This window comes from Ambystoma mexicanum, chromosome 6p (assembly GCF_040938575.1).
Source record: "Ambystoma mexicanum isolate Mex_15411 chromosome 6p, UKY_AmexF1_1, whole genome shotgun sequence".
NCBI classification, from domain to species: domain Eukaryota; kingdom Metazoa; phylum Chordata; class Amphibia; order Caudata; family Ambystomatidae; genus Ambystoma; species Ambystoma mexicanum.
This window is the reverse complement of record NC_090935.1, coordinates 116,028,158-116,100,246: the sequence shown is the minus strand read 5'-3', so window position 1 is coordinate 116,100,246 and position 72,089 is coordinate 116,028,158.

Sequence of the window (72,089 nt, the reverse complement as noted above, 5' to 3'; positions counted from 1 at the left end):
TCTCCTGGCAGGGAACACAAATACATTAGCAACATACCGAGCACACTGGGAGGCTAAAGGGGTAGCACAAATTGGATACCTGAGAAGGGAGGGAAGGTGGGCAGACTTCCACGAAATGGTAGATGAATACGAAATACATATGGGTCAATTCATCCTATATACCGGCATGCTGAGAAACATCACGGGAAGATGGCCAGATTGGGAAGACCAGGACGAGGAAACAGCATTAGATGCATGGTATGACATTGCAGAGCGAACGCACACAACCTCCAGGTTGTACGAACAGCTACTGAAGGCCAAGGACCCACAGGAGCAACACACGAGGCAGCGTTGGGAGGAGGAGTTGGGGAGGCCCCTCGGCGATCAAGAATGGACTAGGGCCTTACGATACCCAAAAAAGGTATCCAGAAATGCAAGATTTAGGCAGGCGCAGCTATACGTAACGCATAGAGCGTATCTCACACCCAAGAAGATGAATAAAGTCCATAAAGGAGCACAGAGCAGGTGCCCCCGCTGCTCGTCGGAAAGAAGCGGACATGGTTCACATGTTCTGGTCCTGCCCAGTGATACAGGAGTTCTGGGACGGGATCAGACTCAAGATAGCGGGAAGTGGACTTCAAATCCAGGCGGAACATCCCGAAAAGCACGTACTGGGCCTCTTCTCGAGAGGGGGCAAGCATGATTCGCATCTGGCAAAGATGAAAGATTTGATAAGTATACTGGCCAAGAGACGGATAGCAATGACATGGAAGTCAAAGGAGGGCCCGCGTGTGGAGGCATGGTGGTCAGACCTTCAGAAGTGGGCGCAGGCAGAGACAGTGGTGTGGACAATAGCAGTGACAAGAGGGGAAGGTGAAACTGCGCACAAGTTGTCTGCATGGAACACACTAATACAGGACCTCTTTGGCCACCCGGAGGAAGGAAACTCTGAAGATCCCTCGGAAATAGAGGGTCCGTAGGTGAAATAGTAAGGCCAGCACAAAGCCCAAGAATAGAACATTGTGCGTACCAGACCTGGTGCTCGACTCCACGGGAGGTCCAGACCGAGCTGATAAGGTCTCTGGGGAAACTATGAAACCACAATGGAAAGACAAGATCCGTACTAAGTGCCAATAAGCCATCTATGTCAATGTTGTTTGTATGTTATGTGTTTGTTGTTGTTTAAAAAAAAAACAATAAAGAAGTTTTTTTTTAACGTATATAAACACGTTTTAATTCAGTTACGGCAGTGCATTATAAACAATGAATTAAACTGGGCAATACATTTAGAATGCCTTGATAATGCCTACACAAAAGCCACATCTATTGGTAAATTCAGATTTCAATGATCCTATTGGCCCTGAACATTGCCCTAGGAATTATCATGTGTAGGAGAACGTGATTTGTTTTTATGTGTTAGTCTGTAATTTGCTGTGTTGTGCAGTTTTTGCAAATTGCATTGTATGTAGTTTTAATGAGCCATTAGCACCGTAGGGTGCACTCACACTGTAATATGAATCTTCTGTTATAACATAGAATGCAGAGGTAAAATGCAAGTTGTGTTGTGTTTTTATTTTTGTAAAGTAGCATGTAGTGATTTGCATGAATTCTTGGCTCTGGACATTATCCTACCTGCCCCAACACAGGAATGCAGGTGGGGTAATTAGGCATGTGTCCAACATGGACCCAGTAAGACCCAAAAGGGCTCACCAGGGCGTTGGGTGAGGACCCATATGGTCACCACCTGAGCGAGCTACCCACAGAGGGTGGAGTAGACTGCTCAGTCACTCCCCTAGTACTTGACTGCACAGGGGCGCAACAAAACCTACATTTCAGGGGGGGATAACTGGTGATGGGAGGGGCCACTTCAGAAACTGGGTGGGAAACCTTGGAGGCTCCCCCCCTCTCTGTTCTACTCCCAAGTCTGATGTGGGGAGCAACTATCAAATAGTACACTTTAAAGCGCAATATGCAGGGAGGATATGGAAGTCTTTATTGAATGTAGAAGCTTTATCATTTTACGGCATTGCTCAAGTACATTTTTCTGCACAAACACATTAAAACTTTAATGCTGCCAGTTTCGGGAAAGGCTTTCCTCATCTCTCTGCCTAACAAAATAAAAGTGTTCACATCCAGGGGTGCAACTAGACAAAAATGTCAGCAGGGGCTAACCCTTCAAATGTTTGGATAGACACTAACTGCAGAGATTGTTGGGGAGGAGCTCACCTGTGTAGCTTCTTTACGCATTCTAATGAGACTATTCTGGTGACGCTTCAATGTTACAAGCAGTTAACCCTCTCCTTTAAGTCTGAAAACACCCACTTAAAGACTGCTGTGAGAATGAGCTTTTCTCCTGTGTCCCCTGAAGGGACGCCCCTAAATGCTCACACTAGAGAGAATACAACCCACTAAGAAAGGCCCAAGTCGATCTTGTAAGGATAACAAGTTTTAATCTCACACGCAGATGAGTGAAACAGCAAAGAACTATGCTGATAAGGATGTTCTGCCGAAAAGTAGTACAATGTCGTATATGACGCAATACATACAGTAAAAACCTGTGCGGCTGATTGTTGTGCGCCTATACATGATCCGCCTGCTCCATAATAGATGGCAGGTCATTGGTTCCAGCCCAGTCTGTCTGTCTTCCATCACATGGGTGCAGCAGAGATCATCTTCTTCTCAACGAATAAGGTCAAAGGACAAATTAACTACACTCTTAACACAATGCTACGTTATCACTACACTTTGCGCCTGGCAGGCCTCAAGATGGGTACAAAGCAGGTTCTGGGGCACTCTAACCTTCACACACACACACATTTCACTCACTCCCTTCCGTACCAACCGGCTACAAGGTCTCCACCTTCGTTTTGAACTATAAAGAATCCCTCCGAATACCTTGCAATAGAAATCACATGATAGTCGCTCAACCATGTGCCCTTTCCCTACTCTTTGAACATTTCATTACTTGTTACTTTGGGGTTGGTGGTCAAAGGGCACCTGGTGCCATGTAATGCAGGGGTCTTAAGGTTTAGTCAGTTATATGGGCTATTAATCGTGCTCGCCTGGGGATTGGCTGGGGCATGCTTTGGCCATTCTGTGATAACATGTACACCAGGCTCCAGTCTTTGATCACCACCTTGTACGGCACATTCCTCTTGAGTAAAAAACATATCTTTGCAACACTGTTAGAAGAATGAATAGGCATTGTGACGTTTGGGGATGTGGCCTGTCCTACATGGGACCTTAGGCATGGCTGGAGATTACCACCGTCTTGCAATTTGGGCCTAGTGCATGCAATGCCACATTGGCCAGGGGAGCTTTACCTTCTACATATGATTACTAATATCTACGCAAAATAGCAATGTTGCTCGCGCACTGCGCTATGCTATGTGGGTTGATTATATTTGAATATATTGAAGTGGTGTCCTTTGTACTGGGAGGTGGTCCTTTCACAGTCCCTCCACCCACCCCCCCTGGGCCACTACAGTGCTTCGAATGCATTTCACCTCACTTTAAACGCTCAGGGGGGTGGGACCGGGATGCCCCCTTCCCAACACCCCCTACCCTTCCAAGCCCTGCCCTGGCATGCAAGTGCTAACCTCACATCACGATTCCAATTGCCTAATAATGTATGTATATGAATGCAGCTGCTAACAATGAAATGCTTTATGTTAGTAATTGCAGGGCCTTTGTGGACAGTGACGCCCAGGTGCGTTTAGTGTCTGTGTCCTGTTAAGCCATGACTCTGTAGGTCAGCCGGATCGAGTCAACATAGCCCAGAATTCAAAAGGGAGCAGGGTCTAGAGAGCCCAATCTGCTAAGTGGTGTTGCACCACTGCCACAGCTTAGGAAATGGGTAAAACATGTATTTAGTTTAGGTTCCAATGCAATGCCAACAAGGTCTTGCTATTTCAGTTAAAATGCCTTAGATGGCCCACAAATCATAGAGCCAAGATAGAGATGGGTAAAGAGATTGGAAAATGGAGCCTAGAAGGCTTGGGCAGAGAATACTTGTGAGTTTGACCATTTTTCCAGCCTGGATTCAGTGCTCATAGGGGAAGCATAGCAAGCACAAACCCCCCCAGACCACTCCACACCTCGCCCCCCAACCCACCATAACCACGCGCTCCATCCACAAGAACTTCTTTAGGTCAGTGTTCACACATGGGACGAGCGCTTACTTCCTCGAGCCGTTCGGAACGTAACAATAGACGTACTCCTTTTAACAAGATACGTCATTGCGGCCAGAGATTACTTTGTGTTAGAATGTTACACTTCCATAATGAATTTTTTTGTGTGCAAACTAAACAAAGCGCCTTGAAGACCTCCATATTTAAACTGTGTTGCACCTGCTGGGCGTCCTTTGTGCTGGGTGAGTGGGGTTCACTCAAAAGATCAGAGAGCAGCAGCACTGCTGGGGGGTGCATGTCTCTGTGCACCACCCATCCAGGAGCAGACATTTACTTCTATTTTTCTGGTTATTGTTCAGACTGTGTCTTCTAGGAATTAGTTGAAAGGCCCCAATTAAAAGTCACGCGCAGGCAGCATATGAAAAGGAACAGCAGCTTCCTCTGTATGAAGAGCGGCTAATTGATGTTGATTGACAGCTGTTGTTCGCCATGTTCTGTGACAAATTAGAGGCATTTTTCAGGAAATGGAAAAGCGGTAACGGCTTTGTGTTTCTGCTGCGACACAATAGAGTTGCACAAAAAGCGCCGGTTTCCACACAGCGCTCCTCCGTCACGAGACAGTAATTGTAGTTCAGCCGGCAGCACAATGCGGACATTCTAAACTGAAACGAAGACTCCCACATCGTACCCTGCAGTGCCGCTGGAGTTCATATAACCACTGAGCACGCTGTTATGTTATTGTGACTGGTACCACATACCACTGCCATTTTTCATGGTCTCCAGGCACTCAGGCGGATCTGAAAAGGAAGGGGTTTGGGGTGGTTAGTTAGTAGTGTTGAGAGGGACAAGCACAAGAGAGCTTGGATGTGCTGTTAATAGTTCAGTTTGGAAAAATAGTCACTGTGTGCTGGTATGGTTTTAGTTGATTGTCATTCATTTTGTGATGTTTCGTGTGTGTGGTTGTATGCAGGTGTTTCATGTGTGTGTTGGGTGTTGTAGAGAGTTGGTAGAGTCGCCTGCAGTTTGGGTGTTTTGTGTTGAAGGTCTGGGTTGGGTGATGGGTATGCATTGTGTTAGAGAGCTAGTAGCAGGGCACACCAGATGTTGTCGGCGCTGTTATTGTGCTGGTTTAACCCTTCTTCTTATTTTTATTTCTTTTTTGTTTAGCGTCAGATATTTCTTTGGGTGGTCCAGTTTCGTGGTGTTTTCTTCTGTTGCAGGGGTGGGGTTTCTCTCTCTGGCAATTTCTTCCGCCTGGGGCATTAAAGAGCCATGTTTTTTAATAGTTTCCTGAATTGTAGGTGATCTTCTGCTGTTCATATGTCCTTTGGGAGGGAGTTTCATGGTTTTACCGCTATGCAGGAGAATTCTGCACCCCGACTGTTTGTTTTGTGTATTGCTTTGGTTGGAGGCGTATGTCGTTGCTGGATCTTAGTTTTCAAGTTGGTTTGTAGATGGTGATTTTTTTCCTGTATGAATTCCGCTCCTTGGCCATGGATCGCTCTGTGTGTTATGCAGAGAGTTTTGAAGAAGATTTGTTTTTTGACTGGTAGCCAATGCAGAGATCGCAGTGCTGGGGTGATGTGCTCTCTCCTAATGAGTCTAAGGAGTTGTCTTGCTGCTGAATTCTGTATTCGTTGTAGCTTCCTCATGAAGTATTCTGGCATTCTGAGGTAGATGCTGTTAGCGTAGTCTATTCTTGATATGATGAGTGTTCTGCGTGTGAAGGAGAGGTAACAAAGTATTTTCTTGATCATGTGCAGGTGGAAGAAGCGTTTGTTAACTACTGCCTTGACCTGTGGCTCTAGTGTTACTTCCAAGGTTTTTGATCACTGTGGATGGTTCTGGTGGGTTTCCTACCTCAATGAGAATGTGATTGTTGTTCAACAGGTCACTGGGTGCGATCATGATTTCTGTTTTGTCCGGGTTAGAGTTTAAGGCTGGTGGTGCTCATCTGCTGGTTTAGTTCAGTGAAGCAGTCAATGAGTATTGTGTTTCGTTCTTTGCTGGCGTTGAATTTATAGATGTTTGAGTGTCATCTACGTAGTTATAGTAGGTGAGGCCATGTTTTTTTATAAGGTTGATCATGGAGGTCATGTAGATGTTGAAGAGTAGCAGGGATAGAGATAAGCCCTGTGGGCCCGTGCATGCTGTTTTCCGAGGTGTTGACTAGAATGGCACTATTCCGCTTGTTTCTGTTCTTTCTGTCAATAAGGATTTTAGACAGAGTAGAGCTGTGTTGACAATCTCAATACCTTCTAGTCTTTTGACAAGTGTATTGTGCTTGACTGTGTTGAAGGCTGCTGAGATAACGAGTAGTATTAGTGCTGAGTTGCTGTCTGCATTGGTATTTAGATGGTCCCATATAGATAGTAGTGAACTTTCCGTTCCACTCATGGATCTGAGGCTTACTTGTGCCTGATATAACAGCCAGTTTCATTTGCTCATAGACATAGCTTTCTAGTAGTTTCGCCAAGTAGGGGTTTGGTGCGTTGTTGCAAGTAGATGCGCTTCTTATTTTGTTTATGATGTTGAACATTTGTTTCTGGGTGTTATCTGTTCTTAGTAGTATGCCTTTTTTGCTTTGAGTGTTTTGGATTTGTATAAACTAATCTGTCGCTGGTATGTGTTTTTTTTGTGTTGGTCATAGTTTTTCCTCCATTCTTTTTATAGTTTCCTGTTGATTTTTTCCAGTACTTTCAGATGTTGTGTTAACCACCTTACCATTGTTTATTTGAGAGGGTGAAAGGAATTTCTGGTGCGATTTTCTGGTGCAATGTCATCTATGATTTTGGATTGTGTCTGTTCTTTCACCTATGCCGGCAAAGTCTAGGATGACAATTGCCAGTTCTGCAACTTCCAGTCTCGTGTTTAGGTCCACACTGTTAATGGCTCTCCAGTTTCTTTTCGGAATTGGAGGGGTTTTGGGAGGTTTTTGGGAGGTTGTCAGGTATCCTTGTTTGCAGTCGGATTAAAAATGGTATAGTGAGTTGGTTGCTCCAGAGGATTTGAATCAGAGGTGCAGTTGTGACCAGGTATTTGTTGCAGAAGATTGCATCTAGTGTGTGGCCTGCCATGTGTCCTGTCCTTTCACCAAATTCTGTAGATGTATCATCGCTAGTTGATTAGTTAGTGTTTTGGGTGAGTTGATGTTCTCTTGTTAAAACTAGATGTTGAAGTCTCCAAGTATGATCTGGTGGTCATGTTTAATGGCCATGTTGATGATGGCATCCATCAAGGTGTCAACAAAGGATGAGTCATAGGTTGGTGACCTGTAGATAAGTAGAACTGTTCGGTTGATTTGGGGGTCTAAAGTTAGGTGTAGGATGAGGGGTTCGCAGTTTGGGATGTTTAACAGTGGTGCTGTTTTTATTTATAGATGTCCTTGTATGTGACCGCGAGTCCTACTCCTCTTTCGCCGTCTCTGTTGGCTTGCTTGAGTTTGAAGTTGTTGGGTAGGCAGTCGTACACTGTTACCTTGTAGTTTTGAGTTAGCAATGTTTCTGTGAGGAATAGCATGTCTATCCCTCCATCGCATAGCAGATCATATATTTCAGCTGTTTTCTTGGATATTGATCCAGCGTTGACTAGGCTGCAGTGTATATTTCTGTTTCTTATGGTCTGTTTGTTCTTCGGCAGTATAATTTGATGGTTTTTCCACCAGATTTCTTTTTTCGGGTTTGTTGGTGCTGTTTCTTCGTGCAGTAGTTCAACCCATTTTCTTATGGATTGGTATTTTCTTCGTGGTCGTCTTCCTGCTGACGCAGATGGTGCATTTTGTCATGCCAATTAACTGTGATGAATGGCGTGTTGGTGTTGTTTCCTTCTGGTTTGATTCTGCGTGTTTCCCTTCTTTCCCCTAGGTTTCCAGTTATCCTGCTAATGTGCCTGAGGGCAGATGGTTGTTTTGATTGGGTGGTAGGTTGACTGGTAGGGTATTAGGTAGTGGGATTTAGGTTTTGTTCTGGCAAGTGGACCTGTTTCCATTGAGTGTGTGCGTGTGTTATCATTTGGTATTCCCGGTTGTGGAGTACAGAGCCTTTCTACTTAGTTCATTCCATTTTGGTTGTTGCTTGTGCATCAGTCTTTCCTGATACAGGGCACTTTGTGATGGGGTCTATTCTGAGGGTGGCACCACCCCAGGGGTTGGGCTTTTCCCAGTGTTCTAGAAGCTGTGGGTTGGCCCTGGCTGACAATGACTAACCCTGGCAGTAAGGGGCGGGGGGCTACCCTCTCTGAGTAAGGCTAACCCTGACTATCGGGGACGAACCCTGGTGGTTTGGTGACAAAAATTGGTTTTCAGGGACTAAATTCGATTTATTAGTAGTATTGGGTACACTCTAGTGAAAGCCTCCCTATGGAGGTGGTCTGCAGTTAGGTCATTCCCTGAATGTTCCTGTGTGGCTGTCTCTTCTTGTGGGATCCTGTAGTTTTTGTTACAGTAATTGTATCGGGTTGTATCAGGCTCAGAGTGGCGAGGGCCTCCATGTGGTGATCTGTGGTTATATCTTTCCTTTGAAGTCATGCATGGTTGTCTACACTCATGGGTTCCCGCAGTTTTTTAGTTGTAATTGTATCGGGTTCATAGCTGTGAAAACCTCCCTGTGAAGCCCTATGGGTTGATCTTCTTTTGTGGGGTCCTGTTGTTTTGTTGTTGTAGTTGTATCGGGTTCACAGTTGCAAAAGCCATCCTGTGATGCCCAATCGGTTGATCATCTCTTGTGGACACTTGTATAGGTATCCTGTGCTTACTTTTTCCCTATGGGGTCCAGTGTGGCTGTCTTTCCTTTTGGGGTCCCGTGGCTTTTTAATTCTATCTGGTTCACAGAGGTGGTGGCCTTCCTTTTGTCACCTGTGGTTTTTGTAGTTGTGTCAGGTTCACAATGCCAAAAGCCTCCATGTGGTGACCTGTCATGGTTTGGGGTTAGGTCTTCCCTTGAGGGGCTCTGTATAGTTGGCGCCCTTTGTGGGCCCTTGTAGTTTTGTATTTGTATAGGAATCAGCAGTGGTGATAGCCGCCCTGTGGTGTTCTGTGGTTAGTTCACATGAAATCAACAGTAGCTATACTTCAGTCCTGCTAGATTCAACAGTGGCTTTATTCTGAAAGTTCTCCTAGATTCAACAGTGGCTATATTGTAAAGGTCAGTTGCGTTCAACAGTGGCTATACTCTGAAATGCATCCCAGGTACAGCAGTGGCTAGACTCTAAACATTCTCCTATTTTCAATGTATAATAATACATTATTTTAAAAAATCTTAGCATTTCATCCCTTCCTTCCTAGGTGGGGACCGTTCCAATGGGGCAAGGGCGGTGCATCCACAGAACAATAGATCCTCTGGGGGTGGTGCACCAAGGGAGGAACACATGGGAAAGGAATCCCCCTATGGAATTGGGGACGACCAACACCAGAGAATGCAGTATCACCCCGCTTTACCATATTAAACCCCTTCTCTAACACTAAATCTTCCTGTCCACTTCCTAGACAGAACTGATATATTTTGTTGTAAGGTCAATCAAGCTAACCTACATGAAAAAACTGAAAACCCAGAAAGTACAAAATATCAGACATGTAGCTTTATGGCTAGTACTGTGACGAAGAAGATGGCAGGGAGTTTAAAGATCACTCACAAAAAGCAGAACGAGCGGTGAAGTCTTCAAAGGCCAGTGATTGGCCGAGAGCAATACATTAATCCCACGCAGGAGTTCAAAGTGAGTTCGAGCTTAAGCCAAAGCGCAGGAGAGACACGAGAGGGAGAGAGACGTCCCCTGAAGAGGAATAAAGGGAGCCGTGCAGGGAAGCAGCTAACGCAAACCGCTAGAGAAGCCTACGCCGAAGGAAAGAGGGCACCCGAGCATGGCCCAAGAGAGGAACATTAGGGTTGCTGGCGGGTGAATCCTCTCTGTGTCCCGCCAACCGAGGAAGTGCAAAAGAAACAGAACACGTAGCCAGGAAGAGGCATCCGACTGCAAAGCCACTGCACACCTCGCTGGATGCCTGAAGGCTAGCGGAACCTCCAGAAGGGACACAGCTGCCAGGAAACTGCTGGTACCTCAGAGAAGGAAGCAACCAGGTATGCAGGTTGTCTGGCAGCTGTTAGAGGTCCGGGTGAGCAATGGGGTTGGTTCAGAACTTGAAAGAGAGGGTCTGTGACCCTGAAGAAAAGAGACAGTTGTATACTTGTTAGGAGAGTGAATTAAGCGGATACAACGCAGCAGTACAAGCCTGGGACCTGCACCCATATGAGAAATCAAAGTTGAAAGCAAAGAGGTTCTGGGACCCTGTGAGAGGAAAAGAGACAGCCCATGGTAGAACACTTGCTTGGCAGGAGAGTGAACCAACTCATGTAAAGTATTGCGTGTCTGGGAACTGCACCCACATGAGAGGTTGAGGATAAAGGGGTCATGAACCCTAGGACTGATAAAAGGAATCCTATGCTTGGTAGCTCAGCGTGCCAAGCTGGTAGGATACAAGAACTGTGAAGCTAAGAAACTGTTCCTCATGAATCATACAGTGCTGTAAGATAAGTCTATGGGAAAGGTACACAGCCCTAGCATTGGAATCTTGTATTTCGGAACATTATTTTGCATCACTTTTATTACCAGCAAAACAGGGAACTTTTCTGTTGGTTGAAAATACAACAAACACTTTTTCATTTAAGAAGAGACCATTCTTGCACAGTTAACTTAGATTATTGGGGTTAAGGGCAGAAATGTGGTTGGGAACACACCAGTGACAGACCTTTTATTTTCAGACTTCCTGACAATTTCACTAGATTCCTTTGAGGTAGGGAACCCCCTCTTAGCTTTAGGAATCGACAGGCATTTTCGAACCCTCTTTTTATTAATAAAAGTCTATATCCAAAAACATGCCACTGCTGTGTGCAAGCCTTACTTCTGCACCCTTACACTATACTCTAAATGTTCTCCTAGATACTACAGTGGCTATACTCTGAAACCTCCCCTAGATTGATCTTTGGGTATACTCTAAAAGTTCTCCTAGATTAAACAGTGGTTATATTGTAAATAGCTGGAAAAGGCAACCATTCTAGGAGAAGAACTGCCAGGGCGGTCCCATAAAGCCACTAACTCCAGGATCAAAGCGGAACTGCCAGCCCTGTGGAGCAAGATTGGGGGTAGATGTATTTGTATTTTGTATTTATTTTATTTATAAAGCGCAGCCAGGCCCGGGGGCATACGGGCGCGTAGGTTAGATCTGGTTACAGTTACAATTAAAAACAGTCAACAAGGGTTACGTTACAGTTACAGGTAGGTACATAGTTAGTATTGCAAATGCATACATACATAGTCTAAGATAAATACATTAATTACAAAAGTGTGCCGTCAGCAGAAAATCATGCTGGGATCAGGAGGTTAGGCTGTCATGGAGTCCATGTTGTATTGTCCCCATAGTTAGAAACTGTCCACCTGTAGTTACCTCACCTCAGTAGACTCAGAAACAGGGCTGCATTGTGTTACATCTGTTAAGTATTCCCCTTATCAGTGCTGGGAATGGAAATGGTTGACTATGGGATTCCACCAGCGACAGGCAAGGTGTTTGTGTTAAGGGATGTTTTAAACTTATAAAGCTTACTTAAATATTTTCTGCAGAATACACACATAGCAAGCATATTTATATATTGACCAGAAGTTAAAGTTGTCTTGTGGTTAATTCTCTCGACGTTTGTCCAGACTGTATTTGAGTCTCGGCTTCAGCAACAAAAGCAAATTTTAAATCATTTAAACACTTGAAGGGAGCTGGATCCAGAGAGACATATTTTGCCGGGTGTCAGATCCAGGAAAATAATCCAGGAAAATCAGGCCCAATGACCAGCACTGCCCCTTAATTACTAAGATTCAGTCTTTGTGAGTGATAGCTGACGTTCTATGGAGGACCAAATCTGGGCTGGATTTGTTTTCTCAAGAAAAGAATGTTAAGTGTCCTTGTTTGGAGAACCTCTTTGCAAATGGTTCTAGAATACAGTGTTATGGATTGGAGGGTTAGTAGGAAGTAGAAGGAGATGTTTGTTCAGAACATGACATACTAATGCATCCAAGCCAGAAGTACTTATGTTCTGTTCTGTTTGCTGGTATGGGTCTTCAGTAGTCCAGTCCCTGTTGTGGACAGTTCAAACTGACTGGATATGTTGATGGCTAGTGGGTGTGAAATAATAGAGTTGTGGTTAAAGAGACTTAAATTCCTGTGTTTTTGTGTGTGCGGGCACCTGGTAGACACTGATCTGTTTGCAGAACTATTTGGTCACAGTGTGGTCTTTGCCTAAGACACTGGTGTTGATCTTCCGTGTCTGATTAATGCGGCTGTGTCCAATCTCAAGTGCATTTCGAATAAAGCAATGTGCGCTCATGTGTTTTCTATGTATTGGAAAGACTGATCCAATTGTGAGGGTGTTCCTGCTTGAAAGGTTAGTGCTTTAGTGAGTATTTAGGTCTCAGTTCATGATGGCTGTCACACTGTGTGGATCTAATTGGAAATGTGTGCTCGTGCTAAAGTGCTTGTTGTGGTTCCACGAAGAGACAGGCTTGGTGAGATTTCCTGAAGGCCTGGCGGTCAGCCACTTTGCAGATCTGCATGGGCCGATCTCCCTACATATTATCGCCACCAAAAATATTGCCGTACATATGGTAGTTTGTCTTGCCATAGGCGATATTTTTGGGGGGGATAATTTATGGGAGTGGGGTTGCGCGGGTGTCCCACGCAGGGTCCATGGCTTAATATCAGCGTAAAACATTTTTTTGTATCGCAATACTTTTGCGAGGATATTAACACATGGAACCCATGGACCTGGTGTTCCACAGCTTGGTTGCCAGGATTGAGAAAGAGGATCTTCCTTGACATTTCTGGTTGCGGTATCGGACTGCTTCTAGTTTCAATCGGTTTCTAGCCGATGGATGTCTTCTTGATGAATTCTTAGCTCTTGCGGTAAAAGGCATGGTCGGTGGTACGGAGGTTTTTGAATTGCATTATTTCGAGTGTTGAAAGATACGGGGTGATGTGTTCCCATCTTTCCAGTTGTAGGGTGAATACGGTTGCTCCATTTTCAGCTGTTTGTGAAAGGCCAGCAAGTATTCTGGAGGCCCAGGTAGAGGCTATTGGCATAATCAAGAACAACGCGTGCTAGGGCGATGGTGGCAATGGCTCTGTGTGGGAATGTCAGGTAGGCCCTGATGTGCAAGATGTGTCTGGGTTGGAAAAAGAAGCTTCCTGCTATGGGTGTATGAGTGTGAGGCAGCTATCAATCATGAATCCGAGGTTTTGGAGTGTTTCTGGGGGAAGGGACACATTTATCCAGTTCACACAAAAGAATTAGGCAACACACAACTGTGTAGAAGCTACTAGCAGCTAACGAAGAACCCAAACCAGGGTCCAGTTAGTACAGCCAACCCAAAAGAAAAGGTTTTCACTGTAGGGTGGACTCCAGTCTATTCATAGAAAAATATATATAAGGAATAGACCAAGGCTGTGGCGGAAGACAGAAGGATAGAGCGAAATAAAGGTACTATCCCTGCCTACTGTGCACTCTCAACTAGGTTGCAGTGTTACAACGCCTGTCTAATAGTGACAGAATAAGAATTAAATTACCAACTTCTATGGTGTGTGATACATTCAACCTTGTGAGTCCAAACCCAACTCTCCTCCACATTGACTTGGATCGGAGGAGACTACCAGTGAAAAAAGGGGGGGGGGGCGGAGAGAACACACCCATAAAAATAAAGAGGATACATTTTTCTCTCTTTACGAACTCATGTGATATCTAATGGGATAGGCAATTCTTTAATAGCCCATAGATCGTCACACTGATCCTAGGTTGCTCAGGTTAAAATGACACAAACAGAGGAAGTAGGACGGATTCCCATTCCATAGAACACAGACAAAGACAATACAGTCACCACTTCCCATATGAGTTCAATTGTATACTTAGGGAAAGTGGGACAATGTAAAATGGTTTGCTCAAATTAAAATCTAGGCAAAATGGTGCCCTTTTAGATGTAACAAACACCGTCGACCGGTTTCAGTGGCCTGACTTTAATAAAGCCACATTCATCAGGACAGTCTAAGCTTCCTCACAAGCTGGTTTATCTCATCTCTTGAAACCCAGTCTATGAGAAAAAGGTAAAGTACGGTAGATGGCATAGTACATTACCACCTTGCCGTCGGTGTCATGGAACTGGAACAGTCTGGGAAAGAACCTGTAGGATCAAAATAAAATGAACCACAGTTACTGAGCAGCTGCTATATTCCATATATTGGATTTTGGCTGGCCCCTTTATTTGGTCATAACACATTTATCCAGGCCAAGGATAGCAGATTCTTTACAGAGCCCGGTGCCACACGAGTATATCTAGGGGCTTAGGCTGATGTTCCCTGTCAACTTCACTTACCTTCTCTCTGCCTCTGTTAGATCAACTCACAGATCTCAAATTTCAGGGGCATACAGCCACCAGCTCAGGCCATGGGATGAGCCACTGGCCCGTACCAGCCTGAGTTGTCAAGCTTCAATATTTTTAGATATTTACAGGTACATCTTAACCACTACATCTAATAAGGTTAAACCAGAACCTCTCTTGTTAAACTCAGTCACCCATCACTTAACCAGAAATAGAGAAATTCCTGAAGCTGGAGATGTGTCAAGTTCGACAAGGATGCAAATAAATAGGTTAGCAATAAAGGAGCTGGCGCGCCAGTTCCCAATTATTTCCTCACCAATGCCTCACAGTTAACATTCAGAATGGCATCAGGAATGACGCCACAAAAGAGAACAGACCTTAATATAAACAGCTGCCCACTGCCCAAATAAATCATTTTACAAAGAAACAGCAATAATAACTCTGCATTTATGGTTAAGTAGAACCCCCATAGAAAGTAGTCTTTTGGATGCATATGGCCTTGGTGCTATTTGATGAAACTACAGATATGCGTTTTAAAAAAATATAAACCCAACTCTAAAAATGTTTGGAATGTTTGAACAGTTATGTTGAGGTGGAAAAATTATAGGATGGTGATGACAAAGTTTCACCTCCTATGCAAACTCCATTAGGGAATGTTTGCTCTCACCTACAGCAAAAAAAGCACTGAACCCAATTCACTGTGAAAATCTGCCGCCTGGTTCCAGTCGTAATGTTCACTTGGTCAGGTGAAAATCCGTCAACTCTTACCTTTAAAAAGAAAGGGAGTCAGGATTATCTCAGAGAGGTCTGATCTCATGGATTTATACATGAAACCAACATAACACAAATGTTACCACAAATTTGGCCATTTGGGGCTCTATCAGGACCTTGGCGGTAACCTGGTGGTAAATACGCCGGAATACTGAAAATGCAAATTGCATTACCGTGACTTGGTCCGGCGCTATTATTATTGCCATATCCCAAGTTGCAGGAGGGGTGGGGGTATGTTCCCATTCCCATTGGGTAACCCAATGGGACATTCTGGGCAGTATCACTGCGGCGCTATTAGCACAGTGGAAAAAGTGCTGCAATTGACAGAAAGTGCCAAGATTTACCTCCAAAAAGTTGGAGGTAAATCTCCCACTTTCCACCCAAACTCAGGATTGGGTGGAGCGGTAATGCAGGGGTGATAGTGTTACTGCTGTATTTCTGCCACTCCCACCCTGTGAGGACCCCGTTAGATCCCAACACTCCATTAAAAACAAGGCCTCATTATGAGTTGGGTGGTGTTACGGCAGCAAATCAACTGGAATACCGCCCAGCTGAATTACCATTACCATGCTTAGTCCAGCGGATTTCAAGTGGTGGTGGGAGTGTTATTCTCCATGAATTTGGAGTTCATATGACTCCATGGGGGATTTCGGCAGAATTACCGCTGTGGTAATTCCACCAATTTTGCTGATTCTTCGACAGAAAGAGGGAGGATTTACCTCCAGCATGATGCTGGATGTAAATCACCCACTCCAGGGTCAAACTCGTATTATGGTGGAGCGGGAAGAGTGGTGGTAAGTGACACTTTTTTCCAACACTGCCATACTTGTAATGAGCCCAATATATTTTCTTCAAATAGAGACTTATTTTTGCTAGGTTCAAGAATTCTGAGCTAACTGCCTCTGTGCTCTATAGATTTTACAAGGGGACTATGGAATCTGCAGTGCAAAAAAATTAAAAGGACTTATTGCAGCCCTCTGGGTCACATTGCAACCCTTGACATGGTCAGGGAAACCCATAGGCAGTGAATAAGCCACAAAAGAGTAAACAATAAACATGTTTTGCCAAACATATCTGTGTACAGGGTCAAGGTCTGTGAACCAGGAGCAGACCGCTGCCAGGATTCAGAGAGGCGCCCAGTTGAGTTTGCTGACCCAGCGCTAGGTCTGTGGTTCTGAGCTGGATCTGAGGGCCCTGAGACAGGACTGCAGATCAGGAACTGCCCCTGCGGATGCTACACTGCATCTGAATTGGGTTTGTGCCAGGTCTGCAGATGTCAGAGAAGAGACTGTGCAGGATCCAGTCACATAGAGTGGGGTGTCTGGGCCCAGAGGATAGTGTCTGGCACCAGAGGTCCACAGACCCCAGAAGGTATGTTTGTTATGGCCCGGCATGGCCAAAGCCACTGTGGTTTTGTTAGTGGATATCATTCAAATGCCCAACAACTGTACTCAAAAGATATGTTTAAGTGCAGTGATGTTTATCCTTTTGTAACAAACCTTTAGAAAAGAACAGAAAAAATTTTAGGCGAAGGCGCACTATGGTTTTAACAATACATGGAAGCCACAGTTATTCACCACCATATGCACACATTTAATGGTATTCCATTCTTTAAGTCCAATTTTCCCCACAAACGAGTAAAGTTAATTACATTCCGCACTCTTTCAGTTTAGCGAAAGTTGCTTCAAGGAATTTTACCAGGGCAAATGTGGTTCTTGGATTTTGACTCCCATACAATACCTCTCACCACTGTCCCGCATCCAGACCAACCTCTTGGAACATATGGTTATATAAATGGATCGATTTTAGGTCCTTCAACTTGGGGCAAAACATCTAAGATGTTTTTAAGGATTCGCTACGTAGATCACAAAGGCAGCACTTAACATTCTCTTGTTTGCACCCATATCTCCTTAGAGTGGGTTTGGTGTGTGGTGAACACATTCAACCGGACTCTCAAGAACAAGTCTCGCTGCTATTGTTTGGACATTTTTTCAGATAACCTGGAGTAACATTTAGTTGTCCAAGATTATTTTTACAAGGGTTATGTGTGACAGAATTTGATCTTCTTACTTCTGTTTCGCCCCAATCGTATGCCCACAAAATCCTTTTTACATATGTCTGGTTTTTGCATAGGATTTCGACTGAGGTCCCAAGATTCTTTAGAATAGTTGTGCAATAATTCCTCCACTGATTTAGTGCCCAGTCATTCATGCCTAGTTCCTTGATCTTGATCACATCATACTGCTTTGGACTGTTCGTCATATTAACTTCCTGAAGAGCAGCAATGCCTTCCATGCTACTCTCACATATAATGATCGAAGGCCTAGCTTATGACAAATGATTGCCACAGGGGTGGCTTTTGGAAGGTGTAGTATTCTTTTCTAGAGGGAGCCTTCCAGATAATCCCACGTTTCCCAGCGAAATCCGAGACAGGTCTCTACCCCGTAAGTAAGAACTGGTGTCACATTTTGATTGTAAAAGGGTCTAAAAGGGTATGACTGGTTGGAGAGAGAATTCCTCAAGCCTACCTTCAATCGCCATGCCCTGGGAGGTTAGATGTTTTGCTTTCCTTTTCAGGTAAGCAATCCATGCATTTTCCCATGCAGCAACACTTAGAAATGTCCTGAGATATTTTATTTTGTTTGATGGACTCAAGCGATTCCCGTTTAATAACCAAGTTTCTCTTTTCTTCTTGCTTCCCATTTGAGTTCCAAATAATTATATTTCGGATTTTGATGCGTTTATCTTAAGGTTGTTTTGATTTACATCGCTCTGTAGGATGTTCAGTTTTCTTTGCAGACCAACTTCTGTCTGGTCCAAAAGCACAAGCTCATCTGCGTACAATAACCAGTCTAATTCTGTTTCATTTACTTGGGAGGAAAGGGTGTTTTGTCCACCAGGTCTATTTTCATATCTTCAACAAAAAAGAAAGTTGAATAGAGTAGGGGCAAGGGGGCATCCTTATTTCAGTCCCTTCGAATTATCTATTTTTCTGGTCAGGTTCCCCTGTTGATCCAGCTTGATCTGCATGTTTGTCCCCGAGTATAGATCTTTGATGGCTTGCAACAAGTAATTCGGGAATCCTCTACATTTTAACTTCTGCCACAATCATTTTTGATCTATACTATCGAATGCTTGTTCCAGGCCAATGCAAGCCAGATAGATTTTCCTGTTGTTCTTTGTAACTCGAAGTTTCTGTAGACTGATTAACAGTAGATTTAGGCTGCATCCCACTTCCTTATCAAAGCCAGCTTGTCGGCTGTCAAAGCTCTTTGTTGCCAATATCCACTCATTCAGTCGCCTTAGGAGGATCATCGCAAACGTATTCTCCACAACATCTAGGAGGGCGACTGGTCTATAATTCGTTGGTAACATTCAGTCTCCCTCTTTAAATATAGGGACCATTATCGCTGCTTTCCACGATTTTGGGATTTTTCCCCTTTGAATGATTCTACTGAAGAGGACTTGACAGAAGTCGGCCCATGATTCCGGGGCTGCTTAACATCAGGATTTCCTCCCTGTCAAATTCAATGTTCCATCTCATGGGTCTTGCGGTTTTGTGTTTGTTGAACTTTTCACTTCAAACAGTTCCCCAAAGTGCTTTACCCATGCGTCTTCTGGTATGGGGTTTAGTGGGTATGGGCATGCTGATGTTCCTTTTTCGTTCAAAAGCTGCCATAAGGTCGTACTGTTGTTGTTGTTGTTGTTAAGAGCCTGTAACATTATTTCTGCATCATTTTGAAGGATCCAAGCTTCATGTTGTTTGACCCAATTATTATATTTTTGCCACCTTTTCCGCAATAATTCTTTTTTTATTTGCAGGAGGAGTTTTTTGTGTGCTGCCACCTCCTTATCATAAACATGTCTTGGTTTATGGAACGTCTTCAAATTTCTGTGCCTGAGTTCTCTGAAAACTGTCAGAACTTTGACATATTCAACATCTTCAATTCCGGGTATTGCCATACAAGTAAATCCTTTGTTAGTGAGGGGATGTCTTTGGGCAATAGACAAAGTCTGTTTTTCCTCCCGTTCTTTCCATCTATGAGTATTTTCCCGCACCATTCTTGAACATGTCATTATTATTGGGTTGTGGTCATTGTGCGGTGCCAGGTGTACAATTAAGGAACTTATTATCTGGTGGGAGGTTTTCAGATACGAAAAAAGTAGTCCAAAGTAGCTTTTTCTGGTCCCATTTGTCTAGGTAGCTGCTGCTGGGATATCTCCATTGATGTTTCCATGTAGCAGATGCAGCCCTCTCAGCTCCATCTCTTCTAGCCATTCATGGTCTCTGCGTCGCTTAGGGCCAGTGTCACAGGCAGGCCTTCCGACAGTCCCTGGTCCTATAGGGAGGAAATCTAGATTAAGATCACCACAAACCACCAGCCGGATATTCGTTTGAATGGAGTATATCTCATCAATCAAATCGGTCACTAGATCCACAAATGTATCTCCCTCTTTGACATCGGATTCCAGTATAGATTAAATAAAAGCAAGAGATCTTTGTAGTTCTCACTGTGTTCCTCTAGGTGAACGAGTAGGATCTGAATGAGTAGGATCTGTATATAAGGGTTTGGGTTGATGATCTGTAACACTCTCACATTAAGCACATTTCTAGCACATTTCTAATCAGTACCAAGAGCCCTGACGATGATCTGCTAGTCCTGCCTCTTTTGTCCTGGTTTGGGTACGCTGAATAGCCCTCGAAAATCGGGGCCTCTATCAACCAAGATTCCTGGATGCAGGTTTTATCCAATTGGTCTATCACCGGGTCCAACTCGTTAAAAAGGTGGATAAGTCCTTGAGTATTCCAGGACACGATTTCTCGGCCCTCCTTTCTTTTGGCTCTAATCGTGATGTTTCACGCTAAGGCCCCGGCTAGCCAGCTCCATGACTGCAGGTCTTGGGGCGGTGAAGTTATGATCCGTTCTTGAGTAACTCTCCTTCTTGGTTTGTCATCAATTTTCCTTCCCCGTATGGTGATCTTGAGCTGATCCAGGCAGAGTTTAATTTTGCTTTGTGGTGGAGGGGACACATTGTCAATGGCACATACTGTTTCAGATTTTCTGACGGCACCCTGCAGGGAAACTTCCCTTACTTTCCTCAGGTTTTTACAGTCTTATCTGGTGACCTGTCTCGCGTATTTCCCCTTGTTCTCATATCAAAGCCCAAGGTTTGAAGTTCATCATTTGCATCAAGGAGTATTGAGGTCATGGAAGCTGAACCCATGAGTAGGTTTACTCTATTGTTCACCCTTTCGCTGGGAACGTCTACTATCTTGATGCCGTCTGTGTTTACAACTCTTAACTTGGGAATATGATGTAAAAGAGTCATTAGGTTTGATCCATTTAGTATCAGACCATCTGATGCGCTTAGTATTCTCTCAAGGGTGATTGTTAGCCTTGGATCCCACTCGGTATCAGTACTACTCGCCCACTTGAAAGTCTTCTTTTGGGATACACAGAGACGATCCAAATTTGACTTTAAGCATAGTTTACTCATTATTGTTTCCGATTTGGGGTAACCAGTTTCTTGATTTTTGCAGAAACTTATTTTCGTTCTTCATTCTGCCATGGTAAGAAAGGAGGAAGAGGGGCTGGATCCCGTTTGAGGGAGGGGGCTATGCTCCAATGTCATTTGTGCTGCTGAAACCTGGACTGCCATCGAGTCCCCCTCCATTTCTGACACTTTGTCATCTTCGTAGATTGACACGTTCATTAAATCAACCTCACAGTCTTTGGGTTCCTGTGGCGGAGTGGTGTGTGGTGAATCCTTGGGGGTAGTCTGGCACCCTTTTGCCATGACAGGCCTGCTATTGCTCTTCTTACTTCCATTCTAGATGGAATTTTGTTGTCAGAAGTTTCAGATTTCTCAACCACAAGGTTTCAGGTGCAATGATTTATTTTTTGGTTTCTTGATGTGTTTCCCAAGTTTGCTTGTGGCTCCTTTATTTCTCACTTGTTCAAAGATGGAGAAAGGGTTTCTATTGGGATTGGTTGAATCAAGTTGCTCAAGTTTTTCCGAGGTTTTGGGCCTCACCGCCCTACCAATCTTTCCTTGATAGTTTTTTGATTGGGCCCCCGTTCTTTCAGCTGCTGAGGTCGTAGGTGTGTCAGACTGTGTACTTGAGTGAAGACGCAGGTCAGGACCAGGTTCATTTGTGTTGTCATAAGGGCCAATGGAGTTGTATCCCCGCAGAAGGTCCCCTGCCTGTACTGTTGTATTGGAGAATGGGTTGCTGACCTATTTGGCACCCTTATCCACCGCATTTGCTGCTTCTTCTGCTAGAATGTGAGGCTCTTCCAGTGTGTGCTTTTGGGTTTTCGACCAGAAGGCAATATCTCTGACCCCCTCTAGAAAGATGCGCGTATCTGTCGTGGAGTCTGTTAGCAGGTCGATCAATGATTTTGGTATTACCCCCTCCATCTCTTTTTCTCTTCCCTTTTTCTCCCTTACAGATTCTATATAGGATTCAACATAAATTAGCTTAGAATTCATCAGTGCTTTTAGAGTTGTTTGATAATTATAGTTTTTATTCAAATTCTCATACATTTTTAAATAAGGGGCCAAGGTTATAGTTACTGCTGAGAGGATAGAAGCCTAAATGTTAGTAGCCCAGGGAGACTGGCTGTCTTGGTCCTCTGTTGATCGCTTCTGGTTTCTTTTGCTTGGTTGTTCTTTCTTTTTGGTTTGCCTCCTGGACTCCTGTTCTGAGTCAGAGGCGTGAAAGGATTCTGTTTCGGAGAAATAATCATCACTGTAGTAATCTCTCCTGAGCGAAACCTCTGGAACTTGTGTACTCCAGTGGTGGTGTGCTCTCTTTGATCTAGCTTTTTTGTAAGCGTCCCAGCGGCTCATGGTGGAGTCCTGCTCTCCATAAGTCTTGATTTTCTTGCTGGTACGGTGTCAGCCCTATCCTGATCTTCTCTGATGTCTCTGTTTCACCCTTTTAGGGCTTATTTCTTTGCATAAATGCAGTGCCAACTGCGTGATATCTTTTGTAAAACACGCCGCCCGGACTGAATTTCCCCTGCATCTTAACAAGAGACTCTCTTCCCGCTTTGGTCACCCTGGAGCCCATTTAGGTCTTCCAGGTCACCAGTGGCATTCTCACAATCCTGTTGGAAGAATCCCTCACCCAATGTCAGTCCTAACAGAGGCACCTTACCAGGTCACTTGTTAGGGGTTGTGCTTTCCCAGTCCGCTTGGAGCCTAGATAGCTGTGGGTCCGAGGTCACTAAAGCATGTGAGAGGTTCTCAACACTCTCCAAAAGATTGCTGTTGTGTGATGGTACATCCACTTTAAAGACAGATTGTACACTAAGCTACTACAAATAAAACAAATATATGTAAATCAAATATAAATCTTTAATATTGTACACATAAAAGGATTCTAAATCATTCAACAAATAACAAACACTGTTTCCTACAGTTATAGTTAAGAACAACAACTAAAAAACAAGGATTTCGTCTAATTCCCTCAAATGGTCAGAAGACACATAAATATTCAGTAAATTCAACAAACAAATGACAATGAACTTCAGTTTCTGGTTAATATTTGATAACATAGGTTATTCTAATCCTGTGCATATCCAGGACATTGTCTCGACATGTTTCAGTTCTTGGAAGGATTACTCAGAGAACATTCTTCAGGAGAATTTATCAAGATTACGGAAATCCAATTTAAAATCATCAACTGTTATGTGAGTATAACAGTATGGTGTACACGTACAACTTGTAAACATAAAAAGAAAGGGGACAGATAAGGTGCTAAGTAATAGCTAAGGTGCATCTGTCTATAACCCCAGAGAAGGGGGAATTAGGAGAACCAAACGACGGGTAATAATTACCTTTCGTGGTGCTCAGGGGGCTCACAACGTAAGTTAATCAAGTTGGAACACAGCTAAGAAGTTGCTGTAGAACTGTAATAAATACATGAAAGACCTTAATAAGTGTTTTTCAAAAGAGCTTAAAAAATGGAGTTCGAGCATTCTAGTAAGTCATGATCAATAGTCAAAGTCTAATAATGCAGTGGAGCTCACCTGATTGGTGGTCCTGTGTGTTAAATGGTAGCCGAGAGAGCTCGAAAAAAGTAATTCCACTCTCTCCACATACAGGGGACAGGTTACTCGTCATCAATTAGTGCAGAGACGTGCTTCAGATTCGAAGACTCTAAAAACCCAATCATATACAAAACACGGATCATATGGTGTCTAGTATGAACAGGTCGAGATGTGCAAACTCCTCTACGGTCGGAGGGGACACTAAGTGTAGAGTTGCAAAAGAAAAGTGGAAATACAAAAGGGTCAAACGGAGCTTCCGTGTAAACACCTACTTCTTACAGATACAAGTACAGTATCTGTAAAGTGCATCGTGCATGCGGGTTAGGTAGTTTAGCAGTGGAAAAATAAAATAAATAAATAAAGCCCGAGAGAATGTGTGTGGGTCCGATGGTGGAACTCCGAAAAATACTTGGCACACAGGGGGCAAGTCTGGCAGAGTAGCTAGCACAACCTGCCATCCAGATACCAATAGATGCCAAACCATTAATCAGAGAAATGCACCCGTGTGGAGAGAAAGCAAAGTACAAATCAACGCTAGATCTCCATAGTAACTTATGTAAACAAAGTCCACGGTGGTGCGAGCTGGCTAGAGACGCTGCGGAGAACTCGGACTGTGCACGAAAGGCTCGCTTAGCATCTGCGTACCGATTGATTTTTCAGAAGGTACGTGTATATCTTTTCCAGCCTAGAATTGTAGAGTCTCTGCAAAAAAGTTATCAGAAACGAGTGATGGCAGTGATATTTATGGCCATCACGTTCTCTCTTTTGTTTGCCTTTGTACAGACATAGAAACGACACTCAGTCACTAACCGAGTCTCTACAGTTTGCAAACACTCCTCGAGTGACACAGGACTGGGTCCTACCCGAGTACCAGGCGGTCAACATTGATTTGTATTTTGCTTTCTCTCCACACGGGTGCATTTCTCTCGAGTTGCTGTTTTACAAGCTCTGGAGGCTCTGGATGCTCTGGAGGTTTCAGCTAGGGGGCTGGTACAGATTATGAGATCTGTGTGAGTGTTTTTGTGGGAGGTGGGGCTGTGTAACATAAGTCTTGCGCTGTCCACTGAGGTAGGAGCAGGAGCAGGCTCTGAGACAAGAGTCTTGGAGTTTAAACGTACCTGCCATTGGGTACGTTGTGGACTTTTTGGCTCCTGTTCAGGTTCCATGTTGTACAGGCTCAGCTTTGCTTGCCACTCCCTGGCTCTCACCACGGGGAACACTCGGCACACACTCGGCACACACTCCGCAACGCTCTGCGACCAGAGTGGGTGTTTTGTAGAGTTGACACACAGTATAGAGCAAGGACATACTCTCAATGCCAATGGCAGAACAGAAGTCACCAGCTGCTTCCAAACACTGTGCACATATTCTGCAATGCACTGCATCTGGAGTGGGTGTTTTGTAGAGTTGACACACAGTAGAGAGCAAGGACAGACTCTCGAGCCCAGCTGCAGAACGGAAGTCACCACCTGCTTCCAAACACTTGGCAAGTTATCATTCCTGGATTCATTGAAACTAGGCCACCCCCATGCAATGCTCATGATGCCACAAATGACATCACAGATGAGGTGCACATACAAACTGTCACCATGCAGCATGCAGGCCCCCTCCTACTTTCGTCAGCTGCGGAACCTCATACTCAGCATCCACATCAGACTCACTCTCACCCTCATACACATCAGAAAAGAGCTCAAGGCTCTACTACCCAATGATCTGTTTCTCCACACGCTGCAAAATACACCCCCACCCAGCCAGCCTGTTATTCCTCCTAATGACCACGCTTTGCAGCCTAACCCCATTCTAAACCTGACACCTCTTCGAAGTGGTATGTGTTTACCAGTGTGCAAAGTAAGCAGTACAGTATACAAAATGGTGAAATACTGAAAAGACTGAAAGTAACTACACAACTGCACAAGATGGCCCATCTAGCTAATACTGAGTACATAGTGATTAAGATGGCTTTAACTAAAGCAGTGTCAGAGTTTCTAAGGGCAGAGTTCTGCAGCCCAGTGGCCATGATTCCCTAAAGGTGACTACGTGTGGATTACTCTCCTTTACATGCCATACAGCTTCTGTTTTACCCCGCGACCCCCCTCTCTGCCCCTAGAGGGCTTATTTTTCACTCAAAAAGTAATAACTGTACTGAAGGTGTTGGGAGTGAAATTAAACGTGTGCAGTATTTAAGAGAATTCAGTGGGCCTCATAATGAGGTTAGTGGTAAAACCCGCTGGTAGGCGGCTGGCTACCGCCGACCCGAAACACTGTTTCCGCTGCCCAATATCCCGGTCCTACCGGGATATCGTGACGGGTGGCGGAACGGTAAATACCCATTCCCATGGAGTCCCGCAGGACTCCATGGAAATGGGGACACTGGGGACACTGAAGCACCAGTGTTTCAGTGAAAAGCCTGCCGGTAGGGGACTGAACTCCCAGCAGGGCAGACATACCGGGAGTACCGTGTCCCTGCCAGCAAACTATTTCCGGACTGCCAAACCAGTAATGAAGCCCAGTGTCTTTATCAACACTACCTACTCAAGAAATGAAGGCTTGGTGGATATAATACTCAGCTCTCATCTCAATTTTAACTATGTACCAGGGATAAAGTGCCCAGCACATATCTCAGCCTTAAACAATGTCACAGTGATATAGCATCTGATCTAATTCTCAACTATTATGTATTTCTTTATTGGGTATAGGGTATTTATAATGCATCTAAATGTTTCAAGCTACAACCAACTATCAGAAATTACTGGTGAATTTACTGGTGAATAATGTCCTCATCTTACCTTTGGTTGGGTCAGCCTGACCAACCTTAGCCCAGCCTGAACCTGCCAACTAAGGCCACATCCTCCAGCCATGATGAGCCTGTGGATTGTGGACTTGCCCCTAGTGTCTTTTTTGCTATCAGTAAGGAACCATCTCTTCTGACCAATGTATCTAAGACAGAGAAATTTAGGGGTTTCACCCATAACATCTTAATGTCTCTCCTGATCTTACCAAGGGACCTGATCCAGCCTCCTCTTGATCATGTATGCTAGCTGGCCTCCAGACCTCCTTCGGATTCATCTGGGTCTAGCCTCTGCCACACCCAACAAATCACATCCCATTGATACCGCCAAGCTCTCAACTTCTTCCTGGGCTGAAGCACCTTTCCCAGGAGGCCATCTGGGTGCACTGTGCTGATCAATGCAAGGGATTGTGGTAGACCTCTCAGCAAGCTCTTGACCACTTTACCAAGACTAATCACCACCAGAGTCAGAGAAAAAAACCATGATATGCATGGTCTCTTGTTTGTGTCTATACAATGATAGACCCCGAGCATGATTATGTCAGCGTGCCGGCATCCATCCAGTGAACACTTATCCCGGAAAGAGTAGAGGAAAAGAACGTGAGTCTCGTGAGTCTGCTTTGACTGCTGGACTGCCACTGGAGCCTTACAGTCCTCTTTCTACCTTCATCAACTGCGAGGGGTGTGCTCATAACCCCCTGTACTCCGCGGAGCGGCACGGAGTCGGTGCAGAGTCTTGTGAGTCTGCTTTGCCTGCTGGACTGCCACTGGAGCCTTACAGTCCTCTTTCTACCTTCATCAACTGCGAGGGGTGTGCTCATAACCCCCTGTACTCCACGGAGCGGCGTGGAGTCGGTGCAGAGTCTTGTGAGTCTGCTTTGCCTGCTGGACTGCCACTGGAGCCTTACAGTCCTCTGTCTACCTTCATCAACTGCGAGGGGTGTGCTCATAACCCCCTGTACTCCGCGGAGCAGCGCAGAGTCGGTGCAGAGTCTCGTGAGTCTCTGGAGGCTCCCGAGGCTCAAAGGGCACAATCCCCATGGATCGAGGAAAAATATCCAAAGTGCCGACAAGAATCATACATCACCCCTTTACCCATCTGCAGCTGAAACGTGCTGAAGAAGGATCTGAAGGAACTTTACTTGTGCCCTGGAACCGCTTTGCTGTGTCTACCACAACAGCGGGGAACAATCAAGTAAGGAAATCCAACTCTCACTCTTCCCCAGCCGCACGCATAATATCATTGCCGCGCGTGTCAATGGAAGAACTGAGCGATTGTGCTGGCGACGCGCGAACCACGCATGCTGCTGTTTCTTGTGTAAATCGCTCTCACAGTGAGCCAGACTGTTTCCTTTCTCCCGATAGCCTATTGAATTTAAAAAAAACAGGAAATGTTACTATTAACTCTGACTTCAGAGAGAATGAAGGGGGGCCTTGTGACAGTGAAATATGGAGAGAAGGTAATGGAGCCCCGCTAAGTAATATGAACACGAGTGCATGTTATCCTCCTGGGAGTGGTGCACAAGCGCTGGGTGAGTCATCAGTTGTAGACGATGTTGTTGGCTCCGACGGAGACCAACCCCCATGCGCACAACCTGTTGACTTGGCAGGGCCTGTATGCTTACCCGGAGCAGCCTTGCAAGCTGATGATATGCGGGGTTCAACCAACTGCAAATCGCAACGGCTAACCTCGGAAGCTACTGGCTCTTGGCTTGAATGTACTTCTGATACTACTTCCCTGATGACCATGACTCCGCGCACGGGAAGTTTTTCACTGTCCCCTAAGTCTAGTGTTTCTCAACCTCTGTTAGACGCTCCCAGCCCCTCGTCTCCTAATAAAACTTCCTCCAAGGCGGATGAAAGAGTCCTCGCCAACAAAGTTCTGATAAGTAATTTGTCTGAAATTATGACAGAAGTAGAGGAACGAGGCGCTAGAGAAGCTAAATGCAGCCACCCCTCCTTCAATTGCACCGACCCTAATGATTCGAAAACTTCTTATGAAGAAAAAAGCAATTTCTTGGCCATAGTGAATAAACTCCTGTTGGATTTAACAAAAATGAACAGCTCATTAAATGCCAAATCAACATCAAATGACAGTGATCCGAATAGTGGACTGACCACCTTTGAAACCTGTTCCATGGCAAAAGAGCTTGAGGTTATCGTACGACCAAGTAGCGAAAGGCCAAGGGGTCTTAGAAAAAGAAGACAAATTGCTTCCAGTGAATCTCCCTCCATACCATGCTCCCAAAATAGAAATCAACGGAACAGAATTTCTTTGGCTCAGACCTCTCCAGCATCACCTAGAGGTTACAGGAAAACCAACACAAGGCTGCCCATATCTTCATGTAACGAGGAGCTGTCTGACTTTTCATCTTTGGACGAATCGCTGAATGCCTCTCCTATTAGACCCCAGCCTCCCAAAGGGAAACCATACAACTACAGAAAATCCGCCTCCCAAACACTGAAAGACCTCAAGCTGCAGAATATGGTGAAAGAAGCCTTAAATGATCTTAGACTGTTTGTTTTGTCCTCGCTGACCATAGCTATAGCACCAATGCTCAAACTTTACGAGCAATTAAATGACAATGTCAAAGATCTAACTACACTTGCAGCATTGACAAATTCCAAACTTGTAACAGCAGAATTGTCACATAATGGAGGAAATACCAAAATGTAGGATTATATACAAAGATTTGAAGCTTTAACCAAGGATCTTGCGGATCAAAAACGCTCAAATGTTGATGAGAAACGTCTAACGTCTGAAAAAACATTAGAAGCGTTAAAGGAGAGTTCCGGGACTTTTTTTTTATTGTCCCTACGGTTCGGCCATGTGTTTTTAAACATAACTCGGTAGATCGTGGAAAACTTTCCTATGGACCTTACCCGACTTTTCGTCCATTAACGCACTCGAAATCAGCCGCCATTTTCTGATAATCCTATCACTTGCCGCATCGCCCTGGCTCACCTGCTTTTGCGGCACTAAATCAAATCCCCCGCCCCTGAAACAGACTTGATCAAAACATTCATATTCCCCGCCTCTATCCGTGACGTGACTGAGCTGCGTAGGCAAACGCGCCCAGGCGTCTTCTACGCGACTCCACACAGAACCAGGAAATCAACACAGATGAGCTCAAACAACACAGCGCGCCACAATTGGGAATATGAAACTGTACTTTTAAATTAAACCGCAAGATTGTAAATTTGGTAAAGTAAATTTATTTGACATCAAATGTTTTGAGAATATTCAGCGATTAGCATTTTTATTTGCACATGTTCCAAAAAGTTCAGTTTCGAGGCACACGATGTTCCTTTGCTGTACACAGGGTCTTAGATCATCTCACAATACAGCGCCACAATTCGGAATATGAAACAGTGGTTTAAAAGCAAACGGCAAGATTGTACATTTGGCAAAGTACATTTATTTGACATCAAATGTTTTGAGAATATTCAGCGATTTGCATTTTTATTTGTTCACGTTCCGAAAAGTTCGTTTCGAGGCACACGATGTTCCTTTGCTGTACACAGGGTCTTAGATAAATGAATTTTTATTTGCTCTCGATCCAAAATATTTCGTCTTGAGGCAAGCGATGTTCGTGTGCAGTAGACATGGTGTTGGTTTACGATAAAATAAGCTCTTCGGTCGCACTGATAATCGCATGGCTGTTCCAACAACGAGGCACTAGGCCACCACAACGGTCTGTATGTTGCATCTAGCCGTTAGTACCGCGTAAGGGCATACTTGTACTTGGCGATCGTCCCATAAAATGGTCAGGGTGGTAACGTTGTTCACGCGGAGAAGCAACTGGCGGTTAAAGAAGCCGTCCGCCGGTGTCTGGTACTCGTGACACATGCAGTAATGCATGATGTACCTGTTTGAAAAACATAAACAATGAAATTAGTCTCACCATCAGATCTTTATTAAAATTATTCATTTTATATATTCGGTCGGTAAATTATTTCATAGCTAGGACAGTGCAACTGGGTTTTAAACGTCAAGGGGGGGCTGTAGGATACTGAGACAGTCCCTCAGTGCAGGGGTTGACAGGGAGTGCAGGTGGAGAGTGGAAGGGCCCAGGACCGAGATCGCAGACAGTGGACCAGTTGTTGCAGGGGAGAGGGAGAGAGAAAGCAGAAGCAAAGGTTTTGAGGTGCTTCCGTAAAAGTAGACGGTTCTCCCCAAGATAGTGTGCGGTACAAAACAACATGCCACATAGAACGAACAAGTACAACTTAACCCGTCTTTAAAGCAACTGTATAGTAATTAAATTGCGGTATAAACTCATCTAAAGAGTTACTTACATTATATTTGCATTTTCCATTGCGTCTGTGCGTAGGGCAGCCCCGAAATACCACTCCTTCTATGCCGACGTTATTTCTTCTAATGAACGAACATGAAATGGCTTTCGTTTCTGAAATTATATTCATTATCGTTTCTTACGTGGTCCAGGCCTGTCAAGGTCAAAATACAATAGAACCTTATTCTGAGTCGTGGGCCATTCTGGCACCCGAGAAAAAATCAAAGCAGCTGACCTTCACTTCGAACGAGCACACATTCCAAGTTAGCTACATTCAGTGTAAGGCATTCTCACAGGACTTGAAATTTACACTCCATCTTTGCATTTTGTCTGCGTGCTTTGCAGCCACACAGAACCATAAATACGGAGAGATTCTATATTTATTGAAAAATGATTTATATTACTGTTTGGTTTAATTTAATGCGCAAATGAACAAGGGTGGAGAGACACATTGCATGTACACTGAGCAATCACTTTTATTTACACAATACATAGATACACATATTCAATGGGCCTGCGACATGAGGAGACTTGAGAGAACAGACAATCAAATTACAATCATTTAAACCGTGATGTGTATTTCTCAATGAGTTCTTCTTTAGGTGGACATGGAACAGATGCAATGTTGGGTGGCAATGCAGTTGTCCCCTGCACAGGTTCGTTCACAACTCCATTTATGTGCCTATCTAGGACGTCAACAATAAGTTTCTCAATAAACTCATATTGCATATCCTCAAACACTGGTTTGATCACCCATTGTTTACTTCTTTTAGTGAAGGCCTTATTGTAGCGAAGCGTCCCTAAAGTTCCGGTCGTCCTACTTTGTTGACGGCCAACATTATGGTTATGTGCCAAGACCGCTAAAAGAGTCCGATTTATCATGCCCTCCATGCCAAAATGCAATCGTTTTGGCCTGTACTTTAGGCACATATTGTGGAACACCTCCAAATCTCCTGTGTGGCAGAATTCCGTGAGTCCCCTCAAAGCTTTTGTTATAGTTTTATCAAATACAATCTTTTCAATGGCTTTGTGAGTGGGTGATGAAGGAATCAACCACTTCTTCTTCCGTGCCTCCTCTGTGGACAAATGGCCATGTTCACAATTGTGGAAATGTTGGTTCGTGTTCCATCGGTGAACATTTGTACAGTGTGGCATTACTGACCGCCATTTTTCCAGTAGAATTTCCAACGACCCTCCACATGTTTTTGAGCTCCACCAAAGATGGTTGCTGATTGACTTGGACCACTGTGAAATACCTTGCAATTCTTTTTTTTTACCTGCAGCCGACAATTTTTTATTGATTGATTTTGCAAGATGCCAAACGTCAAATTGGTGATTTATATTTTTGTACTGTTCTCTCATTGTCTTGGCAATTGAAACGTGTCTGTCCGTGGCTATCAGGTCGATCACCATTCCCCGCGATTGTAGTTCTTGCAATGATGCTACAAAGCCAACTTTCTCCATGGCCACTGAGGATGTACTTTGTGACACCTGCACGACCACCGAACTCACAATTTTCTTACTTTCCATGTCCTGAAAGTGGTAGGTGCAGTACTTGGCTGAAAATCCTGGGCTGTCGCACTGTCCATCACCGGCTAGCCTGAACCGTTTGCCCGCGAATGTACTATCAATAGACATTTTTTCCATTCTCCAAGCTTCGCTAATGGCTGGAAATAGATAATCGGTTTGGTATTTGTAGAACTGAGTTTTCGCAATGAAATGGATTCCCACAAACTGAAAGAAAGACTCTAATTTTTTAAAACTTGAACCACTAAAAAGTGCAGCCGCTGCACAAAGTAGATTGCCTGCTGGCAGTTGTCCCAGCATAGGTTGTGCAGACCATGTGAAAGGATGATATTTTGTACAGGTGGCATGTATTTTAAGGTTAGTGCCTCGAATTGCACGAGTCACATTAATCAATGGCTCCCCACATACTTCCCCACCTACCAAATGCCCACATTTAATCCGAATAATAATATCAATCAAACAACTATCGAATACAATGAATTTGGCCTCTTTCCTTATACTGTCACTCTGCATCCCAGCTGGTTCGGCCTGTAACGTTGAGGACATGTTACTCACATGAAAGGTAGAATCTCTGATATCGTCTTCCGCTATGTTCAGTGATATTGATGGTGTTTCATTGTCGTCTACTTCATTCTCTTCCATTGCAACATCTGTTCCTTCTCCGGCGATGGGTGAATAAAACAATTTCTTCAACTTTCTCGCCGTCTTAGTTTTTGCGGGTGTGGATTCTGTGAATTGATCTCCGACTGCATCCGAACTACCAGGAGGACATTCACTATCAATGGCTGGTGGTGGTATAGCTCCGTTGTCAATCACTTCATATTCTTCCCATTGGCACGATGCTTCTCCAGTCTCAGGTCCCTGCCAAAAGGTTTGACAAGCAACATCTCTCGTTCGCTTCACTGTCTGTGTAGATCTAGTTCGTACACCCACTCGCAACTAGAGGACAGATTGGAAAAGGGGTGTTCAGTTTAAACACAACTTACAGTATTGAACTATTAACAGTGAAAAACAACATAATATAGTGACCAGGACACTAACCTTCTTTTGCTTTCTTTTCTTTGAAACTTTCTTGCCTCGAACTTCAACATCAGGACGCTGTTGCTCCGACTCGTGTGTGCATGTCTCCACTTCCTCTCGCGCTGCAACGACTATATTTTCATGATAAGCACATCCATCACTCACTGAGGCTCCATCGACTCCCTGAAACATAGAACTTTCATTAGTATGTATAATAATATCGAAAACACAAAATGTACTTGGGGACCAATACCCACGTACATCTCAATAGCAAAACACGAATGAACGCTTTGTGTAGAACATTCAAACGACAATTATTCACGCATTGTTGATCTAGTTAGATGGAACTGTCAAGATCCATACCTCGGGCTCCTCATAGACTTCCATTGATGATATTATTGAAGATGATGCTTCAGTAACTCCCTGAAACACAGTAATTGCATTAGTATGGTTTTCTATTTTGTTAAAAAGAACATACACTTTGTGCAGGCGTCAACGGCTCATCTAAATAGACCTGCACAAATGATCAGTTGTCTAAAATAAATAATGGATATCTAAATATGATTCGATTTGCTCGATCGTTGGAAGTGTCACCACCCAGAGATCTGCATCAACTACTAGGGGTGATGTTCTTGTAGAAGAAGCTCCGTCATCTCCCTGAAACATAGTACTTGCGTTAATAAAGAAGGAAGTATAGCGGATGTAATCACGTCATATGATCTCGCTTGATCGAGCTGTCAGTATCCATACCTCGAAATGCATAAGAACATCAAGGGACGATGTAACTGCGGTGCACACTTCTGCAAGCTGTTGCGCCGACCCGTAACTGCACGCTCCCCCTTCTTCTTGGACTAATGCTCCATCGACTCCCTGAAACATAGGACTTTCATTAGTAATGAACACAATATTGAAAAAAGAAGACACATAGGAGGGCGACGACAGAAGGACATATCAATGGCTAAAAACGAAAGAAACATTGTGTGTAACAATCACGCTACAAGAATGCAAGATCTGATGATCTCCATCGATGGAACTGTCCTGAAACGTACCTCGAGCATCTGAGTGACATCAACGGTAGTCGTCAATACGTTGGACTCCTCAGCATCTCCCTGAAAGACAGTACTTGAATTATTTTGGATAACAATAATTATAACTGAAAACAAAGACTAGAGGACGAGTACAAGGGTGTACCATTAGGTAAAATAATTACACGATAAATTAAAACTATTGATTTACATGCCTAAAACAAGTCAGTGGCAGAATAGCCTAGTAATATTACCCGATAGGCGCTTGAAGTGGCTGATGACTGCAATAACGACACGGATGGAGAATCTTCCGCCTTCATATTGAGTGGATACATAAATGGGGAAATTATTGTTAGCTAATGCTACACACTACCGCAAGGCCGAGAGATAAATACGTAAACTTGACTCACCAGTGGAGGGATGTGGACGAATAGAGTGGGAATAGCGGTTGAGAGCAATTTTCGCCTCGCTCGCGGTGTGTTCTTCTTTATTAGCAATGATGTGGAGTACATGTCAGAGGTAAAGTGCCTGCTGCAGATGCGGTATCGATCACCCCTCTTGTCCGCAAAGACTTCTAGGACTCTACTTTCAAGCTCAGAGGGTGGATATCCGCAATATCTGACCCATTCTCTTATCTGATCTATTGTCTTAGGGAAAACATGCATTATAGTACCTTCAGATTTATTATGGGTCTTCGAAGGACAACCGCCAATGGAACAGGCAGGCATTGTGGAAAGTTCTGAAAAGTAAAGATCAACAATTCTCTATGAATACCAATGTGTTAAAAAATTAAATACATAAAAGGTTCAATGCAAGGTATGTTTTGGTTTTTGGAACTATACACGGTATTCACATGCGGATAAGTATTTGAATAACTTTAAAAAAATACAAAAATAATTTGACTAAACTCAGAACATGTGACTAGTTCCTTGCATGTACTGTCTTGAACGAAAAGAAATTGGACGCAAAATGAGTATGGTACATGGCCTTACCTTGACGAGCAAACAGTTAGATGCAGGGATCAGAGTAGTTTCTTGTCGTAGAACAGGGAGCAGTTCACAGGTTGCAAACTGATGAGTTTGCTCAAAGTGGTCACGGAAGTTCACAGAGACGAAGAGCAGACAACCAGCACCTTCACGGGTTGACTAGCAAAGCGCAAAGAAGTTCTCATTAGAAATATGAAGTGGGTTATAAAGAATTCGAAACAGGGGTGTGTTTGTGAATGAATGACGTGTGGGGAGATGCTTGGCAGGAGACACGGGGTCTGGCGGTAGACATGGGAACAACAACCCATGCTCTATAGACCACTTTGAAGTGTACATGGTCTTTGGCACCTCTTGGCCTTTATCGCTCCCTGACAGCTCCACTTGCCAGCGCAAGTACCCCGGTGCGAACTGCCTTTGATAGGGCGGGGGGTGGATTGGGGCGGTGGTCGTGCAGACAAGACACAGGAAGACTCGTGAATGGAGACACACTTATGTGGATTGCAGGGGGCCGTCCAGCGTGAGGGGAGATGCTTGGCAGGAGACACGGGGTCTGGCGGTAGACATGGGAACAACAACCCATGCTCTATAGACCACTTTGAAGTGTACATGGTCTTTGGCACCTCTTGGCCTTTATCGCTCCCTGACAGCTCCACTTGCCAGCGCAAGTACCCCGGTGCGGGCGGTGGTCGTGCAGACAAGACTCGTTTGCCGTAGGGCCTCACCAAGGAGAGGCCATCTAACTGCATGTAAGAGGCAGGCTGCAGGATCTAGTACATGGAAGGCAGGGGGGTGAGTTTATAAATACCTCAGCCTCCCAGGAGAATATATGGGTGAAGTTCACCCTGGAGACCCTGAACAAAGTGGTGTGGTAAGTATTTTTGGGGGAGGAGGCAAGGCCGGGAGGCTTGATGCCAACCCGCAAAATAACATATGTATGTCTGCTGCATATGGGTTCAACGGTTATGTGGATTGAAGGTGGGCGGCCAGCGTGAGGGAGGATGCTGGCCGGAGACATGTGGTGTGACAAGACAAGGCACAGGAAGACTATTCAATGGAGACACACTAGATTCATTTAAAAAATCAAAACAACCATTGTTAAAATATATGTTGGGTTTTATTTTAGATCTTAATTTCAATTGAACATAAATAATAAACATTACACATTGTAAAGTTGCGGTTGCAGCACATCCCGGGAAAAGCCGCGGTATTGTCCACTGTCGCTGGGGAAATGTTGTCTAATGGCAAGTACCGCACAGGCAGGTATTACTCTCCGAACGCGGTGTCCGAGCCTCCCGTGAAGCCACCAAGTGAAGCAACGATAGGCCACCAGCCTGTACCACCTGTGAAAATGAAAGATGCAAACTGTATTAAAATGACAACTTTCTTATCACTGTCGATTCAGGTACAAAAATGTCATTCTGCTTTGAAAAAAATTCTATCTAGAAAATGCACAACATGGAACCAATTTACATGCATTCGAATGATATGTAGATGTAGTTTTATATGTGGGAGACGACCATGAAATAGTAGTGGCATCACTGACATCACAACCAGAGTATACTTACTCGTTACTCGGATTACGCGGACGAACAGTGCCGCAAAGTTCGTGCATAAGCACCATCATCATCCTCAACACTGTCCGTGAGAGGCAGGCTTCCCTGAACTCTGGCAGCTCGGTGATGCATTGCGGACTTGGCTCGCCTTCCGAAATGTAGGCCAAGCACCCGGAATTTTCACGGCAGCAGCAGTTCTCCTCCTCAGTTGGCATTAGCTCGCAACGATTGCACGTGCACCAGGTGGAGACGCCGTCCATGCGACATGGTCCAGGCTCTTCATCCGTTGACTGGTCCTCCCAACTGCCGTCCGAATCCCCATCGTTTTCGCGTGCTTGCCTTTCCAGTAGTTCTTCCTCGGTGTACTCGGGCTCGTACATATACGGCATTATTGTAGCCATTGTGTGGTAAAGAAAGTAAAATAATTTATAGCGGTGGTACTGGTATCTGTTCACACGGGCTACAATCAACGAAGGTAGCTGACCAGAGCACAGAAACGAGTCACAGAATACTCAAAGTAACACAGCGAGAGTAATGGAATCGAAAATCTGCTGCTGTGTGTTGTGAAACGGTGTGTTTATACTTATTGAGGAAAGAGGCGTCCTGCCGTTTCCATGGCGACACTTCATTAGCTGAGGCGCAGCGATTGTTGACACGAAACGTGCTTTGGCGTTGGGAAATGGGCGGTACGCGTCTGCTGATGTCAGCCTCGGGGGCGGGGGATTTGATTTAGTGCCGCAAAAGCAGGTGAGCCAGGGCGATGCGGCAAGTGATAGGATTATCATAAAATGGCGGCTGATTTCGAGTGCGTTAATGGACGAAAAGTCGGGTAAGGTCCATAGTAAAGTTTTCCACGATCTACCGAGTTATGCTTAAAAACACATGGCCGAACCGTAGGGACAATAAAAAAAAAGTCCCGGAACTCTCCTTTAAGTCTGCTGAAACAGGCCCAACCACCAAAGAGAACGTATGATGAGTATCATCCAGCCTCAATGAATGGACAAGAGGAGGCAAATACTTCTAGGCCTCAACTAACGCAGCCGACTGCGAGTATTTCCCATAGGGTTTCCCTGGGTGATGAAAGATCTATGAGCGAGGGAGCCAATCCCTCGGATGCGACTCATTCGGATTCGTCACAGAAGCTACCATCGACTGCCCGGGTTGCTGATGTTGTTATTCGTCTGCCAGATGCAAACATTATATCACCTCTTATCGAGCAATCTGAAACCTTAATGAAACCTCCCTTAGTTACTCCATCTACTCACCCTGAAAACAATTTGTTGGATGTAAGTATCCTAGTGCCATCTACGTCTGCTAATGCTGAAGGAATTACTGGATCCTCAGAACAAGAAGCAAGTCGCTTTTCTGATACAAAAGACAAAAATTATGAAATATTCCAGAAAGCACACATTGCCGATGTAAACAAATTGCAGAAAAAAAAATCAAAGAATCAAAAATGCAAACAAAAAGGTAACAATATGGGATCAAGGAAATTTCTAAGAAATCTAAAATCAGTCAATGTATTTATTAATACAGAAAAAGCAAACGAACCATCTAAAAAGACCAATATAGATGCCTTGCAAAAGTGCCCTGATGTCTCTGAACCGACAATTGTGCTAGATGAAAGTGCCGAAATTGATGAGCAAGAGCTCTTAAATTTATCAGTCTATGAAGATGTGACAAATGCTGAAATAGACGATGAGGATTCGGCACACAAAATCACAAGTCCTGAGGCCTTGGCAATAATTGATCGGCCAAACTCTCCGAATGGAGCACCCCGAGCCAGTAACGGGCAAGTTTGTGAATTAATACTCCCGCCAACAGAAGCGATCCCATTGGCCTCCGTTGAAAACTCTAATAAATTCGAAACTATGCCTGAAAAAAGAAGACGCCTGGGTGCTCGAAAAGAAGCCCCAAAAAATGGAACTGAAATTAGCTCAGCTTTCTGGAATGAACACAGCAAAATGCAGACTGAAGAAAATGCTAAATCAAAACTTAACATGACTGATACGGCTAGTACAATTCAGCCCATCCTGAAGGATCCCAAAACATCTGCAACATCAAGCGTGGTTAACAAAAACCAACGAAGTTCGCAACAAAACCTCTTCGTAAACCAAGTCAAACTGGTAAAATCTGCGAAGTATATGCTAACATTGGAAAGAATATTGGACACTAAAGATGGCCTAACCTTGAATCGAAACAATGTCCTTAGACTTCTACATCATGTTCCTGGACTGCGGTCAATAGAGTCCAATGACATTCAAATAAGGACTTCATCAATGACCATCAGAATGACAAAGTCGGACTGCATATAAATTCCAGACTTGTCTGTGATTTACTCTTAAATGCAGACTCGTTTCTGCTATCTTTAGGCTTCGACATCCTTGAGGTCTCTCAAAATAATGTTGCAGACCCTAGCTTCACAAAGGCAATGGTAGCAATGGATAACAATCCGTCCTCACCCTACAAGGTTACCTTTGGAAACAATGTTAACTTAAATCCTCCCAATAAAGTTGCCATTACGACACTGATTAACAAGCCAGAAATCAAAAAGGAACTAAATAGCCTCCCACAGGAAAAAAATGTTTTTAACTTGGGAGAAAACATCAAAATTACAATTTTAGGAACAAATTCTGCAGTTGCAAGTGAGCAAAACATTGACTCACAAACTTTGGATGACAATAACACGACAAAAAATTGGAATTGGCTAGCGGGCGTTCTGGGAGGGCAATCTAGCTAATGCCATCAAGGACGCTGTAGTCCCCACATGAATGTCCTCTCATGGAACACCCGAGGATTCATGCATTTATTTAATGAATCTAAAAAGAATCCTCTGAATCAAACAGTGATTTGTCTGCAGGAAACGTGGCTGACTCTGTGCCCATTGGCAGATGAGTATGAAATAGTCATGAACCCAGCCATAGCGAGAAAAAAAGGTCGTCCATCTGCTGGTCTAATAACAATGATGGAAAGTGAAAAGTGGCTGTCATTATACTCCATACATCCAACACACAATTGCAGAGGCTATTTCAATGAATCCCGGGAAAAAAATCCAGCTCAACATAATCAATTTATACTGGCATCATAAAGAAGCTGGTACATACAAATTTATGAATACAGTATTGGATCTAATTGACGCGATTAATAGCGAGCAACAAGTACCCAACATAATCTGCTGTGGTGATTTGAATCTGTCATGCTTAAGGGATGTGCAAGCTTCTGCAGCATCAACTACAACACAAAAGTTGGCAGCAAAATGGTGTTCGGCCTTGCAAGAAAGAAACATAACAATGGCAAATGGGAAAACCAGTGGAGATATTCCAGCACAAAAATCGTTGGAAAAATGGAAAGTCATCTTCCACTATAGACTATTTCTTTATTTCTGACAATCTGAGCCAACGAGCCGTGGAATTAACGGTATTAGAAGATCCAAACAGTGACCACAGTAAGCTAACACTTACTCTGCTTTCTCCGACTGTAGTGAAACCAAACAGCTGGAGGAATCAGGTTGAAGCAGAATCTAACAGAATTCGCCTGAAAATAAAGCCATTTGAGGTGAAGAGGATTACAGACTTATATCATAACCTCATAACAAACTCAACAGACGCTAGCCTTGAATACACAGTTATATTAAAACAGTTCATGACCATCCAAAATGGTTCAAAAAGACCGGATTTAGCTCCTAAACACTGCTACAATCACGAAATTGCAGTAAGAAAGAGGCAATTAAGGAAAGAGCTAAGACACCATGCACAACTCGATCCAAATCCGCGACAGCTTGCAAAAAAAGCCTCAAAGCAGCAATATAAAAACTGGCTAATTTCGCACAAATCCATCCAATACCAACAGGACAGCGAAGCCATGTTAGCGTTGCTCAGCAACAAGAATTCAGCTGACTTTTGGAAGCTGATTAACAACATGAACTGTCAACAAAGTGAAATTCAGACGAACATGGTCCCGCAAGCAGAATGGTTTACCCATTTCGACTCGGTTTACAGAAAAAACAGCTCAACAATTGAACCTAAATTTCCGAAGCTCACCAAGTGGTATTTAAGGTTCGACAAGAAAAGCATTGCACAGAGCATCCTACGAGCATCTTCTTCATCCTACGAGCATCTTCTTCAAGAGCACCGGGTCCCGATGGACTTAACAACCATCTAATAAAACAAAACCCAGAGGATTGGTCTGAGTTCCTCGTGCTACTGTTCACAAAGATCGCGGAAGAAGCCACCATACCATCTAGCTGGAAATCAGCAATTATAATTCCCATCTTCAAGAATGGATCCTAAAAACTATAGGCCCATAGCATTATTAGATGTCCTTGGAAAAATCTTTGCTATCCAGCTACAAAACCAACTGATGAAATGGATTGAATCCATAAAACATCTGGACCTCCGACAAACTGGCTTTGTCCGAGGCGTTGGCTGCGGCCTAAATCTGCTACTGTTGAACATTTTGAAAGTGGATGCTATAAGAGCAAATAAGAAAATCTACCTAGCATTTGTGGACTTATCCCAGGCATTTGATAGCATTGACCGGGAATTATTATGGAAGAAAATGGCGACCTGGAACAGCCCTCTCAGTCTACTCTTGGCTATTAAAGCACTTCACACCGATACAGTGATAAGGGTGAGACTGAATCAACAAGGTCTCCTCTCTGAGCCAATAAAAACGTATAAAGGAGTTAAACAGGGTTGCCCACTTGCTGCCATAATATTTAATTTGTTAATCTCAGACTTGGGGACTGCATTTGAAAATAACAATGCCTTCGCTCCAAAAATAAACGGAAACAAAGTAAATTGACTCCTTTATGCGGACGATCTAGTCCTATTGGATTTAACACCAATAGGACTGCAACGGAAATTGCATATCCTTGATCAATATGTCACGCAAAACGGATTAACTGTGAATTCCAAAAAATCTGTAATCCTAACTCTGCAAGATCTTCAAAAAAACAAAAAGAGAGAGGGCTTGAAAAAGTTTATATGGAGAATTGGGAAGGAGTCCTTAAAAAGCGTTGACCAGACCATGTATCTTGGCATGTGCATTAGCTCAAGTATCAACGAGTCTCCTTGGGTTGCGAAAACAAAGGATAAATGTAAACAACTAACAGCACAGGCCTGTATACTTAACAAGAAGTTTGGTAAACATTCATTAAAACCTGTCATGGACTTCTATAAAATGAAATTCATTCCGGCAATTACACATGGAGCCAATAGTGCTCTGGGATGTCCAGACACCTTATGGTCATCGCTTGAACGTCACTTCTGGTCCAAAGTCTTGCGTACCAACTGCTTGCATAAGATACGAGCTAAGTCTCTTGTCAATCAATGGAATAGTAACGTGGACCACTCTAAACGAATTTAGAAAAATAACCTCTGATTCACCTGCTCCACAATATCAGATTCTAACCAATGCAGACCAGGACCGACAAACTGCATTCTGTCCCAATGGATAACACGCTGCGACAACATCCTAAGTGATCTATGCACCAATAGAGAGTTACTTCATATGAATCCTGTCAAAGTAAAATTACTACTATGGCAACAAGATTGGATTGACACAGGTGACATACGAGGGACTCATAGAATTATGAGAACATGTCCAGCTGAAGCAAGAAAACTAAATGATCCTCAATCTTACTTGCTTAAGTTCCCAGACACTGCCTGTAGACTCCTTTACATGAAATTTCGCGTGAACCTATTTCCAACAAGAGAAATGTTGGCAATTCGACAAAAAGATGGAGCTCCAATGTTGACCTGTCGCTTATGTGGGGAGGAAAATGAAACTTTGAAACACCTTATATTGTTCTGCACACAATTGCGACAGGAACAATCTATCCACTTGGGAAAATATATTGTGGCAAGACCAACCCTGTCTGTTGAGGATTGGTGGGATATGATGCATCAAGACGTGGAACGCAGCCTAACACTCGAATTGACTTTCCTTCTTGAAAAGATGATCGAAAAACTGGAAAAACATGAAAACGACATAAAAGTCGCCCTAAAGTCAGCTTGAACATTGGCAATTCAAGAGTGTTCTGGACAGCAAAGGCTCTATACTTAGTCTTATGCCTCTCCCTTTCGCTTTCCTCTAGTTTTTCTGTCTATCTTTGCACTTATCTTCTGATTGGAGCTCCTTCTGCAGATCTTTCTTCAAGAATGAACTTTCCAATGCATTCTGAGATTTTTTTTTCTTTTTTATACTTTTTAAAGGTTTGTAACAAACCAATAAAAATAATAATAATAATAAAAAAAACCTTCATCAGGTACCTGAGCTCTGTCTTCATTGGGCCGTCTGTCAGGCCTCAGCAGTTCTATCAAAGCCCACCACAAGGGTCTTCCTCTGGTCATGCTGGTCTCCACCAGTAACTAGATTAAAGAATACAGCAGACTGTGCATATGGCTCTCTCCTCCTTGATCTAGTTTTTGCCAATGACTTGGTGGAATCCAGTGAAAGAGCTGTTTTCCTTCTCCCCAAGATCTGATCTCTGGCAGTGTCTGGGACAAAAGCCACCAGCAGGGTCGGCCCCTTGTTTCTTCAAAGGCTGGTCTCTGCCAGTTTCTGGGTTAAAATGGGCAAAAGCCTCTGAATTATGTTACCTCCCTGAAAACCAGGTCTCTAACTCAGGTCTCTAACGTACCCTCTGATTTCAATGTAATTTATATAGCAGGACTAAGGGCAGCAAATTACTTCTAATTCATTTACTCCTAACGCCTCCTTTTTTCCTGTGATCTGATTGACTTTGTTCCTCCGCAGGTGTGTACTAGCTCCCCTGATTAGTGCACATCTTGTTTTCCTTTTCCTAGCTGCAGACAATTTCAACTATTGCATCTGTAGTGGTGGCTGAGGGGTCTGAAGCTTTCCCTCTATTTTCTAAAGAGTGTGTGGCTTTGTGGAGGCCCATTCCTTCTGTATCAGGTAATATTATCCCCACCAATATTATCGCTATATATATGGTCGTCAGCAACAGCCATAGGCGATATTATTGGTAGGGATAATTTAAATAGGAGCAGGGGTTGCGGGGGTAACCCCGCTCCCTTTAAAAAAATCTTGGGTTGCAGGTGTGTCCCACACAGGTTCCATGGGTTAATATCACCGTGAAAAACAGTGTAATTCTTGAATGCCAATATTCTTGGGGGGATATTAACACATGGAACCATGCTTCCTTGGTATCCCTTAAACTACTGCTCGAGTGGTTGGCTTGATTGGGTAAGGACCATGCTTACTATGTATTTTAGTCTGCTGGGTATGGGTTTGGGTCCCAAAGGACTCCACCAGCTCAGCATTGGGGTCCCTAGTTTGCTTCCCTCTTTTGTAATCCTTTATCGGCACTCCATTAAAGGAAGAATAGAGCGACAGCCTTTCCAGTCTTTGCATTGCAAAAACTCAACCCAAGGTCCCTGGTTCCATCAGGCCACTGCACTGATCCAAAGTATCCTTGCCTACAGATGCAGAGTCTGGTGATGCCAGCTGTGCTAATGCAGTCACCTCATGCATAGAAACTGCTTACCTCATTGCCTTCCCAGCGATCCCACTCAACTCCCAGCCTTCTCCTAATCGCGGTTCTTCTTTGGGCCAAGAATGAGTGGGCCCACCATTAGAGACCCCCAATTGCTCTACCAGTTCTCATTGCTCCCTTCCATCACCAGGGCTTACGAAATCCACGAATTTCAGAAAAGACTGTCTCACAAACCTCCCGGTAGAAGATTTACAAAATGTGAGTTTGTCACACTACTAACTGTGAGTGCTAACTGTTCCCTAGTGCTCTAAATTGTGTGTGGTTTAAATGCTAGGAAATAAGGACAGTTTACTTGTATTTTCCTTGTTGTCAGCACACTGCAAGGCAAGGGCTGGACAGAGGCCAAAAGTCTCAAAAATTGAATTGTTCACATGACATACGATCACCTATTGTGTTTGCATAAGGGTGAGATAAAACGTTAGATGAACACATTTTCTTATTTTCCTATGTAAAGTGTCATGTCACCAAACAGTATAATCAATATTGTGATTTTCAGCATCCCCCGGCCCCCTCGTCAATTTCTTAGCCTTAAAAAGTAGGACCCTACTCACAACTGTTTGCAATGATTAGAGACTCTTTCCAGACAGCCCCATCAAAGTCTAACACCACGAAAAAGTCATTGCAAGAAGATGATCATTCGAACCCCAAACTATCCTGTCATACCGGACCTTCCAACATAGAACCGTGACGGCCAATGCACTGCACTATCAAGGCTAGACTATGCCCTATCGAAGATGTCACATCCTAATGAGCTGCCCCCCACCCCCCCCCCCCACAGGGAAGGAATGCCAGGCAGCGCCCAGGTACTGCACAACCTGTGTTGTGGAGAGTTCAAAGTTATCCATAATAATGTAACATTGCCAAAACCACATTGAAAACAACTGATTTCTCTCACACGTGATATGTTGCACCAAATTACTATAAGCTTTATCCGACAATCCGACAGTTGTTGGTAAAATGAATCCACTGGTTTCATTGTATATTTCCTGTACTTTCCCTGGAATACATTGGCACATTACAGGAAAACTTTAAATACAGCGATGGTACTTTGGAATCTTCTTCATGGGAGGTGCCCTATACAAAACCTGTGAAAACATCCTATGATATCACAGAAAAATTCCCTTGACTTGTGTAATTTAAAATGACTACTTCTGTAGCACAGGCAATGTTCTCTTACTTGCTTGATCGCAGTGCTGACACACAGTTTGACATCTAGGTCTATGATGTATAAGGGTGTGAGTCATGTTGATGAAAATCAATGCTGCTTTGACATTTTTCAGACTCTTTCTGACATCCTGTGTCTCCTGTTTCTACTTTAAACCGTTCAGAACCCAGATTTGTGGTAAAATGTACCCAAACTCAATATTGTTATTGGGATGGTTTAGGCGGTGGCAAAATCTGCACCATATGCCAGGTGCTGTCTCTTAAGGAAGCAAGCCACTGGTGAGAAATGTTAGTGATAACGTGATGCAGTATTTGGTGCCTCTGGTTTTACATTGAGGTAGTCTGTATTGCTCACGTCAGGTGCTGACCTTTACATGAGGAGGCACCTATTCATTTGCTTTGTCAGCACAATAGTTCTTACTTCAAATGAATAACATGTGCCACACTTGAAGAAGCAGTGTAGCTTTTCAGTGCCTCTTCCTCAATTTGATTGTTTTTGGAATGCATCTCTGGTGACAGCCCACAGCCTTTTCCTTATACTTCTGGAAACTCAATATAAGCTTTTCAGTGCCTCTTCCTCAATTTGATTGTTTTTGGAATGCATCTCTGGTGACAGCCCACAGCCTTTTCCTTATACTTCTGGAAACTCAATATAAAGAGCCCAGAATTCTGCTGCTGGTCTCCTTTTCAGACTCCAAACATGAGAACACATTGCCCGTGCCCATTGAGTGATCGACTAGCTCCCTGCCAAGCATAGGATATAATAAAAATCTCTCTATATCTCCTAAGAGTGAGTGGAACAGTTTAAAATTCAAACCACCAGAATTTTGGGTGGATTGAGTGCCACATTTTCATTTTCTTTGAACTCCTCCAAAGGTTCGGTCAGGCGAGTTTGCATTCACCCAGTTTAGGAAATGATTTTCCTAAGAGAGAGGGAAAGCTGCAGGCCCCTCTAACATGTCCCACGGCCATACCGAGGTTGAAGAAGGCCCATGAATGGAATTGGGGCATAGTATTCCTTCTTGCCACGTCCACTGCTCTTGCACAGCAAATAGAAAAGAACATTCTTGGCGGGGATCATGGGAAGTTTTAGGTTTGGGGTATGGATAACATGGGGGAAGTGTAAGGGTATGGAGGATACTGGGTCACAATCCTAAACATGAATACATTCCCGGCAGAATGTTTCGGGTCATTATAAGTTTGGGTCAATGTCCCACGAAATTCTGTAGGTAGCTTTTGTGGAAATTGGCCCAACTATGGGATTGCCAACCAAGCCTTCCATAGCAAGGTTCAAAGTCCACCAAGAGTAAGTTCATCTGCTACTAGGCAACCAGCTTGCTTACAGCAAGTAGCACAGACTCGGCAAATGTGCTATATGTCAACAGGAAAATGACATGGTGGGACAGTTCTCATTTCTATCCATCAAGCTCTGGAGCTCACTGGTGAACTAGCTGATTATCTCATTACAAACATATTGTAAACATCCAGAACAGCATGAACTGAGCACCCTGAAGCACAGAAGCAACACCCTCATCGCCAGACAGACAACAAACTGGTTCAATCTAGCAACAATGACTGAAGTCCTCACTGCTCCCTTATGCCTCCTCCAGTCCTCCACTAACCAGCGCACCTCTCCACATTTCTCCACTGTACACTACACTCATACACAGACCGACTTCGCACAAGGCGGTGATCTAATGTCACATTAACACCCCAAGTTTTGCATCTGCTTTCCCCTATATCCCAACCCAACACACACTGGGCCTCATTACAAGACCGGCGGTAACCCTGCTGGTGCTACTGGCGGGTTGCCGCCGGACTTGTAAGATTTACCGGCGCCTGGTTTGCTGGTAACAACCGGAAAGTTTGGCGCTGGTAAATTGTAATGCCCCATTCTCATTAAGTTCCGTAGGACTCAATGGGATTGGGAAACACGGAAGCACTGGCACCGTTAACAACGGTGCCGGTGCATCCGTTGCAGCTTGCTTACCATGGCAGCTGTGTCCGGCAGGGTATTCCCTGTCAAGCACAGCTGCTCCAGCAGGCAAACCCATAGTGTGCCGGTCCAGGCAGGGTATTCCCTGTCAAGCACAGCTGCTCCAGCAGGCAAACCCATAGTGTGCCGGTCCAGAAACAACCATTCTTTCCGGATCGGTACACATGTAATGAGGCCGACTGCTTTCTTTTACAGAGGTTTTCTATACAAGTGCGAATTACCTTACAATATATTACATATATCGGTGTCGTCGATAGCTGTTTTTAATGTAGACTCTGTATCGGAAGAACGGTTGTTCTGGTGCATGTAACTCATACGCATTTATCCAAGGGCTGCTTAGTTTGATTTTTTTGCCTGAGAACTTTAACAATGCTCTCTTGATTGGACTTGTTCATGTACCCGCTAGAACTGCTTTAAACGGTGCTATGTTGTATACAGCGGAATGTCTCTGTGTCTCTGTACAAACTCAGGGAATGATTACCTCTTAACAATACAAAAGGTAGGGTGCCATACAGACATTGAACCCATTACCCTCAGTGTGTGAGTCACGTAATGATTGGGTTTAAGTAAATAACTTGATCAACTTGTGTGTAATTGCACTCACATGCCTCAGTATAATAGAAGCCATCCACAGTAAAAACAAAGAAGGCAATTAGCTGCATGGATTATGGTAAGTGGCACACTAACACCTTTCATCTGGACCAACTAGGTGGCCTCTACTTAATTGCTTGTGCTCCACCCCCGCCCCTCCTTTAAACCTTCATTAGCCTTCCTTCTTTATTTTGTTTTGCTTAAAAAAAGGATACTCTGTCCTCAGAAATGTTTATTGGAACTCCCACCATACAATGAAAAGACAGACTCTTGGTGATCAGATGAGAATAGTATCAGTAGAATAAATACTGCACGTCAAAAAACCAAAATGTGGATTGTGTTGTACTCCATCCTCTGGTCTTCAATAACACAGACATGTACCGGTTTGCTGAAGCCCTGTGCTATCCAGGATCTGCATAATATCTGTGGGTTTTCTCTTAGGACCTCTTGACTGGTCCTGTATGTGTTGTATCCTAGTCTACTCCTTCCATGGTGAACCCGCCTACAGAGTTACACACTTATTCAACCCATATATCGATGGACACAACATCGTAATACTCTGCAATGATTCTCTAAGGTGCCAAGCTGGAATGTGGACACAACAAAAAAATGATGGAATACATAGTAGGCATGACTGCATTAGTTCCATCTGTCAGAGGTGCACATATTAGGACAGAAAGATTGTAAAGGCTCCATCAGACAAGCCAAACCTGGTTTCTTTGGATGCACAGGCAATAGGTTTGGACTACAACTCCTATAATCTCTCATTATTGCCTATGCTGGCTGAAGTGGATGGGAGTTGTAGTCCAAAACATCTAGACAGCCAAAGGTTGCACACTGCTGATGTATGCCAATGATAAATATCGGTATCAGAGGGATGCATACTGACTATCTAGCCTTCTCTCTTGTCTAATGGGTGGATAGAAAATGGTGCAACAGTCTGATTCTACCTGAGAACACATATTACCCTGTATCTTCACACATCACATCTTGTCCACCAGATGGGATTTGTGTGAATAAAACTTTAATTCCAAAAAAACAGGAAAGAAAGAAACATGTTCCACCAAGAAAGAATGTGTTTTTTATTGAATGTCCAGAGTAACTCCCAAGCAACAGGTTAGAAAAACCTGCTGAACGACAAAGTTGTACATCTTTAACTCAACTACAAAACACTGCAAAAGGGATAAACAAATTAACATTAAGAATTATTACAGTATCATTGACAGTGAACATTAATTATGAAACGAAAATCCTGCAGTTAAAACTTAAATGCATATATATGATAAAAGGATGGATTTGTAATGAAGTTCTGCTTGGTATGGAGAGTACTGAGCTCATATAATTGAACTTCACAATTCGAAATCAGGGCTGTGTGTAATAGGGGGTATTCTTGTGCTCAGTGTATCTTCTCAGGGGTTGTACACCTTTATATCTCTGGACTTGAACTTTGAACAAGAGGCTCTGTGCTCCTCCTTTGGACCTGGTACCGATAATCAGTCTGATGTCAAGGTCGTGGGTACTTCAGAAGGCAGTAAAACAAAACTGCATAGCCAACTATCTCCCACTCACCCATGGTGGTCTAGGTATGAGCAGCAAAGAAGTATTACAGTACAAAGTACAGAAGGCAGCACATGAATACAGTTATCAAGAAACATCAAAACATACATTTATTTCATCTTTAGAAATAGATAACCTATAAACAGGGGGCCAACCAATAGGCGTCCTGCGGATAAACCTATCACCTTCTTCACTGAGCTTTATCAAAGTGGCCATCTTACAGTTGTATAGCATGTCCATAGTACCCAACATTTAAAGTGACATTGTACTGAAAGGAACAGCACAACCAATGAATGCCTGAATCCAAAAGCACCAATAAAAAACAAACACATCATTTGGCAGCCATATACATATCTGTATCACACTGGTTTCATAATCATAAAAAGGGTTCATATTCCATTCCTATGTAATGAGCAAGTTAAACTTCATCTTACAATATATTTCTCGGTTCTCAATTTCTATTAAAATACACATAATTTCTAGTCAATATTACATATAAATATAACATATTATATTTATAGGAAAAATATAAATACCAGTTGCATGTGAAAAACCTGAACATCCAGAAAGGTAAAACTCATACATTAATACAATAATGAATTTACAAAACAATTATCAGAAAAAAATGAAAAATATTCACAAAGTGAATAATAGTAATGTTAAACTATTTAATAAGGAACACATGGAGACCATCATTGATATTTAATCAATGAGGAAGAAAAGTGTTCAATGTTAATATCCACAATGATTCTGCTCTGCGAAAGAGGAGAGTTCTCGATTGCACTCTCTAGACCTGTGTGCTAATCTTTGAATAATTAAACTTTTAAAAAAGGGGAGTCATCACTGTTATGTTGGTCCTCAAAATGTATGGCTATTGAGCATCATTCTTTTTATTTTCTCCCTTATGCTCTTGGATAGGTAATTTAGTTTTCCTGATTGTGCTACCTATACATTGCATGACATATCAACATATAGAAATAGTAATCCCTTTCCCAATTCAGCATCTATCGAATATTGCCCTGAATTGTTTTATCTTTTCCTCAGAATGTATTTTGTTTTTGTTCAGGGCAAAATAGCAGCCCGAGCATTTACCCCCTCAATAGAAGCCCTTTATATCCAAACAGTTTTGTTCCATGGGTCCTTTTAGTACTATTAGAAAAACAGTTAACCCACAAAACTCCAAGACTAGCAGATTTTTCTACATGCAATCGAAAGCAAGTTGCTCACAAAAGGTCTTATATAATGATCCAAAAGACGAATATCCCAATGTTGGCCATGATTTTATGTATCTCAGTAGCTTCATTTCAATAATGTGTTCTAAATCGAATAACAGAATCGGTATATGTGGTCCTCAATGTTTTTTTTCTGTATCGAGGAACACTCTTTTAACATCTTTTATTTATATAATGACTATTGCGGGCATCTCCTCCTTTTAAATGGAGCACCATACATGTAGATTTTGTATCGAAATCTTCATCTTTAGTAGAATTTCTCCAAGCATGGAGAAATTCTCTACAAGGAATATTTCACATCAACCCGTAGCAGTCCCTTACAACTGGAAATAATAGTCATGCCTAAAATAGTCATTCTCTGAACATAGTTTACCATTTCTAACAACATTTATGTATATTTCAGATAGTTGATAGTGTCATGATTACTAGCCAGGGGGCTCCTTTAAACCTTAACCCCCTTTTGGGTCAAGTGCAGGCAGGTGGGGAGATCAGGTAGGGGCCAAGTGGGTAAAAGCCTGGCATTCAAGACACTCACAGCAGTCACTCAGAGTAAACACTCCTATCTCTTAGGGTAACTGCATACTTGTTTCCTGATATTTACATCACTTCCTGCCACTCCAATATGGACATTGAGGGACATCTGGCATGCAGGAAGTTACAAGGCATTCTAGTGTTTGGGCGTGGCTGCCTATAAAAGCCACGCCCGAAGAGCAGCCTGTGCTTCGTGTGCTTCCTGTAAACTTGAGAGCACATGCTTACCGCCGCTTGGTTCTCAGTCTTCAGCCTTCCCGATTCGATTCCATCCGACGACCATAGTCAGCGCTCGCTTCATTAACCCTGCAAGGAGAAGAAGGAAAGAAATAAAACAGTTTGCTCACAGTGAGTTACACGCGCCTGCAAATAGCTGTGCTGCCTGCTCTAAAGCAGAACATTTCCACTTACCTCGAACATCATTGGCTGCTGAAACCTCTGTTCTTCATTGCGCGCACCTATGGCCCGCCTCGGGTATCCTGCAAAGAGAGAGAAAAGACATTAGTCGCTTGCAGCAGAAACCACTGTTCTTCTTTTCGCGCATTTACAGCCCGCCTCAGACATCCTTCAAAGAAAGAGAAAAGACATTAGTATTCTTTCGCCATCTCCGCTCACCACTGTTGCTGCAGTCCAGTGCTGTGAACTGGCACATAGCACCATGGCAGCACGGAAACACCAGATTCGCCCACTGAGGTAACTGGGCAGTTACGAACATTAAGACTCTATTTACCTGAACTTACCTGCAAACTTACCTGAACTGAAGTCCCAGTGCAGAAACTGGGTAACACAAACCAAAGCAACTCCCACGAAATAGCGCCCCTGCATGAGCAGGATGGAGGGTGCAGCAAATTAAACACACAGGTGAGACACGCACCAGGGTGCTTAGATATCTAGGTGGGTTGGGAGGGGGAAGGAGTGTTGTTATCCCTTGGAGTTCACCCCTAACAATTCACTCTTTTGGCAGGTCAGACTTCCCACTAACTGAAGGGTGGTGTAGAAACAGAGAAGGAACCGGGGGACTCCATTGCTCCTGCAGAGACTCAGGTAAGCGTGACAGATAGATCTTTCTTGAAAGAAATTTTGTCCTGCTTGACAGCATCACCATGTCTAATAGATAACATCCAATGCCACGAGCCATATATCTCCCTGGTATATGAGATACAACATCTTCGGTATCCTTGACGTGGTAAGTAGAACAATCACACAGGGTGTTAAAGTTTGCAAAAAATAGACCGTGCACATGAAATTATTCTCTCTGGAGTTTTTTCAAATATATTTATGGATGTTGGGCTTCAGACATGTACATAGAGCAATAGAATGTGAGACCATTAACAAATAATATTCATTCTCATTCACTAAGTCCTAGTCTTTCCAGTGGATTATTTTCAATTAAATAATTTCTTTAGATGACATCATAGGCTGTCAGCATTTCTTAAAAAAATGTTCACCATCAGATACATGCTTCATCATTTCCACTTGATAAATGCACATATCAATAACCACATTACACCTTTATGTGAGGGTATAAGCATTATATTTACATTTGTTATCAATGTACACATTTATTTTCTCTCCACTCAGGTAATATTATCTCTACTATCACCTCCTTTATTATCCTGTTTAATAATCCATAAGGAAAAGACATCTGTTTGAAGCCCCTTCACAATGTGTGGTGTAAACTTGAATGCAGGCATTAATCCCATATGGGTAACAAGATTAATATTCTAGTCCAAGTCTCCTGGCACTATTACTGTGTCTGTCGGTGCAGTTCATTCCTATTGTCATGCTCTGACTGGTAAAGTAAATCAAGTCTATCTAAATCACCAATCGTATTGTCCTCTACAACAAGTGCCCCGTTGTCTATACAAAATTCATCACACTGATTAGAGAAAAACATTTTAAACTTCAACTTTCTTGAACAATTGAATAAATCAATTTGGTTATGTACCAAGTTTCAAATTATTACTTAGAGAGATTTAGAGTTCTTTGTTTGAGAAAGAATATTAGCCATCAGATAATTCATATCCAAAGATGTTAGTCTCTTTTTTCTGATTCTTCTTCTTCTTGGTCTTCTGTTGATATGTTTTTGAGGGAGTGGTAATGTCCATACTCTGCCCTTGCTGTTGTATAACCCTCTCTGTAATGTCCATATTTCCATATCTGTTCTTTCCTCGTTCTCATCTCTTGTCCTGTTCCACTTATTTTTTGCATCAGTCCGCTTGCTTATCGTGTCAACGTATCTCTTTGTTGTTCCAATCGTAGTGCCACTAATTCATCTTAAAAAAAAAAAAGGCGAGTAAGAGTTGTAGCTGAAACTTCATTGTCTGGGGATTCTTTTTATGACGAAGAGGGTGATTCAAATAAAGTAGTCCAGTCGCGCCTAGAAACACTTGTGTACAGGCGCGTTATACATGACTTATCATATATCATATCAATGGTAGTCTTAGTTGTTCCCTCTCCAATAGTACATACATTTTCTGTTCATTCTGTTGTTTCAATTTTGTTAAATCTTGACAAATATCATCCCATTTACATTGGTTTGAGCAGCAGTCTGCACTCTCTGGAGGGGTTGGGGGAGATCCGTTTAGGCATCCTGAGTTTAGCAGGGAGCTACCTAGAGTGGAATACGGCACAACCAGTGGTGCATCTCTGTCACCCGTGTCACTAGCAGGTTGTGAATGCTTCGCCAGTATGCCAGTATGCATGGATATCACCTGATGAGAACATGGGATGCTCAATGTAGGTCAGCTATGACATCTGCAGAAAGGAAATGGCACTTGGCTCTTTTATGATGTCACTAGTGTAGTGCAACAGAAACGATAAATTCCCCAAGGACGAATATGCAGGTTTATTACTGCCAAATGCTTAGAAATGGAGGGTTAATCATAAGCCAATATACTAAATTCAACATCATTAAGATCACAAGGCCATGTGTGAGGTAAACCCCTCCAAATACAATCTTAAATCATGACCCAGCCCAAGTACCTGGAGTCTGGGCTTGTTCCGCAGTAGGAATGTTGCTTGGTGATGAACGTGGGCTTTGCTGTTGTTGCTGATTTAACATGCACTGCCAAAGGGTACATTTTGTGGATGGTGGAGAACAGATTTGTGATAGCTGGATGCTCCACAGTCAGATGGTGGTTGCCCTCTGGTAGCTGTAGGCCGTTAATGCACTGGACGTTGGTGGAGTAAAAACTGCTCAAACACAATGCACCCTGGGTGAACTAACCGTGGTGGGTAACAGTCCAAATATGACATCGAGGGCACTGTAAAGGTGTCTTAATGAATATATGGGTTCATCACTTGCGTGCCTTAATTATAGCCTTTTCCAAGGTGCACACCATTCTATATCAGTTCTTGAGGGCATGGCGCTATGTAACTGCTGAAGAAAATCTTTAAACACTCACAACCTGACTGGGCTCCTTTTGTTGCAGCTATTTCAAATTCACTGGAAGCTTCTCCCACAGTAAGTGGTCACAAATGTATTCAGTGGGGGCTATGACCATCATTTTTGATGTCCCACTCCCCTGGGGCTCTACATCTACACTACTGGGGTCTTCTGAGTAAAGATAGGGTAGAATAGAAAACATTAGGTTTTCAGACTCCATCCCAGTGAGTCTTTCTTTGAGCTGAAAGCAGTAAACTGTGGTTGACTCTTGGAAGTCTGTACCAGAGGCATAGGCTGTACGGGTAGGCAGTCTTCCGACATCAAAACTCTACCTCAGGCAACTGGCAGGTGGATTTCTTCTCCAAAAGAGGGCATTCACTCCCCTGTCAGCTTCAATTATAGGGCTACCACCCTGAGGGAAGGCACTGGGCTCATGGAGGAGATCAGGAAGACAGAGTGCTACTGTCTATGACTCTCAAATATGTATCTCACAAATAGATACCACCTTCACCTCCAAAGTCCTCTTCCATTTCCTGAAAATGCATCTATTGTCTATACAATGTATCATTGTCACCTGCGCTCTATCAGGGCCTAAGGCTAGTCCACCTTCAATACCTTCTAATTACCCATTTTGCATAACAGGAACTATGCCATTCAAAGCATCAACTCTGCATGAGTAAAAGCTACATTTGGCAGCTTGCTCATGAGATCAGACTTGTTGGTGAGTTAGTCACCATTTTATATTGTGCTGCTTGGAACCAGGATTTAGACCTGTGTTGCTCTGCCTTGTCTGGCTTCCAAGACAAGCACATTAGCCCTGGGCTGTCCTCCTGGACCTATGGGAGGAATTAGAGATTACTAGAGCTCATCTCCTCCTCATGCCAATGGGTGACTGGGAGACTGGAACCTCTTCTATTATTCCTCTGGTGGGTTACACTTCCCAAAACTTCTGGGATGTGTATGCTTTCCACTGGGGCTATCCAAGCTCTCAGGGCGTCCCTTTGGCTTCCCCCCTGATTAAACTGCTGCCTGGAGTGGGTGCCTTTGTATAAAAGTTGGGGTTAGGCTCTTCACTTCCTAGATGTGCCTAGGACAATCAGGCAACCATTTTCACTACTGATGTCTACCTAGACTTGCCTGGTACTGGAGGCCAGATGAGCCAGACAGAAGTCTCTGTGACTATGGTTTGGGAACGAGCTCAGGACATTATGTCGACCCTCCTGCTTCGACTCAGCCTACCAAACCAGAGGGCTGCATGAGAGACCATTTTAACTGGGATCACCTGCTTTGTTCTGTATGGTTAGGCGAGAAGAGAAGTTTAGTTTGGTTCTGATCGTTTGGGGTTGTGTTGTTGACGTATTTGGTTTTCGTCTTTGCTAGTGATGGTTCTTGCTGTTCTGGTTTGATTTAAAGAAGGGGCCCGAGCAACCTGAATGAGTCTGATTTCCTCTACTTCCTGGCTCCCCCATTATGTCTGTGGGGAAGGAGGGACGACTGTCCCAGACCTCCCAGTGCTTTCCAAGGAGACAGAGGCCTGGACGTGTGCAGTAGGGACTAGGGGAGGGCACAGGGGATAAGGGGGGAGGGTGCCGAGAGAGGGGTTGTGTCAAGGGTGGGTTATGTTTATTTTGGGCCAGAGAACATGGGGACCCAAAAACGATCTTATATAGTAGCAACCATATTGGAATCAAGGCCTAATATCAAGCTGGAGTGCAGTCAGGGTCGCAGCCCCATACCACACACATAGAAATGAAGTGTAAGAATGCGGGGATAGGTTGTAGCTTTGGCACCGGTGAGAAAGGCCAGGGCTGCAGAGATTCATAGACCCTTCATTGTCCCATGTTGCCAACATTTTGGATCCCCAAAGGAATGCGCTCTGCAAGACCACAAAAGAGCTGAGAGCTCTCTGTGAAAAGTGATCCCACAAGAAGGAGAGTATGAGCCTCCGACCTTTCCTGTTCCAGCTCTAAATAATAGCACCCACAATTCCCAGTCAGTTCAAGACCATCAACCATAAAACTGTTACACCCCCAATTGATCAGAAAAGATATGAAAATAGGGATTGGTTGCCCTCACTATAGATCGTGTGATTTGTGCTGCGAGGTGCCGGAAGGGAAACAAAACATAGCTAAAACAAGGATTGGGGTCAAACGTGTCTGGAATCAAGCTGCAGTTAGAAGCGATGGCCGCGAAATATCTTTTTAGCCCGTGTCTGCAGTACCAGGTGCACATCAGGTTGGTAAAAGAGCCAGTTTTGCTTTTCTTCACATAATTGCCAATTAGCTGCAGCTTCACGCCTGATGACGCGCAAGAGTGAGCCCACTTGGAAGAAGATAGACAGACCGGGCTGGGACCGACGGCCTGGCATCCCTAATGGAGCAGGCAGCCTATATATAGGGTCACACAAACAAAACATTTGGGTTTGTAACCTATTTAACTTATGTCACTGATGATGCTGAATGCCTTCATAAAGTGGTGTCCTTACTGTTTTCGGCAGAACGTTCCGTGGCAGCAGAGTCCTTTGCTGGCGCATTTCTATTTTTGTGGAAATAAAAACTTTGTTTTCCTTTCAGTTCATAAAGGTTAATTCAGAACTTAAAATCCCATCAAACACGTAATATTAAAATCAACAGTATACATACAAGTCAAATATAAAAGTCATATATAAACTACTAGCAACAATTCATATACAGGCACTGCTGAAAGCTGTTGCGAATCAAACATGTAATGATCTACAGGGTTTCCATTTCTAGCAAGCGGTTACACAACAAAGGGTATTTTTGATATAAGAGTAAATAGAGTGTGCCACAGACGAATCCGGTCCGGAAACCAATAGCCTTATGGCTGGTTGAGCGTAACTGACACCCCGCGCCCTAAGCAAAGGGAAAATAAATCTCTTTCTCAGGGTAAAAAATATAGGGCAAAAAAACAGAAAATGTTGTAAATTATGAACATTATACACAGAGCATGCACATTTCCGCCCAATGGAGCTATCATTCAACGAAGAGAATGCTGGGGCGTGTGTGCGCAAAAAGCAGGTTTGTCCTGAGGCAGAGGATGATTCCCCTTTTCCTCAGATTATTAAGCCAATAGGCATAATTTGTCCGGGGAGCTATGGAGATAAACATTTTTATGCTAAAATTGCACACTTGTTTTTGCAGCTCAATGTCTCTCTTGGCATTTACTCAGAGAGAGATGAAGTTGCGTGCAAGCTCCCTTCTTAAGCCCTGCTACCCGCCGTTTCTTCATTCAGGAGGCATGTATGGCCATGTCTGAGAAAAAAGTGATCTTAATATGGGTTAGTCAAGGGGAAGAGCCACCTCCATTTGAGGTCATTACTTCTCTCACCATGGATCAGGTTAACGATAAATTAGGGTTTCCCCATAGGTGCAACAAGTAGGTGAGTGGTTGCAAAGATATAAGGTCCTGTACATAAACTAGATCGAGTTCTTCATGCAGCAAATACCCTGGGAACCCTGAGATACAGCCATAATGTTCCTCGGAAATTGATGTTCGCAGACCTGGCCAGAGTTTGACTGCTGGTAACCCAAAAAGACAGCGCTATAAGTGAGTAAAGGTGCAGTTATTGCTGAATAGATATGCAGGATGTGCTCTATTGGCAGCCCGCCCATTCTTGTTTTCCTTGCAAGAGGTGTACTGGGACTTTTTCCCTAGTGGGTTGTATTTTTTCTGGTGTGCGCCTTCAGGGGCTTCTCTACATTGTTGGTGACCTCAAAGTCATCCCAGAAACCCCTCTCAAGATGGAGGCTTCCAGGTTTCATCTCTGGAGGGGCCACGGCCACCTACACTGGCAGTCACAAGCGCGCAACCCACAACGGTGTACAGGAGCCGTTTTCACAGAATTCCTGTCTGCTCTTTGAAGCGTCGTGCTGGCTGTTATTGGGACCCTGTGACAGGGGAGCACGGGTGAATACGTAAATGTAAGTACACCTCTTGTGACCGACAACAAAGGGGGTAAGAGTGAGTGGGGAAGTGAAGTGTGTGTGGGTGAAAAGAGAGTGTGAAGAGGCCACGTGGCATTTATTTTTTTTAAATATTATTATTAAGGAGATTACGAGGCGGAAAAAAGGAGTGTGGGATCCTGTCCAAGTAAGGGGAGAAGAGAGAACCAATGTTTACTGTGATAAGGAGGATAGAAAGGCAGGAGCTCCATCTAGTTAGAGGGCTTGGGTTCCTGTGCCCAATATATTCCAGATGGGGGAAAGAGGAAAAGTACTGGTTGATGTTTTAGCTTATTAGTGTATTGAGTTATTATCAAGGCTGGGACTGTGGCTCAGTGGACTAATGCATCCACTACAGAGGCCTGTGTTTGACCTCATGGTCACAGGTTCAAATCCCTGCAGATCCACTCAGCACTTCATCCTTTCGAGGTTGATAAAATGAGTTCCATTAAGTTGGGTAAGAATAACATCTGTTATTAGCGCCAAGATGCTCCTTTAGGGGTGAACATGCGCTTTACAAATACGCCTGTTATGTTATTATTGTGAACTCGGTGGAGGCCATGGGAGGGCTTATGAAAATAGTTTGAGTGTGAGGTTGGGAGTGAGTTTAACAAGGGGGCGTAAACAGGTGGAGACCGGGAGATGGGAACGAAGGACTGTTAGTGACAGTTATAATAACACTGTGTGCGGCGTCCAACTAGAAGCTTCTTCTGAATATATCACTGTTAATATGAGGGGAATGACTCAGCTGGAGTATGTGTATAGTGTGTGTGTGTACAAGGATAAGATAGAGAAGTACCACAAGCAGTGGATGGTAGAGACCCAAGGGGGAATGCCACGCCCCTGGTCAGAGCACATTACTAATAAGAGAGATATTAGAGCACATGAGCAGGCTTCTAACAGGTAACCAAGTGTAAGGGTAAACAACTGCAGAAGCAAAAAGAGATTTTAGACTTGTGAAAAATGGTGGAGGATGTACAGGATACCGCTGGGTGTATGCCCCGACAAGAAGATAGTGCCCGCTCAAATGTAATAATCACAAAAATGCCAGAAGAAGCACCACATCTGTGCCTAGAGAGGGGCTCTATCCACTCACCACCTGCCCAGCCACAGGATATACAAACCCAACATATGTGCCACCGCTCTACCCCCAAATCGGCCAACTCCAAACAGTATTACACTATGGGAGACCAAATCACAGAAAGAGTCAGAGGAAGCATTAGAGGCAATGCAAGCGTAGTTGACCTGGTTGAGGGCAATAAAAGAGGAGGAGAGCAAACCAGGGTATGGGTTGGACGAGTGGTGGGCTGGAGACTTTTTGTTTAGACTGGATAGGACCGCTATTAAGGATATGCGTGTCGAGAAACATGGTAGTAGAGATCGAGGGGCGGGGAACGCAGGTTATCAGACAGTGAGGTCAGACAGGGAGGCACATCAAGAGGTACAGGAAGGAGACTGGGACAGGGTGGAAGAATTAGAGGACAAAGAAGATGAGGCACAAGGGGCTCCAGAAATGATGCCAAGGGTAGAACGTTTGTGGGACGAGCAATTGAGGAGCAGGTTTGGGTGGGTAGCAGTGGCAAGGAAGCAGGGAAGTGGTGAACGAAGGGCGGGGCGAGGAGTAGGCAAGCTAATGCCATTATTGCACAAGGGACCCAGGAGCTCTCTGCTCATCCACCTCCAGCTCTGAACGTCAAACACTTCTCCAAGCAGAGAGTGGGGGGCAGATCTATCTCATGGGCTGGGGCTTTCCTTTGGAACAGCCTCCATGTCTCTCTCAAACTTGAGCAGAACCACCTCCGATTCTGGAAGCAACTCAAGACCTTCTTTTTCACTTCCGCTTTCTCTCTTCCTCTCCCCTGCTGATGCACCTGACTGCTCTGCATACTGCTCACCTGGTCACCCTTTGAACTAGGGCCCAGGCTCCTGCATGTCCAGTTGCCCTTGTACTGCCTCCAGGCTCCCCAGAGCTTAAGGGTCTGTATCTGCAACTTCTTTCTGCACTTATGAGCCACCCGCTGGCTGCACTTATTGAAATAACTGCACTTCCCCATCACCTCCCCCCCTGGTACTTCTCCCCTTCCCTCTTCCCTGCACTTGCAGTATCTGAATGACACAAGGCCTAGTAGATAGTTATTTTGTCCTCCCTTTGTTTTTCCCTCCTTGTCTTGCCACGCACAGAAACACTAATGTACAGGTGCGTGATAAATGCCACATCATATCATATCATGGTCGCAGATGGATAAAAAATGTTATCAAGGCGCTCCCGTCCCTTACTGCCGGGGCTGAGAAGTGGATATATGCCTTTGAGAAACAGACAGCTGGGGTTTCTCTTGCAGGGGGAGACATGAAAAGCTTACTTGTAGCAATACTGGGAGACCAGCACGGGGACGTGTGGGTCAAGGCAGGGTACCGAGGGGTAAAACTAGATGATGATGAGCACGATGGGGCACCTTACAACAATGTTAGGGCACGAGTGTGGGACACAATGCGGCAGGCTTACCCTTATACCCCAGACTTGCAGTCCATAAAGTACACCATGGGGGATGATGAAGATGCCGCTCAGTACATTTTAAAAGTGCAGGAGATGTGGCTACAAGAGACGGGTCACCAGTGGGACTGATCAGTTCCTCTTTTTTATTTTGTTGTTAAAAGGGGATTGCCCAAGGAAGTTCAGAAAGCGCTTGACAAGATAGCCTTACATCCTCTTTTCTGGTTGTTTCCCTCCCTCCTTCTCTTCCTCCCTGCACAGTTAGCTCATTGGTCGCGTGGTGCACCTCCAGAACTGCATGGGTCCCAGGCTCCCCCACCAGCCCTGCACTTGCCTCTGGTACTCTGCATTTGTCCCTGGGCTACTGCAATATTCCCCATGATTGGGGCAACCACTCTGCATTTAAGCCCGGCCCTTGCTGGACTGGGCGCACTTCTCCCTCTCTCCCTCCCTCGCACTTCCTATTTCTGTGCACTTTCTCAACCTTGAATGCTCTAGGCCCAGTAAGACTGTCTGTCCAATCCTGCCACTTGTCTTCCACCCGCCCCCAGTCTTGGTCATGCTCGAAATAATCATGCATAGGCGCATTGGATGACCAACTAACAGGCAATCTTAATTGTTCTCTAGACCAGCACTGTAGTTCATGTAGTTCATGTTATTCATGATCTATTTGTTCCCTCCCTCTACCACGCCCCATTTTCTTATTTTCTCCCCTCACCATTTGTCAAGCACTTCACTAGTAGATATGCCTCTGTGCCTAGTATGCTAGTTATTGCTATTAGTCAATTTTGAATCTTCAAGGCCTAAGAATGACAACTGTTATCCCTTGTTCCCTTCCTGCCTTGAAGCGGTTTGAGGCACTTCACTTGTGTGTAATCTCTATACAAATAACCAATTACAATTACAATAGTGGACATAGAGGCAAAGGGGTGGGCCGAGATTCAGACTATAATAATACACCATTGTAAAAGGATTAAAGAACGAGAAAAGGAAATGGTTCAAAGTTTGCAGGTGGAGGAAGTGAAACGAGTACAGATGAAGTTAGTTAAAATAGCTGTGGAAGGGGCAGTGACGGCTCACAATGAGGCAAATTCAGCAGAGCAGGCAGCAGGTCGCACAGATGTAAGGATAGCAGTGTTTTGACCAGGTGGAGGACAGCGGCAGTGGGGCGGTGGTTCCTTGCCTCAGTTACCTGAGTGGCACCGAGAAGGTCAGCAGCGAGGAAGAGGAGGGTTCCAAGAGAACAGAGGGGGCCGAGTGGGGTTCAGTGGGTTGGGACCGAGAGGTGGCATGGGACCATCTCAGTGTTACAGATGTGGGAAATGGGGACATTTTGCAAGAGAGGGCAGAAGCAGGCAGGGTGCGGGGTAGAATGCATACAATCAACCTGCCCCTGGTTCACCTCCATACATTATGAAATACATCAGGCCGACACCCAGTTTCCCCCAACCCCCCAACACATGCAGGCCCTATTGTGCAAATGCAAGCGGCCCAGCAGAACACCTTGTACGGAGGGCAAGTGCCCACACTCAATGCAGTGCTGAATGGAACGGGAGAACCCTACTGAGGGGTCAGTGTCATGGGAGGAAACCACCTCATATTCCCACGTACTAATACATATCCTGATTAGAACAGCACACAGAAAGGTCTTGCGTGCCCAGTCCAGTGCATGACTATCCAACCTGACTATGAACCCTTGGTGGGTCCTGTAAGGAAGGCATAGGGCCTCATTATAACCCTGGCGCTCCCATAGTGAAGGGGGCGGTACAGGACCGGCCCCCTTCAATCCGGGAGCGCCGATTACGAGCTTCCCATCGCAGGACCTGGAATGCACGCATGGTAAAACTGCTAAAGCTCTCCGGGTCCCGCGAGGGGAAGAGGGAGGCAATAACGGGCAAGTTGTACTCTGCCCGTTATTACCTCCCTACCCATTCCCATTGAGCCCTATCTCAGAGTAACCTGGTAAGTCCCCATTGCAGGAACCCGGTAATGGAGCCCAGAACGGAGGCAGCCATGGAGCTAATAGCTCCATGGCTACCTCCATTCTCGTAATGTGGCCCATAGTATCAAACAGTAAAACAGACACAAGTCATCACAGTTCAAGGGTGTTTATTGAACTTCAACTGGGTCGGAAAAATGCCTATCTAATCCTAAATCTAAAGATGGGAGCAAGCTACGACCATCAAATAATAATAACACAGTCTAGTAGAGTCTGTCAAAATAGAATGGGCCCATACTAATAAACCTATTGCCAATCCTTACTTCTAAATACAAATAGTATGGGAAACAATATTGTGCAAAACTAAAGTGTTCAAGAAATAATGTGACAAGATGTTCAAGCTGTTGCCTTCCCTTCCCCGCGTTTTCAGCACAGGACAAGGTGGCACACTCGAGTTTAGCACACTCTCTTGCTTCTCTAGCACAAGGATGCAGTTCAAAACCTCAACATCAGGGCCTTCTGTGTCAAAGTATCTTATTTCAGAGGGCTTGATGCAACACAACAAACATACAAATTCCTTTCTTCTTAGGATTTCACATACACAACTTCTAGGGTGATTTTCTATTCACCCCAGGTCCAGCTCCGCTGAGCACAGACCCACTTTAACACAAAACCTGTTATTGGTCTCCCGCCGCCGCGCTCAGACCAAATTCATCTACTTTCCCAAAGTTTCTTTACTACATCAAAATCGAGGACTTTCGACTGTGTGCAGGATTTTGCTCGACCCATCGCAGAACCACTTCTATTCACAATTACCCATTCTCTTCTTTATATAACCCTTTTCCTCAGTTTCACTTTTGCTGCTTCTTAGTTGGATACTTTACAGATACCTTCAATTGAGCAACCATGCAGTGCCGTACCACTCTGTCAAAGGTACTGTATCTTGTTTTTAAAGTTCAATCACTCATCAGCACATGTTTTAACAATGTTCATTCCAGTGCTCACCATACAATGTTGCTGCTGGCAACCTTGGCTTCAACACAGACCAGTCTTGTATCTGTCTCCCCAACTCACCGGCTGTGTTGATTTCATTGATGCTGCTTTGATCTTGGAGCCAATGACAGTACCGTGGTGGCTGCAGCTTCTCCCCGCCTTGATAATTGACGTGGAAGGACCCCGGGTATCTCCGACACACAATGCAGGATTATTCAGCCTGGAATCCTGGTCTTACACTTTCCATTCTTTAGGTTTCTGGAAAGTAATGGCTCCTTGTCGAAAAGGTCAAGAGAATTTCTTTCCTTACGATCCCCTTCTGTTTTGCCATCTTTCTTCTCTTGTTCAGCTGCCGTCTCAAGACTGCTGTTTCCTCATGTGTTTTGCCTCACTCACAGTGTGCTCTAGTGCTCCACCTTTTATCCATGTGGGGAAGCTTAATGTAAGGTGTGTGTGATGGTCAGTAATTGCCTGACCCCGCCTGACCATTGTATTACCAGGTATAGTGCTCTGGTGTTAGTCTGTTTTCTCCCATAGCGGGCTGTTCATGTGAAAGTATTTGTGTTATAAAAGGGGCTGGGGGGTACCGTTCCTAAATATCCTACCTGGTTGGATGGGGTAAAGGTGTTATAGGGAAGGGGATACCGCATCTCACCATCCAGTTTCCCACTCCCAGAAGACCCCTTACCCAGGTGATCCTCCCGCACTGGTCCAGCCTCAGGAAATTAACTCAAAAGTGATGGCTGTGTCCTGGCCATCTGGATGACAGATCCCCGGTAATAAGCAATTCATCTTTATGGTCAATACAGGTGCCACTAAATCATGCATCAGTGAAGGAAACATCCTGCTATCAGGCGAAACTCTTGACACACACGGATTCTCTGGGATCGTCACAATGGTTCTCAACACAGAAGAAATAGCTATCAAAATAGGAGGGAAAATGGTGCGTGCACCCTTACTATACTTGGAGGCCTCCTCCATAAATCTGTTGGGGTGGGATTTGTTGAGCAAGCTGAACAAGACCATTTCCTTTACAGACCATGGGGTGGTAGGCGCCACCCCAGGCGTGTGTCTCTTAATGGCAATGGTCATCTTTCAGGCCTAAGGAAGAGAGGTGGTTTTCCAAAGCATCCCTGTAAACCCGGGCATGTTTGACTATGGAATAAGAGTATTGCTTGATGAGGTGCCCCAGATTGGCATGGCGTGTTGGCAGGTACCTTCAGATTTCATTTTCCGACCCATGGTAACCCCAGAGCTTGTAGCAGGTACAATACTTTCTGTGGATCTACAGGGTCTGGTTGTGTCGGATTGTTGTGGTTGGGACAGAAACTCATGGGTGCGAATGGCGGACAGTGCTGTGTATTGGCCCAACAGTGCCCCTCAAGGAAGTGACAGATGCAAAATTGTTTGAGTAAAGGGATGATGATGGAGAAATTGTGTTAGCAATCTGTATCCCTTGTGACACTACTGTACAATATCGGTGGGTGCAATGCTGTTTGATGGCCCTTGTCACCTTGCCCCCATTCACTTAGAGCAAGTATCAGAAACGTTAGGGAGAACTAACACCCACGATGTAAGGCTCTTGCAGGGAGTGGCACCAGTCCGAATAACACTGAAGCCAGGCGCAGTGTTGGCCTGAGCTAGACAGTACCCTCTGTCCAAAGAGGCTGAGGAGGGCATTCAAGATACCATTGTGGCACACCTGAATCGGGGACTAATTGTGCCCTCTAGCCCCCCATGTAACACAGCAATCTATCTGACAAAAAAGGCAAAAGGGGGAAGTTGGAGGATGACCCAGGATTTTCGCCCTGTAAATGACATTGTCCAGGCAGAATTTCTTGTCATTCCAAACCCTACAATGATACTATGTAGCATTAATAAGGAGGTGACCCACTTCACTGTGGTAGATCGTGAAAACGCCTTCTTTTCTATACCCTTGCACCCTGACTCACAGTACCTCACCACATTTACACATTGGGGAATGCGATTTGAGAACACAAGATGGTCTCAGCAGTACTGTGAGTCCCCAGCATCTTCAACAGGATCTTGCATGCTGACTTATGGAATATTCAAGTGCCATCATTCAGTATGTTGATGATTTGCTGGTGTGTAGCGACAGTGAACAGCAGTGCAGGAAGGCTTCCATCACCCTCCTGCAGCTATTGGCATATAAGGAGTACAAGGTGGACAAGGCGAAGCTGCAATATTGTCTTCAAGAACTGCTCTAACTAGGCCAGTTGATATTTGTCCACAGGGACAAAATTATACCTGATTGTGCTGCTTCACTGCGCAGTACACCCTGGCCAAAAACAGTCACAGAGCTGAAACATTTTTTAGAGTTGTATAATTACTGTAGCAAATGGATTCTAGACTAAGCGGCGTATACCAGGCCCCTCTTACAGGGTCTTAAAGAGGCTCAAAATAATTACCATAAGATTACTTGGATAGGGGACATGCTCACCAACTTTAACGCTTTAAAAGACGTGATCTCCACTGCCCCAGTGCTGGCCACCCGTGATTACATGTAAGAATGCTATCTCTTTTCCCATTCAAAAGGCCGATTGATGACTGCAGTACTAACACAAAAGAGCATGATGTGCCACAAGCCATTGGCCTAGTACAGCGGATTGCTAGATTCAGTGATGCAGGGCCAGTTCCAATGCGATCAAGCTCTTGCTGCAACTGCATTTGCGATTGAGAAAAGCTCCACAATTGTTAAGGGGTGCTCTGTAACACTGTACGTGGAGCACGCAGTGTTCATCATTTTGGAGTGGTCCAAATCAACTTTGACCATGCAGAGGGCGTCTGTGTATGAGATCATCCTGTCCAGCACGAACATTCATATTGTAAGGGGTACAATTGTAAATCCTGCCACCTTTTTGATAGAGCACTGCACAGAGGAAGACCCTTTAGCAATTGACTGTTTGATATTTGAGGGGGAGGAGCATGATATCCTGAAGGCAAGAGATCGCCCCTTAGTAGTGGGGGAGGTGCTTTTCGTAGATGGGTCAGCAACTTTCAACCAGGGCTCAGGTTTGAGGCATACTGGGGTGGCAGTTGTACACCTGGCGGATGGGTCTACAAGGTATTGGTGCAAAAAAAGATTACCCACTCACTATTCAGCCCAAGCAGCATACTTTATAGCGCTCATTAAAGCTCTTCTTGTTTCTCAAGGCTGATGTGTCATCATCTACTCTGATTCGACTTACGTCATCTCCATGGTGCACACAGGCCTGGCATGGTGGAAAAGGAGGGGATTTAGGAGGGCTGACGGGTCCCTGGTACAACACATGGCACTATTAGTTAAACTACTTGACGCTCTATCCCAACCATCCTTGACAGCGGTGGTGAAATGCACCACCCATACTAACGATACAGACAAGGTCTCACTCAGTAGCGCTGACGCAGACTCGGTGGCCAAGCAAGCAGCGTATTTACCCAGTGTTAGCGCAGAGCAGGGAACAACTGCCAGAGTCTTACAATTCATTACTGATTGCACAAATAATTGAATTGTAGGGAAGAGCCCGCAGGAGGAGAAGGAATGATGATTAAAGAGAGGATGTAATCAATTCCCCACAGATTTATTGTGGCATCAAGAAACATTGTGCAAAGCAGTTATGCCATACAAATTGCTGCTGGTCGTGTTCAACCAGCTGCATCATCCTTCCCTTGTATCCAAACAACACATTGCTGCAGACATACAGGAGGACTGGTTTGTCCCGAATCTGCATGAGGCAATAACTATACTACTGGCCTCACTTTACAAAATATTCAAGGTACACTGCCCGCTCTACTGAGTCATTTCATACGTTACATATCGACTATGCGGACATAGGCAAAAGTTGTAATGGATCCCGCTACCTGATAGTTGTCGTGTGTCCTTTCTCACGGTGGGTGGATGCTGGTACTTGTGCACACCCTGATGCGAAATGTGAGGCCTCATTTTAGTGAGAGAGGTCTTTCCTTGATGGAACATGTGCAAGGTTTTAAGGTCCGATGACGGCATGCACTTCTTCAATGAGCTTTTTACAGAAATCACTGCATTATTGGGCATCCATCATCAGATGTGTACAATTCATCACCCCAGGCCAACGTGATTGTGGAGAGGATCAATGGTCTTCTCAAGAGTAAAGTTTCCAATCTTTTCACCACCATGAAGAAGAATTGGGTGCACTGCTTGCCTCTTGCTTTGTTCAGCATGTGCATGCAGCCCTGTAAGGACCATTATTTATCGGCCTACGTAGTGGTAATGGGGCATCCCATGCACACGCCTCTATATCTAATCAGGAGAACATCTGATGCTCACAGGGCTGTGTCCAACATAAGGGACGAACTTCGTAGCTACTTGTGTGCCCTAACCAAAGCCATAAAACATATCTCTCAACAGATTGTGCCACCAATGACTGAAGAGACAATCAGTGCTTCATCCGGTACTCCACCCACGTCACCTCCTCTTCAGCTTGTCCATGGAGACCACGTCCTTGTAAAGAACTTTGTCCACCGGTGGAGTGAGCCTAGATATAATGGCCCCTTTGAGGTTGTTTATGCTACACCTCTTGCAGTAAAGGTTCATGAATTACGGTACTGGGTGCATTCGCAAAGCACCCCAGGCCACACTCCGTGTCCAAATTCAGTAAAGTAATAAACAATACACGTTAAGTGTCTGCCAGTAATACCTCTTCTCCAGGTAAATATTCTATAGAACCACATAGAGCTGCAAAGTGACTGCTGTTGTTTCCCTGATGTGTTTTTGACCTTATTAAAAAATAAAAAGAGGTTCTACACCTCTGTGATAAATACAAATGCTGCTACGCATTGATTGCACTGATAGCTCTCTCTCTCTGCCTCTCTATGTCTCTCTCTCTCTCTCTCTCTCTCTTTCTCTCTCTCTTTCTTTCTCTTTATCTCCCTCTCTCTCTCCCTCTCAGTTGTTTCCCTCACTATTGTCTCTCTCTAATTTATTTAGCTTGCAATGAATGTACATGGGCCCAACAACTTCATCTATGAAAAGGAAAATTCTCATTTTCATAAAGATGCTCTTATAAATGTTTTCTCCCCCACGTAAACATTTTGTGTAATGCATTGGGTAGCTGGTATATTTGCCATTTCTATGTTTGGACTAGGAAATTGTTTAGGGTTTCGTTTTATATGGAGTAGTGATATAAAAAGGGGGGATAGGAAATGCAACTAGTATTACAGATTGTTTACTAATGGTCCTGTGGGATCTTTAACACATGAAAGTGTTGCAAATGTAATTGCAAATATAACTGACACAAGCAATGCTATGGCCGCAGTCCTTGATACACAGCCTGATGCATGTATCAAGGATACTCTTGTCACTCAGCAACGTAAGTGGAGTTTTGCAAATGTGTTCATGTGTCAAAGACAAATTAGAAGGGTTAAATATGATCAATACCAAGAACTTAGGTTAGACACGATAGAAGAGTTAAGTAATAGTTGGTACGCAGACATGAGCTCAGTGAGGAAATCACAAGTTAATGGAAGATGTTACGTGTGCTGTTACATGCGCCGGGAGCCACCAAGGTATTAATGCCAGAGGAAATTCTGCTTATGGAGGCTCAATTGTTTATTGCATCTGACATCGTACAGGCAGCGAAGCACATTCCAGGGATAAAGCATATGATTAGAAGTGGTGGACTCTGATCAACAGCAATGTGCCCAAAACCCCAAGAGTGTGCAGTGTTTTCAAAGACCATATCTAAAGTTGGAAGGTGTCAAGTTCGTGGAGAACAGATGGCAAGAAACTACAGTGAGCTGCATGGCTGGAGTACTAGAAGGAGTCGAAGCAGCAGTGATAGACAAAGCAAATAGTGTATGCAGCGGATATTGGAATGAACAGGTGACAAAACTCACATGGATCAAGGCAATGGAGAAAACAGTGAAAGTACAAAAGCAGGAAGAATATGAACTGGGCTTCTACAACGAAGGAAGCGTCCTTGTGGGAGGCAATAGTAGGTGTAACAAAACGCAATACATTCCAGATCTCAAAAAAGGGAAAGCTGCCATGATGGATAACTACAGGATGGGCGGCCAGCAGGCGTTCCTGCACCTCCTGCCATCATGGAGGGTCACCTGCTGGCTGGCCTTGTTGCATTCAGTGCTCCTGGTGGTCTCTGAAGAAGATTTGGTGGTGGCTTGTCAGGTCCAACAACTACACCAGGAACCAGCCTGCCACCACAGTACTAGCGCAGAAGCCTATGTTTCGCATCTTGCCCGAGAAGGGGAAAAGAGAAAAAATGCAGAGGTGGAGAATATTAAATTATCTATCGCGAGATTGCTCACAATTACTAAGACATTCCAGAACAATACCGGCTCTACAGCAAAGAAGATTTTTTTTTTGCATCACTGTTGCTACCAGGCGTGCAGACCACCCAAACGCCAAGTGGCTACAGATTGTGTGGTGGGAAGTGATCCAGCTGGCCAATGACACAGAACAAGGCCTCAACGCGTTCAAGATAGAAATGTGCGGAATCAGGCTGATGACGCTGCACAATAGATACGTGCTAAACCTCCTCACTGTCATGGAAGGTGGGGTCTGCAAGAAGATTGGCAATTTATGCTGTACCTACATAACCCATAATGATGCAGAAAATGCATTCCTTGCCAATATAATCGGGCCCTGCATGTTCTTAGCACTCATATATGAATAGAAGCGGGCATACAAGAGACTGGCTGGTTTGACAACCTTTTTTCTTGGGCACCATCTGGATGGGGGTGATCCTGAAGATGTTGTCCCTGTGGTTGTGTTTATTTTGGTAATATTCTGCACTTGCCAACTGGGACTTCGTTGTTGTGCCAAAGCAGTGCCTAGCAGTGCAATGATGATGGTTTGAATTGGGGAACAGGAGGCACCTCGTGGTTCAAAAGATAGTGCAGTTCAGACTGATGATCCAAACAAGCAATACATGGTTGCAATAGAGAAATGTCTTCACCCACCAGGTACCACCACAGTTCCCACAGGGGATAAAGGTATATATATATATATATATATATATATATATATATATATATATATATATATATATATATATATATATGTTATATATATATATATATATATATATATATATATAAAGGGCTGTGGTAGCGGCCATGTAGTTATGGTTAAGTTGCTAAATCCATAGTAAGAGCACTTTTTGGGTGGCTTATAACTTCGCTCCCTGTGGACGAATCCTCACCAAACTGCAAAAAAAAGTATATGGCCCACTCTGAATGTTTTTGCAAGGTTTGGTGTGGTTTGGTCAAGGGGGGGCAAAGTTATACGGGGTGTCCCAAAATTTCTTTTTTTCCCATAGACTGAATGGAGAAAAAACATTTACTCACGCCTACAGCCAAAACCGCTGGATGGTTTTTCACCAAATTTGTGGAAGGAGTGGCGGCTTAGTCCCGAAAGCGTGCTTTTGTAAATTTGGTGAAAATCCGTCCAGTAGGTTTTTTTAAAATGACCAAAAAGGAGATCTAAAAAAATTAGTGATATCTATGTCCACTCCGTGGTCACACTTCCCTGTTCCGTCCGCGGACAGGACTCAGATTGGCTTAGAGGGCAACGTGGTGTCCGCGGACATCAGACATTGGACCTGCCCGCTGATTGGATGGTGAAAAGCGTGTAGTGCATTAGATTTTTGGATACGCCCGCCACCTGGATTCGCGGACCGCGGACGGTGTCCACGGACATTGCGGTAAAAATATATTAAAAAAGGCAACATTGCACTGGTCAAATTTATCATACAATCCCTGGGGAGGTGAGGGGTGATGAGGATGGGATGGGATATGGCTCCAAGAAGCAAAAAAACAGGTGTTTTTTGCCGCGAAAGTCTGCGTACATTTCGGATGTTCGCGAACAGTCCTGAGAAGTTCGGGGACACCTTAGATGTTTGGGGGCAGTTTTTGGATGGCATGTAACTTTGGCACCACTCAATGAAACTGCAATTATATTCCTGACCTGATTCCGAATAAGTTTGCGAAGTTTGGTAGGATTCTGCCAAGAGGAGACAAAATTAGAGGGGTGGTCCCAAAATATTGTAAAGGCTTATAAATGTGTTGCCATTTGACAAACCTACACATAGGTTTGCAAAAAGATTATAGATCTAGAAATAAATGTTTTCGTAAAGTCTGAATGGATTTTGTCAAGTGGGGGCTAGGTTATATGACAATTGCATGTGCA